Source organism: Leptodactylus fuscus, chromosome 2 (genome assembly GCF_031893055.1).
Source record: "Leptodactylus fuscus isolate aLepFus1 chromosome 2, aLepFus1.hap2, whole genome shotgun sequence".
NCBI classification, from domain to species: domain Eukaryota; kingdom Metazoa; phylum Chordata; class Amphibia; order Anura; family Leptodactylidae; genus Leptodactylus; species Leptodactylus fuscus.
In genome coordinates, this window is record NC_134266.1 from 120547522 (window position 1) to 120608462 (window position 60941).

The 60941-nt window shown below is 43.2% G+C and overlaps 1 protein-coding gene and 1 pseudogene across 1 annotated transcript; both read left to right on the plus strand.

Moving 5' to 3' along the window:
- Positions 1-917: 917 nt before the first annotated feature.
- On the plus strand, positions 918-1041 carry LOC142196419 (small nucleolar RNA SNORA17; annotated as a pseudogene).
- Positions 1042-9621: 8580 nt separating this feature from the next.
- AGO4 (argonaute RISC component 4) lies at positions 9622-45113 on the plus strand. The gene is made up of 18 exons (XM_075264512.1): positions 9622-9943; positions 22346-22514; positions 22610-22730; positions 25102-25283; positions 25380-25516; positions 27563-27697; positions 27783-27870; positions 29605-29752; positions 31039-31158; positions 34297-34425; positions 34927-35060; positions 36454-36638; positions 37270-37429; positions 38323-38638; positions 39852-39986; positions 40380-40481; positions 40563-40762; positions 42885-45113. Exons 1-18 carry the CDS (start codon positions 9925-9927, stop codon positions 42991-42993), a joined length of 2589 nt encoding a protein of 862 aa, XP_075120613.1. The 5' UTR covers positions 9622-9924; the 3' UTR covers positions 42994-45113.
- The last annotated feature ends 15828 nt before the right edge of the window (positions 45114-60941 follow it).

Consider the following 60941-nt stretch of genomic DNA (forward strand, 5'->3'; position numbering starts at 1 on the left):
CTAAGGGACATAATACTGTGTGCAGGGGCCACTATGGGGCATAATACTGTGTGCAGGGGCCACTATGAGGGATAATACTGTATACAGGGGCCACTATGGGTCATAATACTGTGTGCAGGGGCCACTATGGGGCATAATACTGTGTGCAGGGGCCACTATGGGGCATAATACTGTGTGCAGGGGCCACTATGGGGGATAATACTGTGTGGAGGGGCCACTATGGGGGATAATACTTGTGCAGGGGCCACTATGGGGGATAATACTGTGTGAAGGGGCCACTATGGAGCATAATACAGCGTGCAGGAATGCGTAGGCGGGGTCGGTCGAGGTCTTCGGTGTCGGTCGGGGGGGGGGCATGTCAAAAGTTCGCCACGGGGGCCCCGCCATTCCTAGTCACGCCACTCATGGGGCTGTAGTTTGAACCGCTATTGAGGATCCGCACTTGCATATCAAAAGTACGTTTGTGTTCAGGAGGCATAAGGGTGAACTCTGCACATGTCAAACTAATTTTTGGGGAGAGTGGTGAATATAACTTTTTGTTTGGGTTACACTTTTTGCCTGGGTATAAAGTGTGGGTATAAAGGATTCCACTGGTAGCTCCCTCTTCAAGTGTTATGACTGAAAACAGGGCCGCCAATAGGCCAGTACTACTGCTACTGGCGTCAGGGGCCCGGCCAAATTTAAAAATGTGGGGGGGGGGGCGGTTTTGGCCTGCCACCGTGTGCCGGCCCCCTGGCGCCGGCAGCAGTCATTGTATGTCCTGTTTCAACTCAGATCTGAGTTGAACACATACGCGGCTGAAGCAAGGAGCTGACACAGGTCAGCTCCTCGCTTCGCCGCTGCCGCCTCTCTCGCTGACACATATGCGGCTGAGCCGGAGCTGACCTGTGTCAGCTCCTCGCTTCGCCGCTGCCGCTTCTCTCGGTGACACATATGCGGCTGAGCCGGAACCCGGCTCAGCCGCATATGTGTCAGCGAGAGAGGTGGCAGTGGCGAAGCGAGGAGCTGACACAGGTCAGCTCCTCGCTTCAGCCGCATATGTGTCAGCGTCAGCGAGAGAGGCGGCAGCGGCGAAGCGAGGAGCTGACACAGGTCAGCTCGCTTCAGCCGCTGAAGCGAGGAGCTGACCTGTGTCAGCTCCTCACTTCGCCGCTGCCGCCGGCAGTGTAGACGCGATGTGATGACGTCACATCGCGTCTACAACTGTGCGCCAATAAGAGAGAGAGGCGCGCAGAGAGCAGCGGGGGAACGAAGGAGAAGGTAAGTGTAATGTGGAACGTGAAACTGGGGGCAGATGAAGGAGAGGACGGCATGACACTGGGGGCAGAGATGGAGGGACATGAATCTGGGGGCAGAGATGGAGGGGACATGAATCTGGGGGCAGAGATGGAGGGGACATGAATCTGGGGGCAGAGATGGAGGGGACATGAATCTGGGGGCAGAGATGTGAGGACATGAATCTGGGGGCAGAGATGTGAGGACATGAATCTGTGGGCAGAGATGGAGGGGACATGAATCTGGGGGCAGAGATGGAGGGGACATGAATCTGGAGGCAGAGATGGAGGGACATGAATCTGGGGGCAGAGATGTGGGGACATGAATTTGTGGGCAGAAATGGAGGGACATGAATCTGGGGGCAGAGATGGGGTGACATGAATCTGGGGGCAGAGATGGGGGATATGAATCTGGGGGCAGAGATGTGAGGACATGAATCTGGGGGCAGAGATGTGAGGACATGAATCTGTGGGCAGAAATGGAGGGGACATGAATCTGTGGGCAGAGATGGAGGGACATGAATCTGGGGGCAGAGATGGAGGGGACATGAATCTGGGGGCAGAGATGGGGGGACATGAATCTGGGGGCAGAGATGAAGGGGACATTAATCTGGGGGCAGAGATGTGGGGACATGAATCTGGGGGCAGAGATGTGGGGACATGAATCTGTGGGCAGAAATGGAGGGAAATGAATCTGGGGGCAGAGATGGTGGACATGAATCTGGGGGCAGAAATGGAGGGGACATGAAACTGGGGGCAGAGATGGAGGGACATGAATCTGGGGCAGAGATGGAGGGGACATGAATCTGGGGGCAGAGATGGGGGGACATGAATCTGGGGGCAGAGATGGGGGGACATGAATCTGGGGGCAGAGAGGGGGGGCATGAATCTGGGGGCAGAGATGGAGGGACATGAATCTGGGGGCAGAGATGAGGGACATGAATCTGGGGGCAGAGATGGGGGGACATGAATCTGGGGGCAGAGATGTGGGGACATGAATCTGGGGGCAGAGATGGGGGGACATGAATCTGGGGGCAGAGATGGGGGGGACATGAATCTGGGGGCAGAGATGTGGGGACATGAATCTGGGGGCAGATATGTGGAGAAATGAATCTGGGGGCAGAAATGGAGGGGACATGAATCTGGGGGCAGAGATGGAGGGACATGAATCTGGGGGCAGAAATGGAGGGGACATGAATCTGGGGGCAGATGAAAGGTGTATATGAAGCTGGGGGAGAGACGGAGGGGGGACATATAATTTACGGGTGACTGTAGGAGGACTATACAGTGTGCGGGCAAATGGAAAATTAATGAGTGGGCGGAGTCAACATAACAGTGGGTGGGGCTAAATTTCCCGCACAGCGCGCCGCACATTTTGTCCCTCTTTTGGTTCTTCAAAAGTTGAGAGGTATGGATACAGGGGGCAATGGAGAGATGTTAGAAGGTGGATGGGGGGGATTGTTAGGACATCGGGTGTGTGCCACTGCGGAGAGGGAACTAGGGCAATAATATATAATATATAAGTTTTTAGCTGGAGAATAATAATGATGTAGGCTGCTATGTTACTTGCATAGCAGCCTGTTTGGGGATGGGACTTTCACTTTAAAGGAGTGTTCACATTGCGTTTTTGGCCTCCCTTGCCAGGATACGTTGGTAACCAGTCACAATCAGCTCCCCACTTATCCCTGCACGGAGAACTGCAGGCCCCCCTTTTTTTTTAATGGCCAGTTCTTCGTGCAGGGATAAGTTGACAGCTGATTCTGACTGGTTACTAACGGATCCCGGCAAGGGAGGCCAAAAACGCAATGTGAATAAGCCCTGAGGATTTATTAGGAGGGCTCTTATAGATGGTGTTGGCTCTCTATAGGTGCTTTCACACGTAGCAGATTGTACCTGCAAATAGAATCTGATTAAGCCTTGTAATGCTGCTAAATAAAGGGAAATGTAATACAGAATTGGTATGACGCAAAATAAGGCAGTTTTAAAATGGCGGGGGGGCCCAGACACTTAGGCTGTATGGGGCCCCAAAATTCCTGATGGCGGCCCTGACTGAAAACTTTAATATGTGCTGAAAATGCATAAGATAATGGTAATGGAAAATTACTTGTCTAAATGTGGTGAAAAATTAAAATTTTAAACTTAAACTTTAAAAATGTAAACACTATTTTGATTGGTTTGCATAGACAACTGCTCTACTAACCTTCCCATATAGGATTATGTAGTAAAGTGTACTACCTGCTGCTGACAAAACCTGGAGACCGCACCAGATGAAGGCTGATTTTCTAATAGTATAATACAGGCCATAGTTTTATCAATATTTTGGCCACAAATCCTGTGGTGTAATTACCTGATGTAACTCATGCTATCATCTCTGGATACAATCGTCTGATAATGACTGATAGAGAACAACTATATATACTGTGAGAAGGTGACAGGCAGAGTGCTGGAGTCCCGCTATATCAGCCCCAGATACCTGACTAATGTGTGGTCCAGTGTGGGTCTGGAATAGGTTTCAGCCCCAGGTGTGTATCCTAAGGCTTGTTACTGGCCCATAAAAGGTTGCAGAACCTGCACTTCAGGGCAGATCTAGGAAGTGAGGAGGTGGCTGGGTCTGTCCTGTAACCCTGAGTCCAGTGGCGTAACTACCGTGGTAGCAGCAGTAGCAGCTGCCACAGGGCCCGGGACATTAGGGGCCCGGTGGCAGCCGCTACCGCTGCGTTTTTTTTTTTTTTTTAATAGGCCGTTACCGGCTGGAGTTACTCCAGCTGCTAACGGGCCCTATATACTTACAGATCCTGGCAGGGGCTGGGATCGGTAAGTGACACTGCGGGCCCCACAAGCACTATTATACTCGGGGGTCTTTTCGGACCCCCGAGTATAATGATCGGAAGTGCAGGATAGGTAACTGAACATAAAAAACTGTGTTACTTACCTCTCCAGGCTCCGCGCAGGCTTCGGCCTACTTGTGTGACGTCTCAGACGTCACATGATCGGGGCCTGCGTCCTTATGCGTCGCGACGCAGGCTCTCGGTCACATGACGTCCCTGACGTCAATGAAGATGGCCGCCAGCGGGGAGTCGGGAGACAGGTAAGTTACAGTGTTTTTTTGTTTTTTTAATGTTATTCTTCCCCTGCGTCTCCGATTATTATACTCTGGGGTCTGAAAAGACCCCAGAGTATAATAATTGTTAATGGGTGTCCACAACGGGGCATAATAGTGGGTGAAGGGGCCACTATGGGGGATAATACTGTGTGTAGGGGCCACAATGGGGCATAATACTGTGTGCAGGGTCCACTATGGTGCATAATAGTGTGTGCAGGGGCCACTATGGGGCATAATACTGTGTGCAGGGGCCACTATGGGGTATAATAATGTGTGCAGGGGCCACTATGGGGTATAATAATGTGTGCAGGGGCCACTATAGGGTATAATAATGTGTGCAGGGGCCACTATGGGGTATAATAATGTGTGCAGGGGCCACTATGGGGTATAATAATGTGTGCAGGGGCCACTATGGGGTATAATACTGTGTGCAGGGGCCACTATGGGGTATAATACTGTGTGCAGGGGCCACTATGGGGTATAATAATGTGTGCAGGGGCCACTATGGGGTATAATACTGTGTGCAGGGGCCACTATGGGGTATAATAATGTGTGCAGGGGCCACTATGGAGCGTAATAGTGTGCGTAGGTATGCGGGGGGTGGGGTCGTGCGGGGTTTTCGGTGTTGGTCGGGGTTTTCGATGTCAGCCGGGGGGGGGCCATGTCAAAGGTTCGCCACGGGGTCCCGCCATTCCTAGTTACGCCACTGCCTGAGTCCGACAAATATTGTGCACACTTATAGTTAGGTTATTACTTCTGTTTAGTTAGTCGCTTGGACAAGCAGGAATTTGTTTTATTTTCGTCGGCTGTATTTTGTTTTGCTCAATTTTGCCTGAAGTCAAGGTTTATTTATTTTCCTGTTTTTCTAAATAAACCAGTTTGCTGCACATTTTGTGTCCCTTTTTTGACTGTTTGGGTCCGTACCACTGCTTCTACCGAGCTACCTTCCCCACAATACACTTATGTATATACTATGTGGGCGAGTATATATAAATGGGTTATGTGAGTGCTGTCTTCTGAAAATAGGCGATAACAGAGAACAATAGTGGGCACTGCTATTCCTTTTATCGTGCTGTCAGTGAGGCTACTAAGAATGAAAGATCTGTGAGCTTTTATTGACTAATGCAGGTCATATGATGTGATATGGAGATTGGTTCTTGATGTGGATGCCAATTATATTTAATTTTGTGAATATGTTGGGAAAGGAAATGTGCAATAAGCTGTGCATTTAATTTCACAATATAGCTTGCATAATCCTTTATATTTTACCGTAAATGCTTGTTTGAGGATTGAGCAGTCATGTCACTTTACCTGCTGCATTTGGGCCTAAACTAAATACGAACATTTTCATTAAAAAACAAATAAAAAATAGACGGCACGCAGGCTGTAAATATCATCAAATGGGATAGTCCATGCAGGGAGGGTCATAGGACATTAGGGTGAACAGTCTAAGGCCAGCTCTCCAGGGGGAGGGAGTACCTGCTGGTGGGAGATGGACCCCAAAGTGCCCTTAGGTTGATAACATAATGGATTTATATTCAGTGTAATCTTGGTAAAGTATTCAATGATGACCCGTCTTTAGGAAAATGTGACGACGGTCATGAATTTGGGCCAAGCAGATAGGATCTGGCAGCTTAAAAATATGGGAAGTGTATCCCCATTGGGATAAGCAAGGAAGGCACCAAGGGCAACAGTACATGCAGCGTACCAATGACATAGAATGAAAAGTCAAACTAAAAATAAGTGGGGAAAGGGGGAAGCCCTGATGGGTACCATTGGTGATAGGAAAGGGCTCAGATCGTAAACCATTCACTCCAAGGGGATGGTGATCCAGGCTTGCATATGAGGACCAAGGCCAACATGGCAGAGGGTTGCCAAATAGAAAATTCCAATCCACTCGATCAAAAACCTTCTCTGCGTTGGTAGAGTGGAGAAGGGTTGGTATATACTTTGTCAAAACATAATGAAGGATGTTTATTGCACGAGTCATTTTGTCAAGCGCTTTGCGAGTTGGTATGAAGCCTATCTGGTCCCTGTGTATGAACTGTTGTAGTAATGGTGTGAGGCGCATGACAAGGACTTTAACAAAGAGTTTCAAGTCGATATTGAGTAAGGATACAGTTGCTGGAGAGGGACTGGTGATATATGTGATTGACATCACTTGTTCCTCTCCATGGATCGCCTAATTGGCCGCTGTGGTCACATAGGGTGCAGGGGAATGAGGCATGGTGTGGCCTGCGGTGTCAGACACTAGAATGCTGGGGACAGGGAGTGTGATTTTCTTTTTTCTTCATATTACTCATCTTTAATAGTGTCCCCTTCACACACACTATAATGCTCTATCATGGTCCTTCCACACAGTATAATGCCCTATTGTGGTCCCTCCACACAGTGAAATGTCCTATAATGGCACCCCCACACACTATAATGCTCTATAGTGGCCCCTTCACACACTATATAATGCCCTCTAGTGGGCCCTCCACATAGTTAAATGCCCCATAGTGGTCCCTCCCACACACTATAATGTCTTATAGTGGACTCTCTGAAACCAAAATTTTTGGGTCTTTTCCTTCTATGAACCATTATTATACTTTGGGGTCTTTTTAGACCCCAGAGTATAATGATCAGTAGCTCCAGGGAGGTGATTAAACATAATAAAAAGTGTTATTCACCTTTTCTTACTCTGGTGCCCATCTTCATATCTTAGGCTAGGTTCACATCTGCGTTCGGCTTAAAAAAGCGGTTACCCTTGGAAACTTGTGGACCCCATAGACTATAATGGGATCTGCCAGATTTCCAGGCAAATCACAGCCTTTCTGTCCCTTGGGGTCCCAGCCTTAAACTACCTCAGAGCTACTAGTTTCTTTAAAATAGCTTCCAACTTGTTTGTACAGTTCTGGGGATCTAACAAGCTCAAAAAACCTCCTATGCAGCGCCGCACCTCCCATGAGGCGACCGCTTCAGGCGGCGCTATGCCAGGGCCCCAGGGAGGGCGGCATTTTTGCTTACCTAAGCCAGTCCAGGACAAGCTGTCCTGGACTGGCTTAGCACCGAGCGGTGGATTGGGGAGGCCGCTGGAGCTCACGCTCAGGCAGAGAGCAGGTCCTCTCCCTGCCTGCGAATGCCGCAAAGCCCCGCCCCCTCGCTCCACCGCGCCCCCTCCTCCCGGGAGGGAAGCGGCTTTCTGTCACCCGCCTCGGGCGGCGAAAAGGGCAGGTTCACCCCTGCTCCTATGTTCAATATAAAAAATAAGGTAACCACAGAAACCTACAAGATCCAGGGCCTTTTTGCACCCCCGCAAACTTGCTGGTTCACTCAAACGTTTATAATGTAAGAGGTATATTCTTATGTGCTAATAGTAATTTGACAAACACTTATGCTACGTTCACACTAGTGTTCATCTCTCCATCGTTCGAGTCTATATGGGGATTCAAAAGATCGAGATTCCGTCCACTAAAAAGCGATTATCCGTAGACCCTATAAACTATGATGTTTCTGCTGGGTTTACATATAGAAATGGTAGAAACAAAAGTCCTCTGTGCAGGACTTTTCTCTATTGCTGATCTTAGAATCTGTGGTGGAGTCTCCTTCACAGGCTCCAATGCACATGTGTACCTAGCCAAGATATGGGAGGCAGGAGGTACCTTTTATCCTCTTCCATCCCTATTAGGGGCAGAGCCCTAACTCCTGTGGTGCTGTCATGGAGGATTTCCTAGAAACAAAATTCCTGATCTATTTTTTCAAAAACATACAGGTCTATATTTTGTATGGAGGCATATATCTTTATTCCTACTAATACCACTGGCTTCACAATCAATTGGATGTGACTGTTTGTGCATTATTTTAGAATTTGGGTGCCCACTTTTCATTTTGCAGAGAGACACACTTTTTTTTTTTTTTTTTACAACCATCCCTGTATAGGGGTTGAGCAATTGGATGGTGATGGCTCAGTGGAAATGGAAGCAAATGAGTGCTGTGACATGTCTTCTCTTGTAGCAGTTCATACATGTGCTCCTGCCCTTCCTGTGTACATGCATGTCATATCTTCTCTTGTGGCAGGTCATACATGTGCTCCTGCCCCTTCCTGTGTACATGCATGTCATGTCTTCTCTTGTGGCAGGTTATACATGTGCTCCTGCCCCTTCCTGTGTACATGCATGTCATATCTTCTCTTGTGGCAGGTCATACATGTGCTCCTGCCCCTTCCTGTGTACATGCATGTCATATCTTCTCTTGTGGCAGGTCATACATGTGCTCCTGCCCCTTCCTGTGTACATGCATGTCATATTTTCTCTTGTGGCAGGTCATACATGTGCTCCTGCCCCATCCTGTGTACATGCATGTCATGTCTTCTCTTGTGGCAGGTCATACATGTGCTCCTGCCCCATCCTGTGTACATGCATGTCATGTCTTCTCTTGTGGCAGGTTATACATGTGCTCCTGCCCCTTCCTGTGTACATGCATGTCATATTTTCTCTTGTGGCAGGTCATACATGTGCTCCTCCCCATCCTGTGTACATGCATGTCATGTCTTCTCTTGTGGCAGGTTATACATGTGCTCCTGCCCCTTCCTGTGTACATGCATGTCATATTTTCTCTTGTGGCAGGTCATACATGTGCTCCTGCCCCATCCTGTGTACATGCATGTCATGTCTTCTCTTGTGGCAGGTCATACATGTGCTCCTGCCCCATCCTGTGTACATGCATGTCATGTCTTCTCTTGTGGCAGGTCATACATGTGCTCCTGCCCCCCTTCTCTTGCCAGCCATGTTTAGTAACTTCTAGAAATTTGGTATGTGTTACATCCAATAGGTTTGATTCCGCCCCCCATCGGTGGGGAGGGGGTTAGCGTGGACATTCTGCCACCCATATACATTTGATGGTCTGCCAGCCCCTCCATAAGTCTTTCACCTAACGTGTATGGCCGCCTGACTGTACGATCTCCACCCCTATCTTTGTGTTATGATGTGCAGACTCCATTCATTGCACTGGATTGTGGCACCATTTTGTAAAATGTAAACACCGCACAAAGCGACCTATTCTCTGCCCGGTTATTACAGGCAGGCTGGCAGTGCCTCTCTCTCTTCTGTGACCTGTACATTACACACTGCAGCCAGCAGTGACAGGCCAGGTACACTGACGCCAGAAGACAATACCTAGGTGACATCCAGGAGCTACTGTGCCCCCGCCACTCCTCTCCGCCTCTTCCCCACTGCGGGCGCGAGCATTGCTCCAGCACCCGCCGCGCGCCCCCATACCCAGTGCGCGCCCCCGTTCTCCACGCTCGGTCCCCACTCTTCTCCGTCTTCGGTGTCGCCGTCCGAGCACAGCTGATCAGCGACTCCGTCATTGTCCTCCGTGTTCCCCCCGCCATACAGAGCCCTTGTCCGCTCCGCGCTGAGCTGCGCCACTTCCTTGACAGCTGAAGCGCCCCGTCTGTCGGAGGCTTCCTCCCTTCCCCCAGACCCGATTCCGTCCGTGGAGGGACCCCCACCCGGAGCAAATATTCCGGAGAAAAAGAGACTCCCGGAGAGGACTGCTGCGGAGATGGAGGCGGTGGGGCCCGGTAAGTCGTGCCTTAGAGGCTCGGGGTAGGCCTGGAAAGCCCGGGGTGGGTAGGCCTCACCTGAGGCAGGTCGGATTTGATCGAGAGCTACAAATGGGGGCGTAGAGCTGCGGGGTGTGCTGGCTGTGCCCCCCATAGTAGGTGATGGGGACGTGCTGGCCTCCTTGTTGTTGTACATTTAAAGGGCTGCTGCCTGCGGGCACACACTGCCGGAGCTGCCTGCAAGCTTATGTTACAGCTCGGATGTTGACGGATCGTCCATGGGCAGTGCTTTGATGACAAGGAGACCTTTATTTTCAGGGAAGGGCTTATGTCTTTAGCCATTCCCGTGCTTGTTAGTGAGGCTTCTTATGGGGTGGCTGTCCTAGGTACTAAGGGATAGCTGCAGGAATGTGTGTGTGGTGTAGAGATGTGATCCACCCCATCATTGTCCTCACACACCTTACTCTCAAATTGCTCAATATTAGTGCGCAAGCAATGTGTGTGTGTGTGTTTCCCATCTCACTTCCTTGTACAGTAGCTGAGCCCTCCCTATACTTACTGCAGCATAGTACTACTGCTAACAAACTCTGGCCCTGTGCACGTCATGTATGCTATTTACAGGATTGCCAAAGCTAACCCATGGCTCACAGATCTGTGACGCTAACAAGTTCTGCAGATTGGGGCAGTTTATCTGACCAGAAACAGACAGCTGTGTACACTGACATAGCAGCAGTTTATTGGCCACTGTATTTCTTAACATGCCTGTTCGGAAGGAAGGTTTAGCAGACTTTAGTATCTTCTAGCATATATTTAAGAGTGGCTGTACTCTGTTTGGGATTAGTTGAGGCCCATGAACATTGTCTAACCCTTGTTCATGGGCATGGTTTATATCCAACCACCATACAAAGGTTAGAATACACTTGATCTGCGGCTCCTGATAACAGCCTCTGCATAAATGCCCTATAACAGCATTCGGACATCATTGAGGGTTTCTAATTCTGTAGACTCGAACCGTCTTTGTCTTGTATGTATCTGAATGAACAGCATGTAATATTACATTTCACCTGTACTGAACACTACAGGATGTCAGACCGGCCATGACTTCCTCTGGCAGCGTGGACGGTTTGCTGTTTTGCCCTCTATCCCTCCCTTTTTCCTCTGATTGACATCCAACATTAGGTAAACATTAGGTATGCCTGTTGCACTCACTGTTACTTATATTCTTACAGTATGCTCAGTACTGCTATGATGCTTGACTGGCCCAAGGGAAATGTACTGCACGTGTGCTAAGAATATGACCACCGGTGAGTGGGACAGAACTCAGGACAGGGCTAGATTAGGTAAACATTGCCTGGCCCTGTCAATCAAAGAAGAAGGGAGAGATAGTGGCTGGGAGGCTTACCTCTTCCGAGCAATGGCAAGGCTCTCTGTGCTCCAAAAAGTTAATTTGGATATTGACAAAATGTGCAATATCTCCGCAACGGAGGCGTCGTCTGTTGACTTCAAACTGAAACCAAGGCCTACAAACCTGTGCATGCAGGACTTTTTTTTTTCCCACCAAAGTCAGGTGAAGACTCTGACAAGATGTGAATGTAGCCCTAGACCACTTTCACACAAATACATGTCTGTGGCTGTATTATGGCCATAAGTCCGTCATTTAGCTTTTTGATCACTTTATGTGCTTGGGGGGCGGAAAAAAATGCAAAAAATCAGTTTCTACACTCTTTCAAACCTTTTTTTTGTTTAACAGTGTTCAATGGGGAAATAAATGTGATAAAATCGCTTGAGTTTGATGTGGAGATAGCAAATATTTCATAAAAGAATTAAGGGAAAAAAAGGTTTATTTTTATATTTTTGTTTTTGTCTGCAGTTTTATTGAACATGTGATCCTTAAATTGCTCATATAACACAATATTATATTTCTGTATGACAGCACATTATGGTAGTTATGCTGCTAGTGTAAAACTGACTATTAGATCCTGCCATTACAGGCCTAAAGGGGTACTCTTTAAGATATTGATGACCTATCTTCAGGATAGGATTAATATCAGATTGGAGACGGTCCAATACCTGGCATCAAACTAACCTGTCGTTTGAAGAGACATTTGAGTCCTGCGGCCTCTTCACTGCTTGCCAAGCACAGGGCCATACATTCTATAGCAACTGGATTTGCAGTTATAGCATTTGGTTCTGCAGCTCAGCCCTCTTCACTTGAATTGGACTGAGCAGTACAAAGACCATGTGACTTATGAATGTGACATCATTGACCTGTGAAGTGGCAGCGGTGCTCTTTAGAGTGCAACAGTCATCTGATCTGCGTGGGCCCCAGGCGTCCCGCTAATCACATATTGATGCCCTATTCTAAGGATAGCTCATCCATATTTAAATAGGTACTGTTGCTTCAACAAACTTTACATAAATAAGTAGTAGAGGCCATTATAAGAAACTTTAATATACTAATCCAATAGAATTGCCATTTTTTACTGTTATATCAAGCTTCCTTGCTCCACTATTCTGCTAAACCAACTTATATTGTTAAAATTTCGCTTCTGTATCCCTGCAGGTCACAGGGCTCAAATGACTTGTCTCTATAGAAGTCTATGGAGAAGGGTAGGGGATGAGATACAGGTTTTAGTCTGACCTTGGAGCATTTAATCATAACCAATGCCATTTTCTGCTTGATCCTGGAGTTGTTTTTGCGCAAGGGGGCGTTCACTCTTGCGCCCCTGTGTGCCCCGTCACAGTCTGCCAGGTTTCCGCCCTAAGCCGTGGAGAAACTGGCCAAGGAACGGCTTTCTGGGGTCAGTTTTAAAACTCATTCATTTGAATGGATTTTAAAAGCAAACCACCAGTGTCCATATGCAGCCTCTCCGAAGGGAAACCATTTTTTTTGGCTAGACACAGAATCCTCCACCTGCCAGCTCAGAGTGAACTGCAAATTTCAGATACAGCAGGTAGATGGGAAGAGTGCTAAAAACCACAGAATATAAGTTATATAATGTTACCCTTTGTGTACTCACAGCTGCTTATCCTTCAAAGTTTACAGAGGATGTCTACTTTCAGACAAATATTGAGAGACTGATGTTGTTTGTATACTAAATACAAATCCAATGTACATTATTCACCAATTCCTCATGGTTTTCTAGATCTCTGCTTGTTGTCATTCATTTTGCTTACTGATGGGTGGATAAAAATCAGTCCATGGTCATGTGATATACAGTCCATGGTCATGTGATGGACACACAGGTGCACAGCTCGTTACAAGGCAGATGTCTGACTACTGTACTGTGAATATAACGAGCGGTGTACCTGTGCGCTCATCACATGACCATGTTCAGATGTCATCCACTGGGAGGAAGCAGAATGAATAAAAGAAAGCATAGATCTAGAAAACCATGAGGAATTAATAAGGAAAGTACATTGGAAAATTGTATAACATTTTATTTTGCAGACAATGACACTGGTCTCTCAGTATTGGTCTAAAAGTGGGCAACCCCTTTAATCACTTCCGGACCACCCATTGGGTAAATATGTCCAGAAGGTGGTTGCCTTGTTCTGCAAGGACGTACAGGAGCATCCAAGCAGAATTCAGCAGCTGCACAAAATCGTACAGCTTCTGAAACTAGGAGCCGGCTGTAACTTCATCCAGAGCTCCTAGAGACAAGGCAGGGAAAGTTTATTACCATCCTTGCTTTCCTGATCGTTGTGTCAGGGCCCCACAGGTCAGAAACGCTGCGGCAAAAATCGTGGCGTTTTCCAAGAAAAACTGTGTTGCTGATAGTTGTGGGATTTACTCTGTTTTGTTTTTATTTTTCTGTATTGTTCTTTCTCTCCCATTACCTTGTTATTTTATATTATGAAAACTTCAATAAAAATTACAGTTTAAAAAAAAAAAAGTCTAAGGCCGGTGCTCCGCAGACAGAACGCCACGATTTGCTTGCAGCGGAAAAAATCGCTGCATTTTACAGTAAGGGCAAAGTTGATCAGATTCTAGCAAATTCCATGCCCACTTTGCGATTAAAACCGCCATGCCATCCCGCCACGATTTACAAAACCGCCGCAGTTTTGGAAATTGCAGCATGTCAATTATATCTACGTAAACGCCGGCAGTTTCCCCATAGATATAATTGTAACAGAAAGTCTGCGGAGGAAAACTTTGTGAACTTTCTGTTTAAAGTGCTGTGGGAAGAACTGCGATTAGAGATGAGCGAGTACTGTTCGGATCAGCGATCCGAACAGCACGCTCCATAGAAATGAATGGATGCACCTGGTACTTCCGCTTTGACGGCGGCTGGCCGCTTAATCCCCCAGCTACGTCCATTTATTTCTACGCGAGCGTGCTGTTCGGATCGGCTGATCCGAACAGTAATCGCTCATCTCTAACTGCGATGTGTTGCTGCCAAGGTTTTTCCCACAGCGCTTTTTGACTGCAGGACGTCCCGTGGAGTCTTATGGTAAGTTCACACGGGGATTTTTGGTCAGGATTTTGAGGCCGTATCTGCCTCAAAATCCTGACCAAAAAGAAGGCTCCCATTGAAATCAATGGGAGCCGGTCAAGTATTTTTTCCTGGAGCTGTTAGGGTAACTTCACACTGTGATTTTTGGTCCAAAACCTGATGTGGAGGCTTCCTCAGGTTCCGGACCAAAAAACGGGTAGCCGCGACTGGATGCTGGTGCACTGCATCGGCATCCAGTTGCGCACTCCGCTCCGGATTAGGCCCAATGAATTGGCCTAGTCCGGAGGAGGGAGTGCCTCTGGTTTCTTTTTTCCGGGAGTCGATATAGTTGTTGATTTCAATGGGAGACATCTTTTTGGTCAGGATTTTGAGGCGGATACAGCCTCAAAATCCTAACCAAAAAACTCTGTGTGAACTTACCGTAAGGGTGCAGGAGGAAAATGTTGAGGAATTTGGTGCTGAATTTCAGCGCTGAAAAAAAGCCCCCCATTGACTTCAATGGGTTCCTTTTTCTGCTAGCAGAAAATCAATAAAATCAATGGGAGCCACTCAGATCTTTTTTCCTGGAGCCGTTTCTTCCGGCTCCCGGAAAAAAGAAGTGAGATGCTTATTCTTCATGCGGAGTTGCCTCGCGATTCAGCCTGAAGAAACTCCCTCCTCTGGACTAGGCCCATTCATTGGGCCTAATCCGGAGTGGAGTGCGCAGCTGGATGCCGATGCAGTGCATCGACTTTCAGTCCGGCTACCCAGTTTTTGGATCTGAACCTTTGGTCAGGAATCCGCCTCAAAATTAGCCACCAAAAAAAGCATCCCAATAGAAGGCTATGTTCACACAGGGTTTTCTTGTTCAGAAATCTGCCTCAAAATCCTGAACAAAAAACGCCTCACCGTACAGGCCTATGTAATCTTTTTTTTTTTTTTTTTTCTGCTAGCGGATTTTCCTAGTGGGAAAAAGAAGTGACATGTCTATTCTTCAGGCGGATTCTGCCTCAGGAAATCAATACAAGTCAATGGGAGGCGTTTTTTTGGCAAAAAAACACCAGGCGGATTTTCCACCTCCCGTTGACTTGCATTGATTTTTTTTCAGGTGGAAACGCCTGAAAAACGCTTAAAAAAAACTCAGCAAAAAATGCCTCATGAATTTTCCTGAAGCGGATTTTTTTCTGACCAAATTCCTGACCAAAAAACTCGTGTGAACGCAGCCTAAGGGTAAGTTCATAAGGGGTTTTTTGGTCCGGAACCTGAGGCGGAGGCCACCTCAGGTTCTAGACCAAAAACCGGGTAGCCGCAACTGAAAGCCAGGGCACTGCACTAGCATCCATTCGCGCAGTCTGCTCCAGATTAGGCCCAGTGAATGCCCCCTTTGTCTACAAGTATAGATGGCAAAACAATGAATGAAAAGTTTTAAAGTGGAACTTTTCTGAAAAAATATATATCAATCTTCTGTGCTTCCCCTTCACCATAACATGCTGCCTGCAGAATGGATTTTTTTTCCCCCATATATCCGTTTCCTTTTAAGCAGTGTTCCCCTTTTAATTCTGATGGTAATAATTTTGTACATACGTGGTCACCTGTTGCCTCTCCACAGCTGTAACAGTGCTCCATAGTGAATTTGCTGAGGAACATTTGGTCACTTCGTTATGTCAGGATCGTCTTCTGCTTTAACTTGAGGGACCGTTCACGTATTTATAAATAGCTCTGAGCAGAGCATTGGGAAGATCTTCCTGATTCCTCTCTGCAGGCAGCAGAGCTAAGGATACACTCATGTGAACAGGTGGCTAATATAGCAAGTAGCTGACAAGAAGCATTTTATTCTCCACTTGTTACGCTTTCTCACAGAGCTTGCTTTCCGTAGGATGTGTTGTTAAAAAACCTTTGTCACCACTTATTGTTGGGCTACTTGTAGACTCATTGCTATTTGACAAATAATACCACAAAGTTTTAATCAGCCCCGTCATTTTCTTCCAGCATCTTGTAACATATGTGCCCAGATAAGTTAGCTTAGTCAGCAGAAAGGCAGAATCAGGGCGGAATGTGCCACAAAATCAGCAACGGAGTCCAATGTGTGAATGGGCCCTAAGGCTAATATCACACAGAGGTACCCAAGGTAGTCTTCCGCCTTCATTTCCTCTCCACATACCAGCCATGTGACTCCTACAGTGGAAAGCCCAAAGTAGAGCTTCATATTTGCAGAGATGTCAACTCATCTAGGATTACTGGGAGTGGCTTGGTTTTCAGGTCCTTTCACCTGATGAATAGTCACTTTCACTCACCTGCAGGCTCATTAGTATTCACTGCACTGTGACATCACCTCAGTGCACTGAATATTAATGAGAAGGTTGCTGGGTAATGCTCCGTTAATTTAAGGTTTAACCCTTTCCTGATGTCCTCTGTACTTTTATGGAGGATATTGGTATATAAAACAAAATAGACAATTTGGTGTTTTTTTTCCACACTTTGCCTCTTAATAAAAAATTGAATAAAAAGTGATCAAACCATCAGAACTTCTCCCAAATGGCATGAACAAAAATGTCATATTGTCTTGCATAAAAAGATACCATAACCAGCTCCATACTTATAAATATGAAAAAGTTAAAGTAAGTAGTAAATATGAAAAAGTTACAGGTGTCAGAACATGGCACCAAAAAATGTTCATATTTTACATTTTAAATACATTACAAATACTACCGTATATACTCGAGTATAAACAGAGTCTTTCAGCCCCGTTTTTGTGCTGAAAAAGCCCGCCTCGGCTTATACTCGAGTCAAGCAAAAGAGATTTATTTTTTTTATTTTTTTTTTGGGGGGGGGGGGGGTCTAAGACCAGCCGCAATAGTGATGTCTAGAATCTCCCATAAAATAGTGGGGAAAAAAAGAAGCTTTAAAATATATAATAAAAAAAATAATAGTTGTAAATCACTCCTTTCCCTACTATACATATAAAAGTTGAAAATTACTGTGAAACACATACACATTAGGTATCCCTGTGTCTGAAAGTGCCCGTTCTACTGAATATAGAGTATCTGCAGTGCTCCTGTTCCGTCGGGAAGGGGTTAATAGGAGCACTGCAGATACTCTATATTCAGCCAGGCTGAATTCCAAGTGGGAGTAAAAAAAAACAGTCCTCAAGCTCAGGGAAGGGGCAGGCAGACAACCAAAACACCCCCTCCCCTTTTCCAGCACCCAGCAACTACTGCACCCAGAAACTCCGAACATTTTAATTTTTGAAATTTTCCAGTAGCTGCTGCATTCCCCCCCCACCCCAGACACCCCCCCACCCCCCCACCCCCGGGTTATACTCGAGCCAATAAGTTTTCCCAGTTTTTTATGCTAAAATTAGGAACCTCGGCTTATATTCGGGTCGGCTTATACTCGAGTATATACGGTAGATAAATTTAGTATCGTCGTGATCATACTGACCCTCAAAACACGGGTAACAAGTCATTTTTACCACACAGTGAAGGCCGTAAAAATGAAACCCGTATGAAAATGGCGCAAATGAATTTTTTTTTTTTCTTCCAATTCCACCTCATTTTTTTTTTACAGCTTCTTTGTACATTGTACAGGATATTGAATGGTGCCATTACAAAGCAAAAATTTATTTTGCAAAAAGTAAGCCATCATATGATTCTGTGAACTGAAAAATGAAAAAGTTATGACTCTTCGAAGGTAGAGAGGGAAAAATGGAAATGCAAAACGAAAATTGACCCGCTCATTAAAGGGATTCTACCACTAAAACACTTTTTTTTCTAGTTACCACGTCGGAACAGCCTTTAAAAAGGCTATTCGTCTCTTACCTGTGGAAGTGCTCTCCGCCGCGCCGTTCGTTCAAAATACCGGTTTGTACCGGTATGCTAATTAGTTCTCTCGCAGCGATGGGGGTGTCCCCATCGCAGGAGCAGCGATGGGGGCGTCCCCATTGCAGCTCGAAAACCGACCGCAGCGCCGCCTCTCTGGTCTTCTGTATCCTCCCCTTGCCTCTTCAGCGTCTGTCGGTGCCCGCACTATGGCTGGGACGGCAATTTCGCGCATGCGCAGTACGTTCGGCAATCTTCGCCGAACAGAGCATACTGCGCAGGCGTCCGACAGTACGCTGAAGAAGCAAGGGGAGGACACCGAAGACCAGAGAGGCGGCGCTGCGGTCGGTTTTCGAGCTGCAATGGGGACGCCCCCATCGCTGCTCCTGCGATGGGGACGCCCCCATCGCTGCGAGAGAACTAATTAGCATACCGGTACAAACCGGTATTTTGAACGAACGGCGCGGCGGAGAGCACTTTCACAGGTAAGAGACGAATAGCCTTTTTAAAGGCTGTTCCGACGTGGTAACTAGAAAAAAAAGTGTTTTAGTGGTAGAATCCCTTTAAAGGGTTAACTATGGCATTCGCTCAGTAGCAGAGCAGCCACCATAGCCACCGGGACTTTGCTGTTCACAGGCATTAACACCCCCTTCCCAACACATCGGTCAATAAAAATATATATATATATATATATATATATATATATATATATAATATAAAATAAAAAACAATGAAGTAAAAATTTAAATCACCCCCTTTGCCTAGAACACATATAAATAAAGTGTTACACATAGACATTAGGTTTCCCTGTGTCCGAAAATGCTCTCTCCATCCAATCTTTCTGAGCTTGAGCTATTTTACAAAGAAGAATGGGCAAAAGACTCAGTCCACTGGATGCGCAAATCTGGTAGAGGCATAGCCCAAAAGACTTGCTGCTGTAATTGCAACGATAGGTGGCTCTACAAAGTATTGATACAGAGGGCTGAATACTTTTGCACCTCACATTTTCAGATTTTTATTTGATTAAAATGTTGAAAACCATGTATTATTTTGTTCCACTTCACAATTATCTGCTATTTTGTGTTGATCTATTACTTAAAGAGAGCCTATCATTAAAACACTATTTTTTCTGGTTGACATGTAGGAATAGCTTTAAAGGGATTCTACCATTAAAATACTTTTTTTTTTCTAGTTAACACTTAAGAAAGGCTATTCTTCTCCTACCTTTATCAGTCGCCTCTGGCCCGCCATTCGGTAGAAATACCAGTTTTTACCAGTATGCAAATGAGTTCTCTCGCAGCACTGGGGGCAGGCCCCAGTGCTCAAACAGCACTGGGGACAGGCCCCAGTGCTCAAACAGCACTGGGGACGTCCCCAATGCTGCCAGAGAACTCTCTCCAGCGACGCCTCCATCTTCAACAGCAACCGCCTCTTCCTCCGGCTAGGGTCACACTCCGGCGCCTGTGCAGTTGGCTCTGCCATCGGCACACAGGCAAGAGCCGAGTGCACGGGTTGGCAGCCATTTTTTGAAGGCCGCTTACACTTACACAAGGAACACTTGTGAATAAGGACAGTCTAACATGATGTAGGGAAAGGGGCTGTCAACCAGTATCAGCAGTATGGATAACAGTGGGAAGCAGGGATTGTCTTACCTGTGTTGTAAGATGCAACAGTTGTGAAGGGGAGCACGCCATCTCTGCCCTGTAAAAGCTCTACCTACTTCCACAAGTAGTGATGTGCTGCACATAGTAATGTCAAACTGACAGCTGTTGGCTACATGGTATCATCTCTAGACCCAGGAGGAAAGAAAGTATGTAGAGGTGAACATATTAAAACTAAATAAAGAGTGAAAGTAGATGAAGGAAGGAGAAAGGCGTAAAGTAGAGAGAAAAAGATAACATGCAAGTCTACATATAGATAATACCTCAATAAAGGCTACAGTGCAAAGTGCATGAGAGAGATGATCCCATATAATAGGAGGGCCAGACTGGTCCTCACCATGTCTGTAAGAGAGGAGATAAAATGTCAGATAAGTGTGAACACATAACAAAGTTGTAGGAGGCTATGTAATTTGTATTCATGATTGAGGTTCCTCAATTCTAAGGATTGTAACCTGTGGATCCAGAATTCTTTTTATTTTTTAGCATGTGGATCCTATTACCACCAGTATGAGTAAAAGAGATGTGCGTAGATGTGAGCTTGGATATGTTACTATTGTTGTTTGTGTCGGCATTGGTTATTTGTAATGTGGGAGTGTGAACAGAGGAGGGTTTGTTTTAGGGATTCTAACTGTGGAAGGGTTTACATTAGGAATTGTGATAGGCCTGTCTGAAAAGATGTGTCTTTAGTTTGTGCTTGAAGCTGTAGAAATTGGGAGTTAATCTGATTGTCCAGAGTAGAGCATTCCAGAGAAGTGGTGCAGCTCGGGAGAAGTCTCCGCTAGGGAGTGGGAAGTTCTGATAATAGAGGATCTTAGGCTTAGGTCATTGAATGAACAGATAGCATGGGTTTGGCAAGTGACAGAGATGAGGGAGGAAATGTTGGGAAGTGCAGCATTATGGAGAGCCTTTTAGATGTGTTATGTTTATATTGTATTCTGTTTAAAGGAGATTTGTGTTTTCACTGGCCCCCCCTAATGTCAATCCAAAGCATGCAGTTAGAGATGAATACTTGATTAGTGTAGACAAAAGTTTCCTCAAATTCTGACATAATTTGCCTATGGAGGAGCCACATTGGAGCCCATGGTAGTTCCCTATCTTTGGACATAGAACAGATTCTGGAAATAATTTTGAAGTAGATCTATACATAGTGAAGTAATATTAGAATGAGTATTGGATTGTTCTAGTAATTGAGCCACTGCCATTATGCCCTAAAGCAGCATTTGTTAAAGTAAACTGGAAATAAAGTAAAGCAACACCAAAAATGTCTACGGTCTACAAACTTATAGAAATATTTTTGCCATACGGTATTGGTTGTAGCAGAACAATAAAAGAAGCCTAACTGCCTTTTATTTGCTGTTTTGCTGGCCTTAAAAATTTGAATAAAAAACATTCTAACAAATTGAATGCTGTAAAAATTAAGCCCATGAGAAAGTCACACAAATGCACTATTTCTCCAAGTCCATCCCAATCTGAATGATTTTACAGCATTCCCAGCACATCATATGCAATATTAAATGACACCATTATGAAGTACAATTTGTCCTGAAAACAATTAAGCACTCATAGACCTCTATGAATGGAAAATAATAAAGTTATGGCTTTTGGCAGTAGGGGAGATAAAAGCAAAAATTGAAAAATGGCAGTTATGAGATGAGTTAAAAGAGTTTTATCATTAAAAAAAAAAGTTTTTAAACTAAAAGCATGTAGTCTTACCTTTTTTTTGCAGGTCTGAGCCTGATTTCGATTTTTTTTTTCTTCTTTTCTTCATTATGCTAATTGTGCTCAGAGAGCACAGGGAGCATTCCCCTTATGCGCAGAGTACAGCTTTGTCATTGGTTCCAGCGCCACCTTTGTCTTTTGTTCCTGATGCGTGTCCTCCTCTTCGCGGCATCTTGTGTAAAAGACCACTGCAAAATGGCTGGTGGAGCATGCGCAGTTGACTTTTCCATTACCCATTTTGCAGTGGTCTCTGCTTTTACGGTAAATTCTTTGTGAGGGTATTAAAGTGGTTATCCTATAAAATATAGTCTGCATAATCTTTCTCCTGCTCCACATTCAACCTGAGGGACATGTCTTATAGTCTGAAAAATACAATAACTTTTGGGTACAGAACCTATACAGATTTGTATGTCTTCATGTTAAACTACAAACAAACCCTGAGTAGTCAAGAACTGTAGCCGTACTCTTTTCCTTCTTCCACTCCTTGGTAGCATGCAGGGTCGTCATGTCATATACTATTGCACGTCATAATACAGAGGTTTCCTCCCCTATCCACCAACAGGAATGTTGCTTCTGGTAACTCATGGAGGCACCGAACAAGTGGGATGGGGTAAAGATAGGTGTACAGGTGGTGATATTTTCTGACAGCAATCAACATAATTTTATTTAAGATTTAAGCAGTAAGTCAGTGCTGGGTTAAAAAAAATGTTGATCATCAGCTACAATAAAATACATAATAATTAGAAACAACTGATATCTAAACTGATCCTTATTTTTTATTCCAAGGTCCTCCACCGACCAACCTCTTCCAGCCTCCGCGGCGTCCTGGCCTGGGAACCCTTGGAAAGCCAATTAGGCTTTTGGCCAACCACTTCCAGGTACAGATACCAAAAATTGATGTGTACCATTATGATGTGGACATTAAACCTGAGAAAAGACCCAGAAGAGTGAACAGGTAAATATCTTTAAAACTAGCATGTGACAATTTTTTTCCCATTCAATAACCTCAGAAATTATGTCCTATGGCTAAACTTTGCTGCCCACTTATAGGGAGGTGGTGGATACAATGGTGCGACACTTCAAAATGCAAATATTTGGAGACCGACAGCCTGGATATGATGGAAAAAGGAATATGTACACTGCGCATCCACTGCCAATTGGGAGAGACAGGGTGAGAAAGTCTAAGTTTTCTTTTTCATTCTTTTCCATTTTTAAAGCCATCAATTTTATAGAATGACTTTTCACTATATACCGTGTATACTCGAGTATAAGTCGACCCGAATATAAGCCTATCCCCTAATTTTACCACAAAAAAACGGGGAAAACTTACTGACTCGAGTATAAGCCGAGGGGGAAAATGCATGACATTCTGTTTGTGCTCATGTTAATCCTAGCCGGCTTCAGGCCTATATGGTAATATCCCAGACCACGTGACATCTGGGATTTTACCATATAGGTCTGAAGCCGGCTAGGATTAACATCGGATCCCGGAGAGGTGAGTAAATCTGTTTATTATTTTCTCTCACCTCCCCTGGGGCTCCGATTATCATACTCGGGGGTCTGAGAAGACCCCCGAGCATAATAATAGCGGCAGTGGGATCGCGGCTGGGGCACGGGCCTACTCAATGCCGGCCTCCACGGCCTATAGTATAAGTTGACGTGGGGGTTGGCAGTGAGCAGGCCCGGGAACAAACAAACATTAAGTTCTCATACTTACCCACCTCGCGCTGCTGCTCCCACTACCGCCACTGCTCGTCTTCTGCCGCCACTGCTCATCTTCTGCCACCACTGCTCATCTTCTCCTGCAGCTGCTTGTCTTCTCCCATGGCTGCTCCTGCGTCTCAGTGTAGTGTGATGACGCCGCCTGTGCTTAGACGCATTAAGACGTCATCGACACACACTGGGTGCGGGCCTGAGCTAACGTGGCCACGTGTTGTAGCCAGGGGAGGGGGCCTGCCTGGAGCGGAGGCCCGCTGCAGCCGAGTCAATACGGTCAAGTCAATTACTGTATTGACTCGAGTGGTAATTTCACTGGTCCGCAGTAAAAGACATCTGTGAAAGGCCGCTGGAACAGCGCTGCTGCTGCTAGGTGGTGTTTAGACCACCTTAAGATGTTTCCAAGGCAGAGAAAATGCTTTGAAAACATCTTGGGGCAGTCCTGGAGGCAGCGGTGCCTCACCACTCACCTATTGTTACTCCAGCGGTCTCCACAGATGTCTTTCACTGCAGACCAGTCATGTAACATTTTCAATTACCGTATTGACGTGAGTATAAGCCGAGACACACTTTTTCAGCACAAAAACTGTGCTGAAAAACTCGGCTTATACATATATATATATATATATATATATATATATATATATATATATATATATATATATATATATATATCCTATCCTACTTCCTACTAATATTATATCCTATCCTACTAATCCTGCTAATATCTAATATTATAAATTGAGTTTGTACTCAATATGTATGTGTATGTTTGTGTGTTTGTTCCTCAATCACACAAAAACGGCTGAACGGATTTGAAAGAAATTCGGCACATAGATAGATTATAACCTTGATTAACACATAGGCTACTTTTTATCCCGGTAAATGACATGGATTCACAACTGTTATGAATTTTTGTTCACATATTACACTGTTATTATCTGAGCTTCTGAGAAAGCCAGGGCTGTTATCTCTCTGTGTAAACACACACTATCCCTCAGTATTCATGAATTAGCATATTATCTGATCTGGTCCAGGCACTGCAGACAAACCGACATGGCCAAACACCTTTAATCCAAATTGGAAGTTTCTCAATTTTAAACATGCCGGGAAAAAGAAAATCTAATTTGTTGCAAACAACGAGAGCTATGAAGGAAGCCAGAAGTCACAGAGTTTGTAAAATGATAATAGATCCCAGCACAGTAAGTCTAGAGCCATGGTGGCGAACCTATGGCATGTGTGCGAGAGATGGCACTCAGAGGCCTTTCTGTGGGCACCCATCCGTGGAACATATTATACTGTGTGAAGCCACTTTGCATTAGATTGTACTGTGCGGGGATCACTGTGGAGCAGATTGTACTGTGTGGGTGCCCCTCATTTACATCACACATTATCTATTTTATAGCAGACATGAGATATTAGGACAGACTGTAATAACTATAAAATAGATCCTGTATGATGTAAATAGTAGGCGATTAAATTGCCATGTTGACACCTTCTGTTAAATTAATGGGTTTTGGGTTACTGTTTGGGCACTCAGTCTCTTAAAGGTTCGCCATCACTGTTCTAGGGCACTCTGTTTGCTTTAGAAACAGCTGATTGACATGAGATGCTGTTATATAGTCTATGACCTACTTGTATACCCAGGTTCTTCTCAACCACTGGCCCAATTTTATTCTCCTTAGGACATATGTTGCACACAGATTATTAGTACTTAGATATGACTTTACACTTCTCCAAGTTAAAACCTTCATTTGGCATTTGTGCCATTATAAGTATGATAAGTATGTAAGACTTTTTTCATCTATATTCATTCCTCTTTTTAGGTTGATCTAGAAGTGACCCTTCCGGGTGAAGGCAAAGACCAGACGTTCAAAGTGACTATTCAGTGGGTCTCAGTTGTGAGCCTGCAGCTTCTGTTGGAGGCATTGGCTGGGCATTTAAGTGAGGTTCCCGATGACTCTGTGCAGGCTCTTGATGTTATCACTCGTCACTTGCCATCTATGAGGTATTTTGCAAATTAGCCGTGTGGTTTTGATACTTTTTCTGGCTATGTGTGATGCTGGTTTTCTGTATATTTAATGTCTTTATTTTACCTCTGTAGGTATACGCCTGTTGGACGTTCATTCTTTTCACCCCCTGAAGGTTATTATCATCCACTGGGTGGGGGTCGTGAAGTTTGGTTTGGGTTTCACCAATCTGTGCGTCCTGCGATGTGGAACATGATGCTTAATATTGATGGTGAGTAAGAGGCCATTCATGTCAAGTTTTTAGCATGTGGTTAGCAGATATGCTGATACTGCAAACAGATAGGCTTCCCTGTGGTTATGTCTCACAGAAAAAACAAATATGGCTGAAAATTCGTTTGCCTCTTTGTTCAGCCAACATTAGGTTTTTTGCATCCGTTTGTTATTCTTTTTGTGTTTGCTTTAGTTTCAGTAATCTGTTTTGTTCACATTTGTTAAACAAAGCTTATCAGATTAGCAAATGAGTTTATTTTTAGCTGAGCTTTATAACAGTGAGATAATATAGGAGCCATATACTTGTCAGTGAGTGAGGTTCTCTGGCAAAGTGCTTCCTTTGATAAGGTTACTAATGGTAAGTCTAGACTCAGCCCATTATTTTTACCATGGATCCTGCTGAAAATGCTGTGGATTTTAAAACCCCAAATATTTGTCATGTACCACAGATCTGCAAATCGTCCATGTCTGAACTTACCTTTAAAGGGGCTCTATCACTAGGAAAAGTCATTTTTAACTAATCAAATCCTTACATAGCCTTTAGAAAGTCTATTTCACACCTAGCTTTAGTATGTAGATTGCCTCAGTGGTTTATGAATAAGTCAGTTTTTATTCATATGCTAATTAGACTGTTGCACGATACATCGTGCACACCTCTCCTGTTGTTTCCTATGGGAGACTGCTGCTGATGATTATGATGATGACTCAGCTTCCTGTTTGCCTCACATACATAGGAGATAATAGAAGAGAGGAGGCTGCTGGGAACTTCCTTTACTGGCTGAAAGCTCATTAGCATATAGCTCATTAGCATTAGCATATTCAGAAACCACTGAGGCAATTTACATACTAAAGGTAGGTGTGAAGTAGCATTTCTAAAGCTTATGCAAGCATGTGTTTAGATAAAAATGACTTTTCCCAGTGATAGAGCCCCTTTAACTCCCCGTTCCCACGGAGTAACGCGCTGCTCATTTAGACACGTATACATGTGTCAGAGCGAGGCGCTTCAAAACAGATCCCATTGACTTCAATGGGTGCCGGTCTTACACGCGCTACACTTTGAAATCAATGGGTTATAAAGCCTTCCATTGATTTCAATGTGTAGCACGCGTAAGCCGGCACCCATTGAAGTCAATGGGATCTGTTTTGAAGCGCCTCGCTCTGTTTACGTGTCTAAATGAGCTGCGCTTTACTCCGTGGGAAAACGGCCTAAGGCCTGAAAATGAGGCGTCAGTGTGGTGCGTGACCTGTATTAGTACCAACAGCAGAATAAAAGAAATCTGTTAGAACACTAAGGGGAGTCGTGTCACTCTCTGGTCAAAACCCACCTGTCACGACCGTCACGGTTGCGGCTTCCCCCTCTGTAGTTGGCTCAAATGAATGGGCCGACTCTGGAGATTGCTGCCGCCAGACGTAAGCCGCGTCTCGGCAAGCTGCGGAATCTGCAAGAAGAAAGGGCAGCCCGCTAGTGGTCTCCATAGACCACCATTGTATGGAGGCGGATATTGAGGCGAAATCCACTGTCAAAATCCACCTCTTTGCCCCCGTGTGAACTAGCCCTGAAACACTCCTTTTATACTTACCTTGCACCTGTACTCCTGGCGCATGTTCAGTTCTGTGAAGCCAGGGAGAGCACACCTCTGCTTCACTGTGGATGTGGCAGAACTTGATCAAATGAGCAATTGTGTATTTCTCTGGCTTCACTGAACTGTACAGGTGCTAGGGTGCTAGGTGTTATGGTCATGTGTTCAGGTCCGTAGAAAAGAATGGGTCAGTGTGCTATCCGTGAAATACATCAATAGCACACTGAACATGGCCACGGTCATCTGCAAGGGGTCTTAGGTTGTAATAATTCCACAAATTTGCTGTGACGTAATCATGACCAAATGTCAACATGTATCTCTGGCCTTATATATAAGATGGTTTTCTTCAAGAAATTTTCAGCTGCGATTATATCACTGAATAGGCTTGCCATTTGTTCTGCTGTGTGAAGTTCTGTATTGTGCCTTATTTTAGTAAATCTAAACAATTTTTAAAATATATTTTTCAGTTTCTGCAACTGCTTTTTATCGTGCCCAGCCAGTCATCGAGTTCATGTGTGAAGTCCTTGATGTTCAGAACATCAATGAACAGACCAAGCCTCTGACAGACTCCCAGCGTGTGAAATTCACCAAAGAAATAAGAGGTCAGCCATAGAATTTCTGTATTACTCTTTCCCTCTCCTGTCTGTAACAGTTACCGTATTTTAATCTTATATATTTTCCATTTAGGTTTAAAAGTGGAGGTCACACACTGCGGTCAGATGAAGAGGAAATATAGAGTGTGTAATGTCACCAGGAGACCGGCAAGTCATCAGACGTAAGGCTTTTCATATTGAAGATATTTGATAATCATAAACACATTTAGGTTAAGGCCCCACATTGCGGAAATTCTGGGATGAGATTCTGGCTAATCCAATCCTCACATCGCAGAAAAATAACCACTACAGGCATGCTGCGATTTGAAAAACTAGTTGTGTTTTTGTAAATCATAACATGTCAATTATAACTACGATAATGCTGCTGTTTTCTGTATGGATATAATTAAAGCAGAAAGTCCGCAGAGGAATGTTCTATGGACTTTCTGTCGCCGGAAAAACCATGATGCGTTTCCACTGCAGTTTTTCCTGCTGCGCTTTTTGGCTGCGGCTCACTACTTTTGAGACTGTTTTTTTTTTGTTGTTGTTTACAATAACAAGTTAATGGGAGAGAAGGAACAATACAGAAAAAAATCATTCATAAGCAACTTTTGGCCCGCCTTATCATTGGGGACCCGGCAATTGCACACTTACTACCTCTACTGTGGACAGGGGATGTGTCCATAATGGCATAACCTCTAGAAGGTTGGTGTCACAGAAAGTTTATGGTGAAAGTTTTTGGACCAGAACCAGAAATGGGTCCACCTAGAAGTAGAAGTACAAGTCCTGCCTTCAAACATTTGGTTCTTTTGAATCAATTTCAGGTTTTGGTTCAATTATAACTTCAGCAGAAACTGCTGCAGCCTAATTGTTTTTTACAAATTCTGTTTAAACACAGTATATTTCAGGCTATAAAACGCGTTGGGTGTAAGGCACAGCCAATGCTTAGAAGGCAAAAAATTGAGAAAAATACCACTTAAATATTTTCTGATGGTCAAGGAAGTGAAGAGGTCAATTTCACTAACAACACACACGTTGCTCTACTAAATGTACATTATATTTACACATACTCATCTCTGCCACACACAGCACAAATGCAGACACAATACATCCACACACTGACAGCACATTGTACATATTCACACAAACAGTTTTGCAATATAGAATATAGTGAGTACTTTTTCATAGGGTAGATGCTAGAATAGAGTGAATAAAATAAGGTGCTCCCAGGTGTGCCGTGGATCCAGTAGGTGGCACTGCCTTAGCTCCAGTGTCCATGCCACTTCCTGTGACTTTAAGTATGAGGCATCACCCATGTGTCCACCAGGTGGGTTAATGATGCATTTACGAGAAGCATAGTTATTCTATACTTGGACCGTGCTTTACCCAAAAATGCGGAGGTGGAGGGTGTGTTAACTGTAGAGGGAATGCAACCACTAGCAGCAAACACTCCAGGAACCGAGACAGTGCCACCTATTGGATTCATGCCACATCAGGGACAACCTTATTTTAACTACTCCATTGTTACTGCCCATGGTGGCTTAAAGCCCCACCTCTTCATCTGCTGTGTAGGTCATATGCTCATGACATTATGAAAGGTCCTTGATCTTTCCATGTGCCATAGCATATTGGTTGGGACCTGCAGCATGGTGACGGCTAATTTTCTTGTACAGTCCTCTACATTACAGGAGTATCTTTTGTGTTTTCCTCCTGCCTGTACTGATCACACAATTCAGTGTTAGGCAGTGAGAAAGCTGCACAGATGTCTGGGATCAGGTGAAGCACTTTACCCGATCATATAGAAAGCTATCACGTGGCTCTGGCGCTTCTGGATGCCCATGACATAGGCACTTTTTAGCATGGTCAGATAAGTATGGTCATCTTTGGTGTCAGTTAATGTGTTTTTCCCTTTGTAGTTTTCCCTTGCAGTTAGAGAATGGCCAGGCAATGGAGTGTACAGTGGCCCAATACTTCAAGCAAAAATACAGTTTGCAGTTAAAGTATCCTCATTTACCTTGTCTGCAAGTGGGTCAGGAGCAGAAACACACATATTTACCCCTTGAGGTAAGTGCTTTAGTAGAAACTACAAAATAGTTTGGAGTATTATGGTTAGTAGGAGTGAAAAGGTCCTCGATGCTGTACTCTTGTCTGAAAAATCTGCCAGTCAAGACTTTTCTTTGAAGATGGCCAGCTAGACTCGATTTTCGTTTCTTCTGTGGGTAAAATAAGTAATATGGGCAACAAAACACACAGGTCCTAGTGAAATTAAACAAAAAAATGCACAAAATAGAGCTATTACTTCCCTATATTCTACTTTTCGTTGATCCTGTGTGTCCCAGGGGCTGAGCCATGCCTCCCTTCGCCTCACTGCCATGTTTATGTGTGATATCTAGCTGGAGCAGGGGCCTCTCTGCTGTACTCTTTTGCAGTTGGACATTAAAATTAGATGGCACAGATCACTAGGAGACAAAACTCTACTAGGATTTCCAGAAGACTTAAGTGTTTGAGGAACCTGCAGAATACTGTAGACTAAGGCCACATGTTGCAGAAACTGTGTCTTTAACCTCTGTGAAAGTGCAAGTGTCAAAAGCTGGGTTTCTGCAGTCCCAGCAACGTGAATGAGTTTTCATTTAATCATGTCCACACATTGCAGAAGCAAACACTGCAGAAAACCTGCATTTTTGAAAAACTCAACATTTTTATTTTAGCTGCAAAAACTCAGCATTGTTTTTCCCCCATAGACTTGTATGGGGTGATGAAAAAATGGAGCAAAAATGCAGCTGAATTTCTGCGTCAGAAAATGACAAAACACAAGTACAAGGTGCGTTTTCGGCTGAGTTTCCGCAGTATATGTGGCCTTCGCCTAACATAGGGTGGGACAGATTAGTTCTAGGCTTCAGAGTTTCATTTAAAAAAGCAAAAAATAATTTGTTTAAGCACTGTTATATGTCTTTAAAGAGAACCTTTCATGTCCTCATTGATGTACAGTATGTTTCCCGGTGCCGGAGATATCGGTGCCGTTAATTTCAGTACCAATATCTCCCCTTTGTCAGAAAGGCTTTCCTTATAGCTCAGTGTCATCACCCCAATCCCCCAACAGTACAGGTCTATGGAAGAGTACAGTTGGGGGGTGGGGGTGTTGCTCACAGCTCAGTGATGACACTTCCATCTGACATTGAGGAGATATCAGTGCCACAAGTAATGGCTTACACTATTATTATTTATCATGGCAAATACCGGAAAAGCCGTCAACTTTCTACCACACATCGTGAAAGGTCTTCTTTAAACAACGGACATTGTGTTCTGTTAAGATGTTTTTTTCACAAAGTGTAATTCTTAAATTTTGTCAGGTCTGTAACATTGTGGCTGGACAACGCTGCATCAAGAAGCTGACTGATAACCAGACCTCCACTATGATAAAAGCAACAGCCAGGTCTGCTCCAGACAGGCAGGAAGAGATCAGCCGGCTGGTATGTGCTTCTGCACTTTTGTAGCTGCATCACCAAGTTATGGAGTATGGCGTTTTTTTAAAGTGACTTTTTTTTTTTTTTTTTTTTTTTTTTTTTTTTTACTATATAAATCTATTTGATTTAAGTGGTTATCCAGTTTTTAAAAAATAGGGGCCACTACCTCTCCCTGTGAGCAATTAGGCCAGAGAATGAAACGTCACACCAGCATGTGACCTCCTTGCTCCTTGAAGCCACTCATGGAAGTGATTTATTGGCTGGCCAGATATGCGTAGGAGAGCTGCTTCATGAACTACAGGGTAAAGGAGTACACAGAGTGAGAGCAGGCAGATGAATCATGGGAAATGTAGTTTGTCCACAGATTCACTGCATGTAAATAACATTGATATAATGAGCAGCAAGTAAAATAATGCCGAGCAAAGGGAGCACAATGGAATGGTGGTTATTTAACAATGCTATGGATGTATTTGCAGTTAATTTTGGGAAGCTGGATAACCCCTTTAATCTAAGATACGTTTTTGGGGGGATTTTTCCAGCAATTTTTTTTATTTATTTTTTTGGGAGGGGGGGGGGTATATTTGTGTGGACACACACATGCTGTTTTTGGAAGTAGCAACTCTCTCTAAGATGGTGGGTAGAGACTAAGTGCCATACACTGCACACAGTAAATACTATAGGAATCTACTCTAACTTGCGCTCACGGATTCTAAGACAGGACACATAATAGAGATTACTTGCAGGTACTGAGATGAATAAAGTGCTCTGGCTGTGATAGGAAACTGTAGAGTCAGACTAAAAGTTGGCTTTCTTGTCCTATCTCAGTCTCTTCTTACTCACGCCTCCTCCCTGTCCTCTCCATAGATTTCTATCGCAACTCATTTCTGTGACCGCCAGGCTATCTCAAGACAGACAGATGAGTGGTTTTCATAGTGACAGTTGTTTTACACAGGAAGGGAGAGCATTTTTTGATCTTGTGACAAACATTACAAAGTTTCATACAATCGCCTGTATTATTTAATACAAAGTTTGTTATAACATCAATGCCTATTTAAAGGGCTTGTCTTGCCTGTCTATGTTGCCTATGCCTGCATACTTGAAAATATTTATGTTTGTGTTTCTTGCCATGATACTATTATGTCATAATAAGTACATTGTTCCTGCAAAGTGATGCAATAATATTTCACATTAGTATCTTCCATAAGAAAATGAATGTTGTTTAGTACATTAAACGGTGCTACCCCTAAAAATGGCATTAAAAATACAACTAGCCCCATATAATACACGGCTATACTGTTAAATAATAGTCTTATCCATGGAAGATAGCTAGCTATTCAACAAACTTTGCATAAAACAATAGTAAAAGTGAATATAAGAAATGTTGTATTTGTTTTGTATCAGAAATGCTTGTTTTTCCTTTTATCAGGCACTATAGTTGTTCCAAGAGTTAGATGAGCAGAAATCATAGCACACAATAGCAGCTAGTCTCCAACCATCATCCAAGACAATTGAAAATGAGATAGAGAGCCATTTGAGAAAACAGTTTATATCGGTGGTCCACAGGCCTTCTGAAAACAGGACCCTCTTTCGGAGAGACCATTGTGTGAGAGTCCCCCCCCCCAACTGAAAAATAAGTTGGCTTTATATAGTGTCTTTTCTGCCTCTGCCTTTAAGCTGTATACTGCCCTTGTGCTGCTTCTTTCTTCACACATGCCTCTGCTACACAAACACATTTCTGCTGCCTGTTCTCCACCACACACAAATGTCTGCCTTCAAATTCCCTACACATACAGCTCTGTTGTCTCCATGTTCTACACACCCACTGCTTTGCTACCTCCATGTATTCCCCAGCCACACACACAGAATTGCGTCCCCCATGTTTTCTTTCCTGTACACACATTTGTGCTACCTCTCTTTCCCCCCTACACCCACAAGTCTACTTCCATGTTTCCTTCCTACATACAGCTTCCTATGTCAACCACAGTCAGCTCTACTAGCTCCATTCATGTGAGCCTAACCAGTGAGTAAAGCTACAGCAGAAAGCTGGGGGACCGGAAAGTGGAAAGGAGGTTGAGGTCCTCTTCAAATTCCTGTTCACTTTCCACCATGTAAGCATACCCATAATCAGGTGATTGCTTACCATGTTCTAAAGGAACCATTCCCAACTGGAGTGCCGTGGGGACCCCCAGGGGTGCTGCAACAACCCAGAGAGGAAATGCCTGAATGTTTGAATTCTGAATGAATGTAACTACATCAGTTTCCTTAGGATGCCGATGTAGTTAAAGAGAACAGTAGAGCAGGATCTATCACTCAGGCATCTGCCAGTCATGCCTGGTGAAGACCTGCTGAAACAAGCTGCAGATAAGAGCAGCAGACCACCAAGGGAACGAGGATGGGTAAGTGTGTTTTTTATGTATTATGACTTGCTTGGGGACTACTGGGGATATTATTACTTGTCTGGGGACAACTGGGGATATTATTAGTTGCCTGGGGGCCACTGGGGATATTATTACTTGCCTGGGGGCCACTGGGGGTATTATTACTTGCCTGGGGGCCATTGACGAACATTACTACTTTCCTGGATGCCACAGGGGAGCATTATTAGGTACCAGGGAGACACTGGGAAGCATTATTTTATGTCTGGGGAGCATTAGAAAGGGGGGAGGCACTGGAGAGTATTATACTATATTAGGACCAAGAGAGCCTGGTGATGGTAAAAGATGAATTTTTGTATGTGCTGGGTGGAAAGTATTGAATGGTGGTTTTTAGGGTGCATTCAAACACGGCATCAAAATGCATTGGACAAAAGTGCATGCAGTTTTGATGTGGTTTTTGGTGAGGTTTTTGAAATTTACAAGTGAAACAAGTTTATGATCCAGCTATAAATTCAGAAACTGTGCTTAAAAGCACATCAAGACTGCTGCTGTGTTTTGTCTTTTGGAAAAAAAAATATTTGGTAGGGGTGCCACATGCAGAAAAATTCTGAAATTCTGAGCCTGGAAAAGTTGGGAAACACCATTTTAAAGAGAGTTGTCCCTAATGAGACAACGGCTTTAAGCCTAGCTTCAAATATGCATATGTATAAAAAGTTGCCCAAAACAATAGAATGTCAATGCAAATGAAAAGTATCACTTTATTTTACAGGTGAAGAGTAATAGCATGGTGGGAGGACCAGACCCATATCTGAAAGAGTTCGGCATAGTTGTGCATAATGAAATGACAGAGCTCACTGGCAGGGTTCTTCCAGCTCCCATGCTTCAATATGGTGGCCGGGTAAGAGTTTTGACTTTATGACTTCAAAGGGAATATCTCCTGTTCTAATCTTAGTTTATGTATTCATTCATTCATTCATTCAATAGGGGTTCATTGCTTTAAATTCTGTAGGCTTGTAGCCAAATAATAGAGGCATCTTTAAATTGTTCCCCCTGTAATATTGAGAAGATTCTGTTCTGGTCTATACAGTAAAACAGGATTGAGCCCGCCTACATTGTCTGCTGTAGAGACCTGTGTCTACAAAACTAGATTTTTTTCATACAAGAAGAATATTTTAAAATTATTCCATAAGCACAGTTTACTTGTGATTTTTATCCTTATACATTCCCATCAACTACATTAGTTTTTTAACAATTTCCTTTATTCTTAAGCTTGCATTTTATTTGGCAGACATGTTTGGCTACAACAAATGACCTGCATGATTTGAGCAGAAAATATTTATTGGTTGCTGAAACATCATTTGCAGACTAATATACATACATTTTTCCTCTTTTTTTCTAGAACAAAACTGTGGCTACTCCAAACCAGGGTGTGTGGGACATGAGAGGAAAACAATTCTACGCTGGCATTGAAATCAAAGTTTGGGCTGTTGCTTGCTTTGCACCTCAGAAGCAGTGCAGAGAGGACTTGTTAAAGTGAGTTTCAGCTTATGACTTTGTCATGTTACCAGTGACAAGTGATGCAGAAGACTAGGATTGACTAGACTGTAACCAACCAGTTTTATAACTTTTGAGCTTGTGTGGTTTGTGCTGCCAGAGTAGTACAGTACTGATGGCAGTACCAGATAGAGAATTATACAGCACGAATGACATGGCAAATTGAAAAAAATGACAATTTTTTTTTATGCCACTGCAGTTTTCAGTCTGGCCACTGGACGTACCCTGAGCTTTTTGTCCTTTCTTAAGGCTTTCTGTCCTTTCTTAGGACTATTCTGACGTGTTCTTAGTTCAAAAAGGGATTCTAATGATAGAATCCCTTTGAACACTCCACTGTCAGATGCCACTTGGCGGCTGATTAGAATTTGCAGTGTAAGGGTGCATTCACACTGAGTAAACGCTAGCTTATTCTGAACGTAAAACACGTTCAGAATAAGCGGCGTCTAAAGCAGCTCCATTCATTTCTATGGGAGCGGGGATACGAGCGCTCCCCATAGAAATGAATGGGCTGCTTCTTTCACTCCGTGCAGTCCCATTGAAGTGAATGGGGAGTGCCGGCGTGTACGCTCCGGCATGAGCAGAGCTTGCCGTATACGCCGGCACTCCCCATTCACTTCAATGGGACTGCACGGAGTGAAAGAAGCAGCCCATTCATTTCTATGGGGAGCGCTCGTATCCCCGCTCCCATAGAAATGAATGGAGCTGCTTTAGACGCCGCTTATTCTGAACGTGTTTTACGTTCAGAATAAGCTAGCGTTTACTCAGTGTGAATGCACCCTAAGGTCGTGAATTTGGAAATAGCAGTATGTCAATTATAATATACAGAAACACCAGCGGTTTCTCTCTAGGTATAATTGAAACAGAAAATCTGCAGATGAAAACTTATTCCTGCAGAACTTTTTTGCTGCGGGATGCCACATGGGGCGTTAGTCTTAGAATCAGTGGAAGGTATGCCTCATTTATAAATCAAGCATACTCTCTCCTGGGCCATGCCCCTGGAGGGAAATCCACACCAGCATAATTTATGCCAAATTTCTGATGAGGCCAATGGTCCTCACCCCCTGCAAAAGCAATCTAAAAAATAAAAAAAAATAATATTTGTGCAAAAAATGTGCAACTTTTTATTCCAGGAAACTAGCATGCAAGACATAATAAGTCTTCCTGACTGTTCTGACTCCTATCATTTATGAGATTCATCTGAACAAAACTTTTGGATATAAAAGATCTTTATTTTTTATTTTGGCACACTAACATGCAAGTGAAATAAAGATTGCAATCTGTTGACAATCAGCAGCATAAAAAAAATATGAGCTGATCTGCTGAGATATTTACGCTTTCTAAAGTGAAATCTTTGCTTTCTATTTCTGTACAGGAGCTTTACAGACCAGCTAAGAAAGATCTCAAAGGATGCTGGGATGCCCATCCAGGGTCAGCCATGCTTCTGTAAATATGCGCAGGGTGCGGACAGTGTGGAGCCGATGTTCAAACATTTAAAACTTACCTATGTTGGTCTCCAGCTGATTGTGGTTATCCTTCCTGGGAAGACTCCAGTGTATGGTAAGAAACAAATTTTTAGGCAAAAAAATAAAAAATTCCAAGTATATCCAGACACTGGTGAATATTTTTTTGTTTGAGAACCTGGATGTAAAGCTCTCATGTACGTGATTAGAAAATGTCTACAGTCCACTGTCTGATTTGGCTGGCCAGTCTGCTAATCACATGACCTGTTTAGAGGCTGGCACTTTCAGCATAGGTGCTGTGTGTGCTTACATCAACTGCTAAGATTAGTGCTGCAAAACAGTTCATCTAAGTCCAACACTCTCATATAGTTTGACATTTCCTCACAGTATTGCCAAGTGCTGAATAAAAAACAGTGCTTCAGTCATTATAACCACTAATTAAAAAATTGTACATACAAATATGCATGATGCTTAAGGTAGCCCGCCTCTTTTATGACACAGAATCAATTCTTCATTAAATAAGGAATATTATAAACCTTGTTACATGAAGATACTTGCATGCCTTGCAGAGTAATCCGTATTTTTAAAGTTGTAATCCTGTATAAGCCTTATCTCCTCTGGTTGTGGTGCTATACACTATATTTTAAAATAACTGTGTTAGGGCTAGGTAGTCATATTTGCTTCTTGTGTATTATGTATTAAGTGATATGATGTGACTTTCATTTCAGCTGAAGTAAAGAGAGTAGGGGACACACTCCTTGGCATGGCCACTCAGTGTGTGCAGGTTAAAAATGTGGTGAAGACCTCTCCGCAAACTCTTTCCAACCTTTGCCTGAAGATCAATGCAAAACTTGGCGGCATAAACAATGTTCTGGTACCACATCAAAGGTAATCCAGCTGTCTAGAAAATGCAAAGGGGATGGCCCCTTTCTAGTTAAAATTTATAAAATGCAATAGACTGGTTTGCCTCATCACATGAAACTCTAAGTGCCTTTATTTTTTATCCAGGCACGTTAATTCAATGACCCCGCTACCTATATTTGCTTATAAACATAGGAATGTGGTGGTCTCTATGATCATGGGGTTCAAGATGGTTCTAGTCATGTGATATACTTCCTCAGCTTTCATTGACTTCAGCTATTGTTTAGCTCCTGCACAGAACATATCTAGTATATGAGCAGATATGGGGTATTTTACTGCCTCTATTTATCGTATATTTATAGTAAGAGCAAATAGAGGTTTGTGCACATCAGTTTATGACATGTTTGGTCATGTTCAGTCCCCCGACAATTCCATTACTAATGATCTGTTGGTCCCCACCAGTCTTGCAGTGATAACGTGTCGTACGTTTTTGTCTCTTGAATGTATGGCACATAACTACTTGTATGCCACATACGGTAGTTGCTGATGCTAGTAACTGTCTGCAACATTCACAAGGATGCTGCCATTGCTGTAGGAGTGGCGTATTGCCTCTCACACAACTCTCACATTTCTTAAAATTCCAGAAAATCAATTTAGTGTTTCAGGTATACGAATTGTAAAACTTGTAGCATTTTGCATAAGGAAGGTTGTCACTTATTTTCTTTATTGTTTTGTGGGTAAGTGTCAAAGCATTTCTCACATCCATCTTCTTGGAATGTTTATAGGAAAATTGTTCCTGCTGGCTTATGATGACTTATAAAAATGTAGAGAGTATTTTCTAGTATGATAAATTGTAATAATACTTGTTGTTTAATGTCATTTCAATATGGCTGTACAACACTGATTTCTTGTCTTTGCAGGCCCTCTGTATTTCAGCAGCCAGTTATATTTCTGGGTGCTGATGTGACTCATCCTCCTGCTGGTGATGGCAAGAAACCTTCAATTGCGGCTGTAGTGGGCAGTATGGATGGTCACCCAAGCCGGTATTGTGCTACTGTACGTGTGCAGACTTCCCGACAGGAGACGTCTCAAGAGCTTTTGTACAGTCAAGAAGTCATTCAAGACCTCAGTAACATGGTGCGTGAGCTTCTCATCCAGTTCTATAAATCAACACGATTCAAGCCTACACGGATTATCTATTACCGAGGTGGTGTGTCCGAAGGTCAAATGAAACAGGTGGGTGTTTTGTTTGGCTGTGACCCAGGTGTGGTGTGCCATGGTATCTTTCTTTGAATTAGACTTTTCTATGGGTTAATGTCCAGCCAGTTCATCAGACACTGTTTATTAGACTGACATTTTACTGTATATTAGGTTTCTTTTTGTAGAACTTGAGTAACATTACTATGCCTTTATATGCATGGGTTCACTTTCAGTTATTGTGTATTACTGTCAGGATTCAATTGAGTGCAACTATTTGAATATACTGTGATATTGTGTATTTGGGCTGTGTTTTAGAGAGATCACGCCTTTAGAGATATCATCAATTTAAATGAGTGAATAAATATTAAATATTCACTGTCATTTTAACAAACTTTGCATAAATCAGTAGTGCAAGTGAATACAACACAGTTAGGAATATATATTATTAGATTAGATTAGACAAGAACACCACCTTGTCTGCTTACCTGGCTCCTTTCTTCCTCCTCTTGGCTTTCTACACTACTCACTCACTTTGAATTTACTGCTAAATCCATCTTGAGACACAATATACAAGTCGGCTAAATAAATAATATATAAATAAGACAGTTTCAGCTCAAAGAGATCAGGTTAAATACTGCCCATATAGTTCTTTGAACAGGTGAACAAGACAACTGCTAGATGGAGACAGAGATGGAAACACTGCACAAATGGTGCCATACTTTCTAGCTCACATGCTGCTTCTTTATGGTGTCCTCCCTGCTGCTTCTGTCGGTCGGCTACAGATAAACAGCAGAGTAGGATCTTCTCTTCCTTGTGTGGAGTGTATGGCAGTTATCATAGCAACTAGTCTTAACCTACAAGCTCTGAGAGTACTCACATTTAGATATGAACCTTGCAGAGGGACCATATACAAGTCATAATGTTCAGATACGGTGCTAATCATATACACACAAAGCTCGTACTGAAGTCACCTGAAATGAAAGGTATACTTTAAGTTTATATGAGGTACTTCAAATAGACTGGGTTTGGATTTTACTGTTTATTGCAGTTTGAGTAGTTCTGACTTTTGTGATAGAAGACCTGACCCTATTCTGGAGTCTTGTAGGTTTCATGTAAGATACTGTAATGGTAAACCCTACTTGTAACCTGTACTGAAGTCTAAAAGATTTTAAAATATGTATATATTTTTTAATCCAACCGTTCCTTTATTGTTACAAAAGTTAATCTAACAAAGCTTTCATACTTGCAGGTTGCATGGCCTGAACTCATGGCCATTCGGAAAGCCTGCATAAGTCTGGAAGAAGACTACAGACCTGGAATCACATACATTGTTGTTCAGAAGCGTCATCATACCAGACTTTTCTGTGCTGACAAAACAGAGAGGGTATGTTTGCAGACTCACACACACAGAGAATTGCAAAAATAATGATGTATTATGTTATATATAGTACATGAAAGAAAATATATTATTCCTGTCTAAAGCTTTATTTATTTAAATACATTTTCACTTGCTAGTGATATATTGGGAAAGGTGTGGTATAGAAAAGTGTCATGGGGGCATTGGAGTCTTGGAGTTTCAGGCATGTGACTTTGGTCTATATTTTCACATTGCAATAGTGTACTGAGAACCATTTACTGGCAAGCATTCTATGGCATTGTAGGTGTTGGGGGCTATAGCTGACCATTTAATAGTTATAGGCATGGTCAAGGTTCCTTCCAATAAAAAAATGCAGCTAAAAGGAGAAACATGATATTTTACATATAAATTGTTTTTTAGGTGGGAAAAAGTGGAAATGTACCAGCAGGGACTACAGTAGACAGCACCATTACACATCCATCAGAGTTTGACTTCTATCTCTGTAGCCATGCTGGCATTCAGGTATGTAAGCTGCTACGTGTGCACGTATTGATTGCTGACATAAATTGTATAATGAAAATAAATATTGGTGTGTTTCTTTAGGGAACCAGTCGCCCATCCCACTACCAAGTTCTTTGGGATGATAACTGCTTCACCGCTGATGAGTTGCAGCTCTTAACTTACCAACTCTGTCACACGTATGTCCGATGTACTCGCTCAGTCTCCATCCCTGCTCCTGCATACTATGCTCGCTTGGTTGCTTTCAGAGCAAGATACCATCTTGTGGACAAAGATCATGATAGGTGAGACATCTGTCATTTGTTTATTCCTGACTTGCTTCTGTTCTTTACTTATAGGTAGTTTTACTTGTTTTCACAGGAAGGGCTAAAGCACGTGTACCTGTTTGCTATTTTTTAATCATTTTAATTCATATAGTTAAATCCACAGCACAAGACATTCATCGGTGACTATTCAGTGAGAGAAAGCCAAATCCCTGCTTCAGCTTGCCATGGAGGGATTGATAATGGAGAGGAAGCTGAGGCAGAAGTCTGCCTCAGTCTCTTCATTTTCCACATGTGAGAGTGACTGTAACAGTCTAATCTTAAATCTAACTTTAAAGCCGGGGTGGCAAATTTACAGTGGGTTTCTGTCAGCATATTCCATGTATACACTGTTGAAAAAAAAATGTATGTTGTGCTGCAGGTTTTGAACCTGGAGCAGGTAATTTTCTTCTTTCGGGTTTGGTGTGACCGAGGACTTTATAGGCCATGGTGTTATGATGTGGGGATCTCTGACCTGGAACTGGCCCCTGACCGATAACTGCTCAATCAAGTGTATAAGAAAAACACAAAAGAAATACAAAAAACTTAGTAAATAAGTAGTTTGGAATTACTCACGTGTGGATTCTCCTAATCCCTGCCTTGCGCACTAGAAATATCCGTGGGCCCAACTAACTAACCTAACAGGACACAAATACAGCTGGAGAAATAACTCACCTACAAGTGAAATAGAAAACCCTTAACTTTTTTCATATTTAGAAAGGAGAGGCAGATAAAGAGAAAGCCCCACCCAGGTGTCCGACTGGACTGACGGTGAATATAAGGAAGCAAAAAGTATAGAGGAGAAAATAAACGTGAAACACAGCAGTACTGAAGCTATACAAAGGGATGGGATAAACAGAACTTAGTATCACACACAAAAACCCCTATAAAAGTCCAAGCTTCCAAGCAGTAAAAGGACTAGGGTTCACTGCACCCGGAACAGCTATGCTTGGAACAGGGTGCTCAATATTTATCAAAAATCCAAGTTGTTTGAATAGGCATCAAGGTAAGCTGAAGGGACCATTACTCATAAACAGATGAAAACAGCAGAATCTGACAGACAGATCTCTTCTAGATACCACTGGCAACTGTAGTGTAAGACAGGCAACTGACAGCATGCAAAGTGGAGTTATATAGTCAGGAGCAGGAGGAGTCAGAAAGGTAATTGGATAGTAGAATACTGAACTGCCCACAACCTGTAATGAGTCCTCAGCACTGCAGAGAGACTTCAGAGGCAAAGACACACTAGATCACTGGCCAGCAGTGCAGCTGTGTTTGCTTCCTGTGGATAAAAGTATTCTATGGTCATGTGAAAACATTACAAAATTGTATAGTTTTTCATTATATAAACTGTAACATTTATTTGCTGAAACTGGAAAACTCCTTTAGGCTTTGGCCTCTTAAAGGGGTTTTCCCATCTCACTGTTTCAGGTTTGCTTGCAGTCTCTTCTTCTCACTTTCTGCATTCATTCCCCAGCAATTAGCTGAGCTGATTGTTCTGCCAGCAGTGAGTAAGTGACGTCACTTGTCCTATCTCACAAGTCCGTGGTTAATGCAACGCTGTGTAAACAATGGAAGGAATAAGTTCACATAGCAGGAAAACAAAGCAGCATTTCTAGAGCAATATATTTAGGAAAAGTCTTCAGTTTACATAAGCTACCAGTGTAGTTAGGATCTTTGAGGTGGGACAACCCCTTTAATAATTCTGGGCATTGCGGAAGAATCCTATGCACCAGGACTGAAATCTATGCTAGCCCAGGAACTGGCGTAATTTCAGCAGTAACTAGTAGTGAATTTTTGACGTGAATTGTAGTAAATCGACCCAGCCCAAGCAAGCTGGTTGGAAAATGGAAAAAGTATCAGGGGTTTTTTTTTTTTGGCACAAGCGACTATGCGACAAAAATGCATTTCTGCAAAATCTGGTATGAGAAGTTTGCTAAATTATTCTTAAAGCTTTTGAAGAAACTGATATCTATGGTCATAAAGATTAGCTTAAATTCTTTACCTATGATTTCAATAGGGTTTAATGAAAATAATGTAAAATGAGTCAATAGTACGGTTACAAAGTCATTGCGTTCTAATTCATGTACCATTTTATTCACAGTGCCGAGGGAAGCCATGTGTCTGGACAGAGCAATGGTCGTGATCCTCAAGCTCTGGCCAAAGCTGTCCAGATTCATCATGACACCCAGCATACAATGTACTTCGCCTGACAGAGCAGCGGGTTGTCGCACCAGACTCCCTTCTCCTCAGAGCCCTAAAACATATGGTTGAAACAGTCTCCTGTTATTGTCAGGGATGGCGCTCTTGGCTTCCTACCAGCACATTTTGGACTTTTTGCACTGAATCTCTTCACAGTCTGATCCGAATTGAGGAAAGTTGTGGAATAGTCTGTTTTAAATGTTTATTTAAGTATATCAAAAACTTAAACTGTCTTCTGATACGTTGGACTGAATCTTTACCTCAAACTTGCAAGATATCTGAAGATTTTGCTTCAAATGTTTGTCTTTTTACTTTTTTTTTTTTTTTTTTTTTTTATCATTTGAAAGCCAGCATTTCTCCATCCTTGGTTCTAACAAAAGTTGACATACTCTGTCTTAACTACATGCTGCTTTGTGAGTATATACATAAGTGGTAAAGTAGAATTGTGCGGGGCCATAAACATGTTAAATGAGGTTTAGTCTTTACTGTAAAATACCTTTTTAATTTTTTTACAGGTATTGCAGTCTGTCAGGTTCTTTACCATTGCAGACTTGTACTTTTTAGCGTGTATGAGCTGCAAAACTATTGCACTATATTGCAAATGAATTACTTTTTTTTCTGTATTAAATGAATGTGTAATATAAATAAGATTTTAATATAAGGGCCATGTGGTACACACTGCCATTGGTTTTTAAAAAAATGCAGATTGCCATTACTTTTTTTCCCTGCCCCTCCCCCCGCGCCCTCCACCGGAAGACACCCGCTTCCCATCCAAATGAAATGTAAGTATTTTGCCAGCACATGAAAACGCCCGTGTTATGCTGCTGTGATTTGATAACAATTTTTACTCTTGTAGGAAGGGTGGGTTTGGAATACTTTCTGGCAATAATTCTCTCCGTAGCTCACACAGCATTTCTATATGTAACTGTATGTGTAGCATCCCACTTTTCTGTGGTAAAATGAGGGGTGCAGCTAAGGGGTTCCTTTACAGTCTTAATCTCCTTTCACCCATGGACTTCTGAGGCACCAAATGTGTACCGACAAATACGCACCGACTTTTCAAGCTCTTCTGCCAACAGGCAGGCCCTGGTATTGGCACGTAACTTCCCACCGGTTCGATGGCTAACGTAGCAACCTGAGTCAGTAGAAACCTCACAATTTTATACCAGCATTTTTCAACTGTGATGCATCTCTGAACTCAAAGCAACCCATATTGCACAGTATGTTTTATTCTCTAACAGGGCCCACTAATGTAATAGATTTTCGTGTTAACCCCTTATTGCTGCATTGCTCCTTTTGTTTCAGAATGGTGTCCAGTAAATGTATACTGTGCTGTCTTGACCTGTACAATTTTCTGTAATGTGATAATGCCAGCTATTCATTATGTTATCTCTGTAAATACCTCAGATCATTGCTATGGTTTGCTCTGTCCCTTCACCCCACTCTTGTTTTGCAGCATGGCTATAGGTTTGACCAGCACTTTTTCCAGCTTCTGCTTTATTTTCACATGCAAACAAAATATACCTCACTGGGATAGTGGAAGTTATATATATAATGTCTTTTGTGGGGGGAGTATTTATGCTGCTTTGGGCTTTGCTGCTTGTAAACCCCTTCATGCCAGGTGGGGGTCCACCAGTTTTCAGTTTGTGACAAATAGAATTGTATGCAGTAGGTCATGTATTTATGCAGTAGCACTGAGGTTTTATATGCCGATTTTTTTATTTTTTTTTTGCTTTTTCGGCATCTACAGCAAAATACAGTGCCTATTGCCTGGTATTGAAGGGGTTGGGAACTGCTCCTTGATGGCTGAGGTGACATACAGTGTTCATATCTACAGCTTTTTTTTTTTTTTTGGTTTCCTTCACCTGTGCAAAAGACAAACCTAACCTGTGCCATTAGTCTTGCAGATGTCACTGCAATATCTAGCTTGCCTGCTTGTGACTGGGGAGGAAGGGTCAATTGCACGTTTCTGTACATATATTTAAAACTGAGCCAGGACGCATTGAGACGATAACATTCAGATCTGTGCAGTCAGGTGAAAGTAGGGTTACTTACTGCTTATAATATGAATATGGTCCTATGCTTTTTCTTTTTTTGTTATTAAATTTCTTGATGTATGTAGGAAATCAGTAGGGTGGGATGGGGCGGGGGTAGCACCATGGAGGTATGTGTTTGTATGTTTTTAAAATCTTTTTTCAGATTGTGTTGCAGCAATACTATAGTGAAGTGTATTGGACTTTATAAACTATTTGAACTGGGTGCAGGATGGGAACACATTGGGGCTGTGTATGTGTTTGAAACTAATAGAGATGGTTGTGTCTGAATCACAATTTGTAAACTTGGATTGAATAGCCCAACTAGGATGAACTTTGAAAGTGTGAAACTAAACAGGAAGAGGCGGCGAAAGTTTCAGTCAAGCAGATCCTGCACTTATATACATAAACTGCTGTCTGCAAACTGCCATACAAATCAATGGTGTTGGAACCATAAGAGTACTCACTAAGTACAATGGTGATTGGGTGAGGAACTCTACCTTTCCCCAGCTATAATACCAGCAATTGTTAGTTTTTAATTCTTCAGTTTTCTACTTTACACTTGGATAAACATGTTTGTCTTGAAGATATTTCAATAAACTCCCAACTCTATAGGCATCATCGAATTGATGTCCATGTGTAATTTGTATGTAGCAGCCTCATGTGCGTCTGTGCAGGGAGTGAGGAGCGTGCAGAGTATGAACCATATGAGTGTTATTGGTTTCGATGTAGCATACAAGTCTAAATAGGTCTAGGAGTTGACTAAATTGTGCTAATGACAATCTTACAAGTGGAATATGTGTGACATTATCACAAGCAAATAGTTTGTCAGTGTCTGACTTCAATGTAATGCATAGCAGTGGTCTTAGAACAGCGTTTCATTGTGATATGTGGTACCTCGATTTGGCTTTTGAATCATTTTCACAAAGTTATGACTACTAAGGCATAGATGAACTTGTACTGTAGGTACCCACAGTTGCTTTCTCTTCCCTATGAGAAGATGGGTAACATCCATATTCCTACAGCTGTTCTTGAAGCTGGGTGGAAGTTTAAGACTGTAAGACTGTATAGGCTTAAAAGAAAGGAGACACCTGCTTTCCTTGAGGGCATTTAAACAACATAAAATAAACTTCAACGTTTTTTTCCTTGGGCTAATTTTATGATGTGTGAACTTTGAAAAGTTATTATCACTTTTTTATTCTCCTAATGTATAAGTATGATACTTTACCATGTTATTAATTTCTATAGTGTTTCTATGTCTACAAAGGGGATTCCTTGTACAGGAGTTTGCATTTGTTTGGATTTTGATGTAAATTTTTTGTTTCTATATTGTTGCTAGACTTGTAATGTTCAAATTGTGTTTTATGAAATTCTGAATGGATGTCTATAGCAATACGAGGTAAAATACACTTTTTTTTTCTTCCTATGCTATTTAAGGGCAACCTACCAGCCCATGTTGCTAGATTAAGATGCTGGCTGTATTGTTTCTTTTTTACCTTGCAGGGAAATAACTTGTTTGTTTTTAATGTGTAATTAAATGAAATATATGGCAAGTTGCCAAATAATGGTGTTTCCGTTTTCTCTAAAAGGCCAATATATTGGCTTAGTTTCAGTCTGTTCCTTCTCTTCATCTGCATTTGTACAGTGCTTAGAGTGAAAGTACATATTAACCCCTTCCCGACATGCGCCGTAATAGTACGGCGCGTGTCGGGTCTGTAACTATGGCAACCGCCATAGCCGCCGGGTGTCTACTGCTTTAAGCAGTAGACAACCGGCTCTCATGCCTCCGATCGGTCCCCGGACCGATCGGAGGCATTAACCCCTCCGGCGCTGCTGTCAAAGGCGCCGGAGGCGCCATCTTCCCGGCGGCGCATGGGCGCCGCCATTTTGGCAGGGATCGCCGGCTCCTGGAGCATGCTCCAGGGCCGACCCCCCGTTGCCATGACAGCCGGGAGCCTTGTTAAGGGCTCCCAGCCAGTCTGCAAATTCTCTCTTTTGCAGGCTGGTGTATACAGCCTGCAAAAGAGATGATGATTTTTTGCAATGCATTGCAATGCATTAGCATTGTAATGCATTGCATTAGTGATCAGACCCCCTGGGGTTCAACACCCCTAGGGGGTCTAATAAATGCAAAAAAAAAGTAAAAAAAAAATATAAAAAAATATAAAAAGTATTAAAAGTTCAAATCACCCCCCTTTCCCTAGAACAAATATAAAAGTAGTTAAAAACTGTGAAACATATACATGTTAGGTATCCCCGCGTCCGAAATCGCCCGCTCTACAAATCTATAAAAATATTTTTCCTGTTCGGTAAACGCCGTAGCAGGAAAAATAGTCAAAAGTGCCAAACCGCCGTTTTTTCACTGTTTTAATTCTGATAAAAATTTGAATAAAAAGTGATCAAAGCAATAACATTTCCCGAAAATGGTAGAACTACAAAGTACACCCGACCCCGCAAAAAAAGACGCCCTATGCATTCCCGTACACCTATGTATAAAAAAGTTACGGCCGTCGGAATATGGCGACTTTTAGAAAAAAAATTTTTTAACACCGTTTTGGAATTTTTTTTAGGGGTCAAAATGTAAATAAAACCATATAAATTTGGTATCCCTGGAACCATACCGAAACACAGAATACAGGGGACATGTCATTTTGGCTGCACAGTGAACGCCGTAAAACCAAAGCCCGTAAGAAAGTCGCAGAAATGCATTTTTTCTTCAAATCCACCCCATTCTGAATGTTTTTCCTGCTTCCCAGTACATTATATAGAATAATTAATGGTGGCATCATGAAGAAAAAATTGTCCCGCAAAAATTAAGACCTCATATGACTCTGGGAGCGGAGAAATAAAAAAGTTATGGGGTTTAGAAGGAGGGGAGTCAAAAACGAAAATCAAAAAATGCCATCGGCGGGAAGGGGTTAAAGGGGATATTCGGGGAAAAATAAAAGTTTACCAGTGTATTGACTGCACTAACTAAGCTTTATTACTAATATATAAGCTGGGCCCCTGGATCCCGAGGTTCACTTTTACAAACTTAAGCTAGGAAGGCAAGCATGTAACCAGCAAAGACCAGGCCCCATAGCAAACTTTTGACTGGGCCCCCCTTTACTGGCTTTCACACAGTATAAAGCCCTTTTTTACTGGTGCCCACATGGTACAAGGTCCCCTTTACTGGCCCTATACGTTATAAAGTCCCTTTTACTGGCCCCATACAGTATAAAGTCCCTATTACTTACTCCCACACGGTATATTGCTGCTTTATTGGCCCCCCATACTGCATGCTCTCTCCACACATTAAATGCCCCCTTTACTGGCCCCCACACAGTATGCTGCACCTTTAATAATAATATATTTATATAGCACCAACATATTCTGCAGTACTTTACAAATTGTAAGCTTAAAGTACAGACAAAATGAGACTACAGAGTAATAAGTCAGTTCACAAAATGAGATTGAGGAGCCTGCTCACAAAAGCTTACGATCTAGGAGGTAAAGGGGGTGACACAAGAAGTCGTATTTCTTATACAGAGGTCCAGCTGTTTTTGTGATAAAGGTTATTTTCATTACACATATAAATAAAGCTGTATGAGACGTCACCAGTCAGTGTCCTTTTTTTGTGTGCAGATGGTTCCTGGATATATAAGGTTACACTCCATTAAGCCATCAATGCAGTGTGATAATGGGGAATGTGAACAGTGGAGAGTTATTTTCAGGTATTCTAACTGAGGAAATGTATAGATTAGGATTTGTGATAGGCATGTCTGAAAAGATGTGTCTTTAGGGTGCACTTGAAGCTGCAGAAATTGGCCATTAATCTAAATGTCTAGGGTTGAGCATTCTAGAGAAGAGGTACAACACGGGAGAAGTCTTGCATACAAGAGTGGGAGGTTTTGATAATAGAGGTTGTTAGTCTTAGGTCATTGACTGAACAGAGAGCACGGGTTTGGTGAAACAGAGATTAGGGGGGAAATGTAGGGATGTGCAGTATTTATGGATGAGGGTGATAAGTTTATATTATATTCTGTAATGAATAGGCAGCCAATGGAGTGACTGGCACAGACCGGAGGCATTGCTGTAGCGTCTAGACTGATAGATGAGCCTGGCCGCTGCATTCAGAATAGATTGTAGAGGGGAGAGTTTAGTAAGGGGAAGACCAATTAGAAGGGAGTTGCAGTAGTCAAGGCGAGAGTGAATCAGAGGGAAAATAAGTCTCCATAGCAAGGAAAGGGCGGATTCTGGAGGTGTTTTTGAGGTGGAGATGACATGAGCGTGTGACCGGTTGGATATAGGTGGAGAAGGAAGGATCTAACATAATCCCCATACAATGGGCATACTACCTCGGAGTTATGGTAAGTATTGAAATACAGCTATCAGGGTTAGGTCTGTTAGATGGTGGAAACAGTAGTAGTTCAGTCTTTGAGAGATTCAGTTTAAGATAAAACGAAGGCATGATATTTGAGACAGCAGAGAGACAGTCGTTCTGTATTAGTGCACAAGTGATGTCATGGGATAAGATATATAGTTAGGAGTCATCAGCATAAAGATGGTACCAGAAGCCAAATCTGGTGATGGTTTGTCCAATAGGGTCTGTGTAGAAAGAGAAGAGCAGGGGGCTTAGGACCGAGCCCTGAGGAACCCCAACAGCAAGAGAAAGAGCCAGAGCCCACAAATGATACACTGAAAGTGCGCTCTGAGAAATGTGAGGAGAACCAAGAAAGTGCAATGTCTGCGAGGCTGACAGAGTGGAGCATAGTGAGGAGGATTCTGTGGTCAACAATGTCAAATGCTACTGAGAGATCCAGAAGAATAAGAAGGGAATAGTCACCATTAAATTTAGCTGCCAGGAAATCTTTGGAGACTTATGTAAGAGCTGTGTCAGTTGAGTGCAGAGTGTGGCAGTCAGATGATAAGGGGTCAATAAGAAAGTTAGCAGGAAGATAGCGGATTAAACAAGACTAGACCAAGCATTCCAAGATTTTGGCGATGAAGTGGAGGTTAGAGACAGGTCAAGGACAGCAGAGGACAGGTCAAGTGAAGATTTCTTCAGCAGGGTTATGACAGCATGTTTGAAAGAGGAGGGAAAGATTCCAGAAGAGAGAGAGAGGTTAAATATTTTAGTAAGGGAAGTAGTGACAGCAGGTGACAGAGACTGGAGAAGGTGTGAAGGGAAAGAGTCACTACTGTAGGTTGTAGGGCGAGAAGAGAAGAGCTGGGAGACGACTTCTGTAACTGTTCAAAAGATGAGAATGAACAGGATGAAGTGTGGTAGGTGAGGGGATCAACGTTGCCTGGGGATTCGGCAATTATTTCCTGACGGATCTTATCAATTTTTTCATGGACATAGGTGTCTGGGTCCTCTGCACAGAGGTCTGTGAATGGCGCCTAGGAGTAAGTAAGGAGTGAAAAGCTTCTTTTAGGGTTACAGGAGAGATGACAGCGGTCAAATAGGCTTGTTTGGCAAAGTGAAAGGCAGAATTATAGGTTTTGAGCAAAAACTTGAAGTGGAGGAAGTCTGCAGGAGTACACAATATTCTCCACAGACGTTCCAGAGAGAACAGTTAAAAGGGACAGGAGAAGGAGAGGAGATACAGTGAATATTGATGAGGACAGTGGGACTTCTATTTGTCCTTCTATTCTACCTTTAGTGAAAAAGGTGGGCCAGGGTTTGGAGAGATGACCCCAGCAACTAGGAGGAGAAAAATAGAGACTACCAATATAGCAGCTGCTATGGGGTCCATTTTATTTATTTATTTTTTTAAATAGGCCATTATCTGCTGGATTAGTTCAGCAGGTAATGCTTGGTTCACACATCAGTATGCCATCCGTCCGTTTGAATTCAGTTTGAGACTAAAAATGGACTGATGCACATACTGATTGCATACTGACGCCTGATGCATGCAGAAGACGGAAAGCTGTCAGAGCGGGTCCGCCCGTGAGTGGTGGTGAGCGTTTTATGCCGTCTCCTGCCTCTGTTTTGTGCAGGAAACGGAAACCTGCAGAACAGAGACCAGCGCAGATGTGAACTAGCCCTGACACCTTTTTATGCTGATAGCAAACTGTAAACAGTAGCAACTTTAACCCCTTAACGACCGGCCCATAGGGAATCTACGTCGGCAGTGACAGGTCCTTCCTGACTGCCCTATAGGAAAACTACGTCGGGCAGTCAGGGAAGGATTCCCTGTCAGTGCCGATGTAAATGGAGCGGATCTTAGCTGTATCTTACAGCTAAGACCCTGCTCCATAACCCCCCATCGGAGGGGTCTCCGATGTGGGGGTTTTAACCCCTTCAGTTCCGTGATCAAACATGATCACGGAACTGAAGCGGTTCCGTGATGGTGCCGGCGGTATCGGCACCCCCCGCGGCGAGATCGGAGGGTGCCGATATACAAAACATGCAGTCTGGGGTCTGGCCAGTGACCCCAGACTGCCTGAGCCCCCTGTTACCTGGTTGATCCTGCCCATATACTCAGGAAGCCAAGCGATGCGTCTACATCGCTTGGCTTCCTGTTACAGACTGGAGACACGTGCAGCCTGTGTCTCCTGTGTCTCCAGCCTGTAATACTGATTCAGCAATGAAATCATTGCTGAATCAAGTGTCCTAAGAGGGACACATAAAAAAGAGAAATAAAAAGTGAAAAAAAGTGAAAAATAAATAAATAAAACTTTTGAAAAAAATGAATAAAGTTATAAAGCCCCAAAAGTCTCCTTTTTTCTACAGAAAATGAGTTATGTGAAAAAAAAACTAAAAATTAATAAAAACAATACATATTTGGTATCGCCGCGTCCGTAACAATCTGTACAATAAAACTGAAATAATATTTAATGTATACGGTAAACGTCGGGGGGAAAAAACGGAAAAAAACGGCCGGAAGTAGTGATTTTTCACCATCTCACCTTAGAAAATATGCTATAAAAAGTGATCAAAAAGTCATATATACCCCACAATAGTACCAATAAAAAGTGCAGGTTGTCCCGCAAAAAATAAGCCCCCAACCAACACTGTCCACGGAAAAATAAAAATGTTACGCCTCTCAGAAGGTGGCGATGCAAAAATCACTGATTTATGTCCCCAAATGTGTTTTTGTTCTGCAGAATTAGTATCGCATAAAAAAATACTATAAATGAGGTATCGCCGTAACCGTACCGACCCGCAGAATAAAGGTCACATGTTACTTATACTGTACGTTGCATGGCGCAAAATTTAAAAGGGAAAACTCAATGCCAGAATTGATTTTATTTTTTTAAATCCAGCAAAAAAAGAGTTAATAAAATGTATTCAATAAATTGTAGGCACCCAAAAATGGTGTAATTACAAAATGCATCTCATCCCACAAACAACAAGCCCTTATATGGCCACGTCACCAGGAAAATATAGAAATTATAGCATCTAGTAATGTGAAGACAAAAAAAAAAACATCACCAAATCATTAGAACACAACTGGCTGCGTCAGGAAGGGAATATATAAGCTGTGCGAGCGTAAATCAGGGGACACTCCAGATTTACAGCTTATGAGCGAAAAGACACCAGAGGTGACCCCCAAAGTGACTCCCCCAATCATAGGAGCTACTGGGACATAGTAGGGAATTTGGTGTCCCCAATGTCCTCCGCACCGCTTATATATTCCCTCTTCGCCATCCGCTGTGCAGTCACGTCCGGGATACTAATACTCACTACACCCACTGGTAAATTCTTTGAGGGGTGCAGTTTTCAAAATGGGGTCACTCCTTTGGGGAATCCACTTTTCTGGTACCTTACAGGGTCTACAAACATGACATGGCGTCCAGATACCAAACATCTGAATCTGTGCTCCAAAAGCCGCATCGCGCTCCTTCCCTTCTGCGCCCTGCTGTGCGCCCAAACTGCAGTTTATGCCACAGGTATGACACATGTATGACACTGGTGTACCCGGGATAACGGACGTAATGTCATATGTGAGTATAAACTGATATTAGGGCACAGCCGGATACAGAAGGGAAGAAGGGTTATTGGGTTTTTGGAGCACAGACGGTTTGGTTTTTGGATGCCATGACACTTTTGTAGAGTGAAACACCAGTAATGTGGAATCCCCTGATATGAGACCTTATTTTGGAAACTACACCCCTAAAGGATTTCTCCAGGGGTACAGAGAGAATTTTTAACCCCCAAGTGTTGCTATAACTTATTATCCATAAATGAATACGAAGCTGATTGTGAGAAGTGAAAATACCAATTTTTCCAGGAATCCGTCATTTCAGTGCATAATATGTGGTGCCCGACTTGTATCAGAGATGAATGCTCTGAAAGCTGTTGTGCCCGGGATACCCGCTTAACAATTTTTGGAGTGTGTATCTCTGCTGACATAAGTTGGGCACAACATATCGGGCACTAAAATGGCGAATCTCTGGAAAAATTTCATTTTTAACTTCTCATTGTCAGTTGCGATTTCATTTCTGGAAACTAAATAAATGCAACACTCAAGGGTTAAAAGCGCTCGCTACGCCATTTGATAAATCCCATCAGTGGGCTAGTGTCCAAAATGGGGTGACATGTCTGCAGATTCCACTTTATTGGCAATTCAGGGTCTTTGCAAAAGTGATGTCCAAAAACCAAACTGTGCGCCAAAAAACAAAATAGCGCTCCTTCCCTTCTGTGCCCGGCTGTGCCCAAACAGCCGATTCTACCCACATATGGAATTAAGTCCGTTATCCGGGGTACACCAGTGTCATACATGTGGGCCTACACCGCAATTTGGGTACACAGCAGGGCGCAGATGTGAAGGAGCGCTATGTGCTTTTGAAGTGCAGATTTAGATTGTTGGTGTTTGGACACCATGTCATATTTGCCGAGACCCTAAAATTGCCCCTACAAAATGGGGTCACTTCTTAGGGAATTCCAGTTTACTGGAACCTCCAGGGCTCTGCAAAAACATCATGGCGCACAGAGGGTCCCTCTAAATCTGTACCCCAAAAGCTAAAAAGCGCACTACTCCTTCTCTTCTGAGCCCTGCTGTGTTCCCAAGCAGCAGTTTACACCCACATATATAATTTTTTGACCCTCGGGATGGCCCCTTAATAGTTTTAAGAGTGCAGGTCTCTGACAACACAAAGTGGGTGCAACGTATTGGGCACCGAAATGGCAGATTTCTTTCAAAATTTCAATTTTCATTTTGTACATTAATTTTTGGGAAGCATTTTAGGCTCAGAGTGATAATACGCCTTGATACATTCTTTGATGGGTGTAGTTTTTAAAATGGGGTCACATTTGAGGGGTTGCCATTGTATTGGTACTTTAGGGGTTCAGCAAATGCGACATGGCCCCTGAAAACTATTCCAGGAAAATCTGCCCTCCAAAACCCAAATAGCGCTCTTTCCATTCTGAGCCCCACCATGTCCCCATACAGCAGATTATGGCCACATATGGGGTATTGCCGTGTTCAGGAGAAATTGTGTAACAAACTGTGGGGGGCTTTTTCTCTTTTAACCCCTTGTGAAAATGAAAACTTTGGGGTTAAAGGGACATTTTAGTAATTTTTAACCTACACATCCCAAGGTTAGTAAAATCTGTGAAAAGGCTATAGGGTCAAAATACTCACTATACCCCTCAATGAATACCTTAAGGGGTCTAGTTTATAAAATGGGGTCATTTATGGGGGTTTTCAATTGTTTTGGTAACTCAAATCTTGTTTGAATGTGCAATGGGCCTAAAATATCTACAAGCAAAATTTGCGTCTTGAAATCCAGTTGGTGCTCCCATCTTTTTGGGCCCTACCGTGCGTCCATACATAGGATTAAGGCCACAAAGTGTACATTTTTGAACACATGAGAAATGGAGTCATCTATTTTGGAGTGTTTTTTCTTCATTTTCATGTGTTATGTGCAAAAAAACTGCCTATAAAATGACACTTTTGTGTAACAAAATGACATTTTTTTGTTTGACGCAAATTTTCTAAAAACATATGGGGTCAAAGTACTCACTATACCCCTCAATGAATACCTTAAGGGGTCTAGTTTATAAAATGGGGTCATTTATGGGGGTTTTCAATTGCTTTTGTAACTCAAATCTTGTTTGAAGGTGCAATGGGCCTAAAATATCTGCAAGCAAAATTTGTGCTTTGAAATCCATTTGGCCTTCCCTACCTCTTAGGCCCTACTGTATGTGTGTACATAGGACTAAGGCCACAAAGTGAACATTTTTTAACACGGGAGAAGTGGGGTGATATATTTTGGGGTGTGTTTCTTCTTTTTGATGTGTTGTGTGCAAAAAAACTGGTTTTAAAATGACACATATTTGAAGAAAATGAAAATGTCATTTTTTTCATCATTTGTAATAATTCTTGCAAAACAATATTTGTTTGATCAAAATGCTCACTATACCCCTCAAAGAATACCTGAAGGGGTCTAGTTTTACAAATTGGGTCATTTAATAGGAGGTTCTGTCATTATGTCACCTATTCTTGTCTGCAAACATAGCTTGGTACAGGAAAAAATCACAAACTCAAAATTTCCAAAATTTGCTTAGAAGCTTGATAAACTTCTAAATTGTCTAAATTACTCAAATATGCTAAAATTATTTCAAATATGCTTGAAACACAAAAGGAACATTTGGAAATATATAACTAGTAACTTTTTTGCCCTGTATTATTGTGCATATGTGAGATATCGCAGCTGAAAATGGAAAACATTGTAAAAATTTCAAAATTTTCAGCATTTGCGAGTTTTTTAATAAATTTACACAAGCTATATCAGTCTAATTTTACCTTCTCAGTAAAGTACAACATGTCACGAAAAGACAATATCAGAATCGCTTGGATGCGCTATACTGTTACAGAATTATTCACTGATAAAGTCACACTGGGCAAATTTCCAAAATTTGGCTTGGTCATTAAGGTCTAAAATAGGCTGGTCACTAAGGGGTTAAACAGAGTAGAGATAAGGAGATAAGGAGGATTAACTCTGAGATTAAAACTCTCCTCAAGCAAAAAAAGAGAATTTTTAGGTCTGGGGACAAAGATGGCCTGGGGGCGGTTCAGAAACAGCTGAGACAATTGATCAGGGAAGGGAAAGCCAACTACAGACGGAAGATGGAGCTACAGATGGGGGAGGGTAGAATCTCTGAGGTGTGGGACAGCCTTAAGGCAATTTCAGGACACAAGGAAAAGACAAGGCACCAAACAGTAGGGGACAGGAAGTGGCTTAACGAGCTTAATCTATTCTTCAATAGATTCGACTCCAAGCAAATGCTCCCTCCACCAGCATGTCAGCTAACCGCCCTCCCCTCACACACCAAGACCCAACCCCCACCGACCTGCGGTCAACTGCAATCTGACTATCTGATCCTGCAGGAGTCTCAGGTGTGTAAGGAAATGAAGAATATTAGAGCGAACAAAGCGGGGGGACCTGATGGTATAAGCGCAAGAGTTCTTAAAATGTGCAGTGACCAGCTGTGTGGTATTATAACGCACATGTACAATATGAGCCTGAAGCTGGGGGTGGTACCTCAACTGTGGAAAACATCTTGCGTGGTACCAGTCCCAAAGAAACCCAACCCGATGGGCTACAATGACTACCGACCTGTAGCACTGACATCACACCTAATGAAGGTCCTAGAGAGACTGGTCCTGACACACCTACGCCCCCTAGTGAGCTCTGCTCTGGACCCCCTCCAGTTTGCCTACCGGCCAGGCATTGGGGTAGATGACGCCATCATCCACCTTCTTCACAGAGCTCTCTCTCACCTGGAGAAACCCGGGAACACTGTGAGAATAATGTTCTTTGATTTCTCCAGTGCGTTCAACACCATTCAGCCAGAGCTACTGAGGGAGAAGCTGAACCTTGGTGGTGTGGACCATCACCTGTCCAACTGGATCCTAGACTACCTGACAAACCGCCCTCAGTATGTGAGAGCCCAGGACTGTGTGTCTGACACTGTGATCTGTAGTACGGGGGCACCTCAAGGTACAGTTCTTGCCCCATTCCTCTTCACACTGTACACTGCTGACTTCAGGCACAACTCATCCAGCTGTTACTTACAGAAGTACTCCGATGACTCTGCTATAGTCGGCCTTATCACTGATGGCGATGATAGGGAATACAGAGACTTAAACCGGGATTTTGTTGAATGGTGCCAGCAGAACCAGCTCAGGATTAATGCTGGGAAGACCAAGGAGATGGTGGTGGACTTTAGTAAACGGAGAGGTGCTCCGACCCCGGTGGAGATCCAAGGAACATGTATTGAGATAGTCAGGACCTATAAGTACCTGGGCGTGCTCCTCAATAATAAACTAGACTGGGCTGATCACCTGGAGGCGCTGCACAGAAAGGGCCACAGCAGACTCTACCTGCTCAGGAGGCTGAGGGCCTTCGGAGTCCAGGGGACACTTCTTAGGGCCTTCTTCAACTCTGTGGTTGCCTCAGCCATCTTTTTCGGTGTGGCCTGCTGGGGAAGCAGTATATCAACCAGGGACAGAAATAGACTTGACAGGCTGATCAGGAGGGCCAGCTCTGTCCTGGGGAGCCCCTTGGACCCAGTACAGGTGGTGGGTGACAGAAGGATACTGTCTGTGGTGACCTCCATGCGGGGGAACAAATCCCACCCCATGTATGGGACCCTGATGGGACTTGGCAGCACTGTAAGCGACCGTCTGCTTCACCCCAAGTGTGAGAAGAAGCGCTATCGCAGGTCCTTCCTTCCAACCGCGACCAGGCTGTATAATCTACATCAGACCAAACGAAGAGCTCTCCGCACAGAGAACTAATGATTATGAGGATGACCATGAGGTCTTCCTCTTTCTCTTCTGTTTTTCCTTAGCTGCCATGGACTCCTAGTATATCTTCTCTTCTCAGCTTATCTGTGTCTACGTCTGTAACATATTGCTCGGTATTATCCTGTATCTGTATTACTATGCTGCTGTAACACGCTGAAATTTCCCCAAGGTGGGACTATTAAAGGATTATCTTCTTACTTCTTCTTATAATAAATGTCCTTATCTCATATAATGTCCTTATCTCTACTCTGTTTACAATTTTCTACTTTTAATCCCCTTATCTGTCCTCTAGGGGATGGACAGCATTTGCTATCAGCATAAAAAGGTGTCATTATACAATCAGTATGTGTATCAGTCCATTTTAAAGTCTCAAACTGAATTCAAACGGACAGATGGAATACTGATGTGTGAACCAAGCCTAATAGATGTATTTTACTTACTGATCCCTGCTCCTGCCCACAGTTGCCTCTGCCACAGTCATGAGGAAGAGCTGGGATTGGTAATAGCTACTGTTACCTGCTGAAGTAATCCAGTTGGTAATGGCCTATTTAAAAAAAGAAAAATAAAAGGTCCCCATAGCAACTGCTACGTTGGTAGATCCACAACTGTTGGAACAGTTGTTTGCCTCCTGGTGCTGCAACTGTCAGTCACATAACTGACTCCAACCTACTCAATGAACCCGTGACCGGAGTAGAGGGATGTCAGTGACGTCAGAGTGGCTGCAGGGAAGTCAGCAATCACAGTTCCACTCTGCCAAGGCAAACTGAGACTCCAGAGGACTTTCTTATATAATATTAATGAAGTTTATCCAATGAAAGAAATTTTTTGAGAGAAGTCCTCAGTAGTTGATACCTTTTATCCAGTTTATCCAGTGCAGGGAATAATAATAAATTTTATTTATATAGCGCCAACATATTCCGCAGCGCTGTACAATTTGTAGGGTTCAAATACAGACAGAAAGATACATTACAAAGAAAGTCATTTCACACAATGGGACTGAGGGCCCTGCTCGCAAGAGCTTACAATCTATGAGGTAGAGGGGGTGACACAAGAGGTAGCAGGGGCGGCATTGCTTATGCAGAGGTCAGACACTTTTGTAATAGAGGTGACTGTCATTACATAAACATAAGACTTTATGAGCCGTCGACAGTCGTGTCCTTTAACATGTGGATGGAGCTTGGACCTATAAAGTTAGCATGAGATGACATCATATCATGTGGGGAAATGTGGGAGCAGGGACAGGGGAGGGTTAAGGGTTTACGTTAGACATTGTGATAGGCCTGTCTGAAAAGATGAGTCTTTAGTTTGCGTTTGAAACTGTGGAAACTGGGAGTTAATCTGATTGTCCGGGGTAGAGCATTCTAGAGAAGTGGTGCAGCTCGAGAGAAGTCTTGTATACGAGCGTGGGAGGTTCTGATAATAGAGGATGTAAGTGTTAGGTCATTGAGTGAACGGAGAACACGGGTTGGGCGGTAGACAGAGATGAGGGAGGAAATGTAGGGAGGTGCAGCATTATGGAGAGCCTTGTGGATGAGAGTGATAACTTTATATTTTATTCTATAATGAATAGGCAGCCAGTGTAGCAACTGGCACAGACCGGAGGCATTGCTGTAGCGTCTAGACTGATAGATGAGCCTGGCCTCTGCATTCAGAATAGATTATAGAGAGGAGAGTTTAGTAAGAGGAAGACCGATTAGTAAGGAGTTACAGTAGTCAAGGCGAGAATGAATCAGAGAGACAATAAGTGTCTTTAGTGTATCTCTGCTTTACCATCCCTGGATAGTCCCTTTAAGCAGGGTGTGGAAAGGGGTGTAAATTATGTAGACCAGCCTCAATAGCTATATTTCTATGACAGTTCTGGGAGACTTCATTAGGAACAGGACTGAGAGCTGTCCTGCATCAAGAAAGTTATATGGTCCAGTGGGGACTGGCTCTAGGGGGCTACTGGAGTTATTGGTGGGGGAAAGATTACCAAAAGCACTAGCTCTAGGTCTACGCTGTGCAGTACAGTGGAAACTTGGGCGGCTATGACGGCACCCTGTGGGCAATTTAAGATTTTGCTGACCATATCAGTGACAGCTAACCATAATTTAGATGGTAGGTGTGCTGCCTGTCACGGTGGTAACACATGAAGTATTTAACATGGCTATAGCTGCATCCAGTCTTCAGGTGCTTTCACTTCCCTGTATGTTTCCATGGTGCCTATGTGAAAGCACTCATTTCAGCTGGATTTCATTACTGGTCACACAGTTTGGCTGCTTTCACACGGAGTAACGCTCCGCTCATTCTGACATGTAAACATGTGTCAGAGTGAGGTGCTTCAAAACAGATCCCATTTATTTCAATGGGTGCCATCTAGAGATGAGCGAACAGTGTTCTATCGAACTCATGTTCGATCGGATATTAGGCTGTTCGGCATGTTCGAATCGAATCGAACACCGCGTGGTAAAGTGCGCCATTACTCGATTCCCCTCCCACCTTCCCTGGCGCCTTTTTTGCTCCAATAACAGCGCAGGGTAGGTGGGACAGGAACTACGACACCGGTGACGTTGAAAAAAGTAGGCAAAACCCATTGGCTGCCGAAAACATGTGACCTCTAATTTAAAAGAACAGCGCCGCCCAGCTTCGCGTCATTCTGAGCTTGCAATTCACCGGGGACGGAGGTTTCCGTCCAGTTAGCTAGGGGTTAGATTCTGGGTAGGCAGGGACAGGCTAGGATAGGAAGGAGAAGACAACCAACAGTTCTTATAAGAGCTAAATTCCAGGGAGAAGCTTGTCAGTGTAACGTGGCACTGACGGGCTCAATCGCCGCAACCCAGCTTTCCCAGGATCCTGAATGGAATACACTGTCAGTGTATTCCCGTATACCCGATATATACCCCCGATACCCGTTCCAACGGTGTGCCCCCCCACCTTCACCCCAGAAATACCCTGCAAGTCCCCTAGCAATAGAATTGGGGCTATATACACCCACTATTTTTTCTACTGCCATATAGTGCCATTGTCTCACTGGGAATTCAAAGAATATATTGGGCTTACATATAACTTCAATTCCAGGGAGAAGCTTGTCAGTGTAACGTGGCACTGACGGGCTCAATCGCCGCAACCCAGCTTTCCCAGGATCCTGAATGGAATACACTGACAGTGTATTCCTGTATACCCGATATATACCCCCGATACCCG

Excerpts from the sequence above, each read along its gene's own strand:
- AGO4 (XM_075264512.1), top strand. Across the intron at positions 22,515-22,609 it reads AGACCCAGAAGAGTGAACAG|GGAGGTGGTGGATACAATGG; the intron begins GTAAATATCTTT and ends GCCCACTTATAG. Across the intron at positions 27,871-29,604 it reads AGACCGGCAAGTCATCAGAC|TTTTCCCTTGCAGTTAGAGA; the intron begins GTAAGGCTTTTC and ends TTCCCTTTGTAG.